We start from the raw sequence: 72089 nt of genomic DNA, 5'->3' as shown, positions 1-72089 counted from the left end.
TGTCTACTTTTAATCTGTTAGACGATGCTGAAGAAAGTATTTCATATTTATTGGGGGGTTTTACAGCTACTAATTTATAAATATTAAAACCTGTATTTTTTTTTTTTAATTTTGCATAGGGTTTCTGAATTTAATTATATTCTCATCACTGCAGTATATACGTTTAATAATGTGAGAAAAACACAATTTTTGGTTTATTCAATCAGTATTTAGTACAGCTAACTTTTTATTTAAAACAATATAATGATGTGGTTCTTTTTTAAACTCAGCATATAAAAAATTTCAGCCCATTATATCATGGAAAGGTGGTCAACCCTCTTGATACAAAAGAAAAATCAAGTTTTTAAGAAAATGGCCACTTATAAATTAAGCTTTAGTCATTTGACAAGATCAGCCAACTTTAGATGAACTCATTAACTGATAAGTGCCCTCTCTCTAAATAGATTAGTAGAGACTCATAAGTACCCTGCATGTTGATGCTGATGTTTCCAGTAAAGGGAGCTTCACAACGGTCACCACATATGTAGGAACCAATGTCCGTTTTCTCTAACCCCTTTGGCCGTCCGTCTTCTAAAGATTTAATCGGGATTAAGATCTCGGAGGACGATCCCAAACAATGTTGATATTCCCTTTGAAGAAACTTTTTTTTTCCAGTTGGAAGGCTAAACCACTACTGAAAATATGTCGGTTCACAGTTAAAACGCTGCATTTGTAGATATCAAGCAACTGTTTGATGCATCCACTCACTGCTCCATCGTTCTATTGAAGGAAAAACCTCACAGATCATGGAGGTTCTGGCTCCTCTGTGTTATGTAGAAAACATCTCCAGTGGGACCTTCATGTCTTTTAGACGGCCACCAGGATGATCTGGATAACTTGACAGAAAATAAAACTTACTTAAAGCTTTTTAACATCCTTGGTGGGGAAGAAGATGTGACCTTTGAAGGTTTCTTTGTTTTTTAAACTGGATGCCCTAATCTACATTGAGGTTGTGTCCTTTGGAATCCTCCGTCTGTGGAATCCTCAGGCCAGAAAGGTCAACAGGAGGTCAATAACAAATTAAAAGCCTGACAGAAAATTCCATAAGAGAAGGATTAATGCTCAGATTTGGACTTTTTTAGGCCTACGGTCTTGAATGTTTAACCCTATAGTCAACAACCTGTTTTAATTTCAATGTTTTGAATAATTTGCCTCCTCTGATTTCATGGTCTCTTGCTCCCGTTCCTACTTTTTGCATTTTGAAACTGTACAGGGGGAGAAAAACCCAACTGAAACACTTGTCATTTGTTCTCTGGTTCTTAGGATTTTGATCAGGAGTGTGAAAAAGGTTGTGCTGTTATGTAAAGACTGTGTGAGGCCTGCAGTGGTTTGTTAAGAAGGGTGAGAATCCATGCTGCTATTTTAGTCTCTTATTCAGAGCAGCTCGGTGGTTTGCAGAAGCATTAGTGATCACACACACGCGCACACGCCCCCATACGCACGCACACACACACACACACACACACACACCCACACACACACACACCTCCTTGTACTTCTTTGCAATGTACAGACTTCTTTTCATTTTAGTAGCTAGCATTTATGCCTAACCAGGACATTTTCCCAAGTATGCAGTATATGCAAGTACACACACATTCACACACACACAGACACATAGTATGACTTTGCATTGCCTTCCTTTATTTTTCATTTATTTCTATTAACCATAACCATAACCTAAATCACAGCTCAGTTTTAAATCTAAACCCATAACCCTATAAAAACACTTCTTTGCTTCGGGCCCCATAAGGAGCAGTGTGTCCTCACAATGTAGTTTTTGTTGGGAAATTTATTTTTCCTAAAACATGAGAAATGCTAAAACACACACGCACACGCCCACATACACAACTCTTTTGTAATTTCTGCAGATCAGCCACACTGATTTACCTGCAATTCAAACTGAACCCATAATGTTCAGGCGGATTTCCTTTTATTCCTGCCTGACGACATGCTAACTGTTGCTCTCAAACAGCAGGGACACAGAGAAAACTGACTTCTTAGCAGGAAACACACTTTTCCCATCAGAATATGTTGTCACACAGCGATCCCAGAGACAGGAACGGTCCGTCTCACTACCCTGCCTGCTCTGCTATGAAAAGCCGAGCTGTTCCTCCACAGTTCTGGCTGCAGACGGGCACAGCGCCCACTGCCAATTACCCGGCTTATCTCGGTGCCACCAGAGAGTGAACTGCTAGGAAAGGAAGTAGTTGAGGGTAATTTCATTCTCAAAGGGGCCATTTGAGCAAAATGTCAACAAGCGTTCAAAAGGCAACGCAAAACACCAAATGCTATGCAAATGTGTTTGACCACAGGAGCACACACACAAGCAGGCGTGTGTGTGTGTCTGTGTTTTTGTTGGCTTTAGCGAATGCAATACTGTCCCAAATGGGTCATAAAAACCACAACTGCCCTCAGTTGCAATTGCTTCGTTGTATTATGATGACATGCGGCTTGTTGTCGACTCGGATTCTTGCAAAGGAGGAAAATGTTTTTAGCAAATTGCATGAACTAGGATTTTGCTGACTTGGCACCTGACACTTTGCTTGTTGGAATTACGCTGAACAATTTCTCGTTGTCTAGAGCTCTGGAATGTAGAGCAAGTACACAGGTCATGTGGGAGCAAGAACAACAGGCAACATTTTATATCTTCAAGCCCAAAATAGCATCTCAATGCTAAACATGTTGCAGCAGCACAGACGTCACCAACTGCTGCTGTCAGAGTCCACTGTCCACAAAGAAGGATTTTTAACAAAGAACAGAATGAATTTAGTAACACTTTAGACCAGTCTAAAGGTTAAACAATTTAGACAAATTTAAGGATAATAAATGTCCTTATTGTTGGTTTCATATTTCGGTTTTCTCAATAATTTAACAGTAAAAATGGTTTTTGAACTGAAAACGTTCATTTTGTTGATGTACGTTTTTCGATTAAAACGTAATTAAATATTATGAATTAACTTAAACACATTTGAAACAGCAAATATATTTGTTGCTGAGCTCAGATGTCTGTTCAATAAGTTAGCAGAAAAAATAATAAATTCTAAATGTTCACTTTTAGATTCATGGTTCTCAATGTGATTTATTTCAATTGAGCAATTGCTGACCAACCAATCACTACTATATATAGATCAATATATTTATCATGTCATACATAATCTATTTATTAATTTATTATAGGGCAGGCGGCTGGTTTATGGGGGCTCTTGGGCCCTTCTGCTCACTTCTTTGAGGCGCCTTTATTTCTAACCCAAACAGGGTCAAAATTATGCAGAGTTAAATACATAGAATTTCATCACAAGGTGTTTGCATGACACTCACACACATCTCACACCTTGGCAAGATAAACATGTCATAGATGGAAACTACCCAATCAATCATGAAGATGGGCAGATTGGTGAATCACGCTAATTCGTCTCAATGCCACAGAGAGGGAAAACATATCAAGAGTGCCTTAACAGGCTGAGACTTTTCAGAAAAGACGAAAAGTCTTAAGGCTGGAAGGCGAAAGTTGTTCAAGAATAAATGAAGGAGTTGCATTTTATCTGATAGACCAACTAAAATTAGCATTCAACCATTAGTTACCCACTTCACAATTCTGGGATCTAGAGACAAAGCTGTTGCCTATGGAAAACCATTCTACATCCTGTTTGCAGTTTGCCACCAGCCGTGCAGAGGAAACGGCAAATATGTAAAGGAAGGCGTTCATGCAAAGCATAAAGTGTAGTGGAAATCAAAACCTGCATGACGTCCTGAGCACACCAAACAGGGTGGCGGTATAGCCTCATGCTGGGCACAATAAATTTGCTTGAGTCAAAGTCAAGACATAATGCCAGCTGAGGATATGTGGCAGGATTGAAAATGAACGTTTCAGTCTGAAGATGTGTGAAGGTGGTAACAGCATATTCTAAATATTTGAGGGTGGAATTGCAGCCAAAACTGGCTTTACTACGTTAAATTGCAATTACACGCACTGAAGTCTGTGGTAGTGAAATGACAAATGTGAAAACGTGAAAACTGTAGCAAAGCACTATAAGCTTAGAAGCATGGCTAAAGAGGAACGTTGTGGAATGATAATAAAATAAAGCAATAACATTTCCCAAGAGTCACTGATGAATGAAGAGGTGAGAACTGAGAGGTGAAGTATGCCGTCTGACCAATCCAAGCAGAATGCTTTCAGGACACCTCAGGGAGACGGTCAGAGCAGAAGAAGCCCCTCAGCAAACAGCAGCTGAAAACGAAGTGACAGGTCAGCAGGTCTACAATCTGAAACACAAAAACTGCTGAAGAAGTAAAAACCCAAGTTTGACTCTGCTTTGTTAGCTGATAATAGAACAGTAAACTTTAATGAACTAGACTCATCTCATCTCAGACCATGTTAAACATTCTGAATCTATAGGTTTACTTGACCTAGTTGACAGTTTCAGTTCTTGCTGATTCCTGAACCTTTACTTTGATAGCCTGGAGCCACCATGTGGGCAAAATGTAAAACTGCAGCCACAAATGGCAGCTTTCTGACCCGTTTTATATATATTGTTTATATATATAAAAACACAGGATTGTACATGGAAAACTCTTCATGAGGTCATAATGTATGCTATGTATCAATGACTATACAACATAGTCACTGCTACATCTGTGGGATCCTCAACAATGAGGTGGAGGGTTTTATCGGACAGAGTGAAAACAGGGTAACCCTGCTGGCCCTGTTTACCTTGCCTTCTGGTTTGAATATTCGTCCTGATGGCAGCATAGTAGACAGTACCTGAGAATTTCCACAAGAAGCTCTGTTTTAAGTTGAAGGTACAGCCAGAGCTTCCCTGTCCTGTTGTTCAAAAGATCCCACATTATCAGTTTATTCAGTTGTATCTAGTTCTTTAGTTTATTCTTGTTTTCAGTTCTTGGTACATTTCAATGTTGTACTCTTAGACTAGTGTTGTTATTTTCCCCCTGATTTGTTGTTTGAGTCTCCATTCAGCTGCTACGGTTAATTCATCTTCTTGGTGTTTAGTGACAGTTGTCAACCAGCGTCTACATGCATTACCACCTCCAAGTGGAATGGAGTGTGGTTTGGGACGCTAAATATATACTTGACATTAATTATTCATCGTCCGTCATTCTACCTGTTTGCTACCTACGCCTGTTAAGTTTTTGTTTTACTGCAATTGCTCCATTTTCACTAAGTTTGCTCTGTATTTGTGTCTTTAAAAATACAAATATGACAATTGTAAGGAGTCTCTAGCAGAACTGAAAGATCTGATCCTGCAGCAGTTCTAAAGGAGGATCCTTAATGAATCTCACCATCCGCTGCAGTTTTAACCAAATGCATATTAATCCAATTAAACGTGTCTTTCATACATTGAATAGGTAGAGTGTTACTACACTGAAACAGTATTTGTTAGAGGTGGCTTCATAAACAAGAAATATAGTCATCATTTTAAAAAGTGAGCTGAAATGAGGATGAAAGCTGAACCGTCCGGCTTGTTTAAGTGGATTTGTCAAAATAACAGTTACCTTCAAACGATGTCACTCACTTCTTCGTTTTGTGTGTTTCTTCATGTGTTTTATAGGCATGTTGCACATTCAGCAGTATGCTTTCTCTGTCAGAATGAAGAGCATCTCTAAACAAAGCAACATTTTGGTGGCTCATTTGATCTGCTGTGGCAGTCTTTGTCCAGAAGAGGTCACTGTACTCTTTTTTTTATTGCAGTCTGCTCAGGAGGAAACAGTAATAAAACACTGGGGCTGCAGAATTCAAAGTTTATGGAGGAAATAGATGAAAGGAAACAGAGGTTAAGGCATTATGTCCAACTTAGTCAGGTGCCAAATTTGGATTTCTACAAGATTTAGGTGTGAGTGCACCATCTGGCTTATGATGGACTTACTGTAAGACCTGTCCTAAACTTTCAAGTTCTGCATAAAACTTACGGGGTTTGAATAACAGTGTCACATCTGTATTTGGACTAAATGTAGTCACATGTAGATTGAAACTATGTCATTGCTCAATGAAATGTGCTATTTGTAGCTACACTGCTTTCTTAACTCATACATTTCATTTTTAGCTGCTGTGTATTTTTTGGGTACTTCCCTGTCATAGACCAACACTAAGAAGCAATTAACTGTGAAGTGAAGTGTGAAGTATCAGTCTTTTATTATGCAAGTGCTTTGGCTAAGGGAGTAAGACAAAGAAAATGTCTAGGCCTGGTTAAAATCTTTTGAAACTTAACTTGAATCAGAAGAGGCACGTTTCTGGCCAAAACCACTTTCACTATCACCATGTCCACCGTGAGGTATGGTGACAGCAGCATCCTGCTCTGGAATATAACAGTTGTTTTGGTCAAAACAACAATAAGATATTACAAGCCATTGGTCTGAAACTGCAGTCTTCACGGGTCTGAATCCTGTAATGTTTAGATGAGTCCCTTGTGCTACACACTGAAATTTAATGGTGAAACTGCCTCACTAGCATACAGTTCAGTCAAGCTGCTGCCTTAAAAAGTCAATAGACAGAGAACACTTAACATGCAGCCGTTCTGTTTCTGAGCCTCAAAGGTTTCAGTGCATTCACTCTAATCCTGTTTAGTCCACTTTTATTGAACTGTAGTTTATTTGTCTAGAAAGTCGGGTTTGTTTGGAGAGGTGTGAATGTGTAATTGAACCCTCATGCAGACCAAAAAAGCTAACTCTCGCCTCTCTAAAAACCATGGTGTTTGATTGAAGTGAACTTTAACTCGGTTCGAATGGATATGTGGATGCAAACGGACCGGAGACCGCTCCAAAAGCAGGAAATGGACTGTAGCGTAGAGCATTCTGGGTAAATATAGCTAAAACAAACACTTGTGTCTAGCATTAAATGGAGAAATGGCCTGTGGTCTTTTACCAAAGGCATATGAGAAATCCTGCAACTACTAAAAACTGACGCTACTCCATTTTTGTTTATGTTTTGTGAAGGAGGAAGTTGCGCTTATGTCTTCTTCTGTGATATTTGTGTCACTTCCTGTAGTACTTCTTGGTGCAGCGGCTGTCAGGATCTGGGTTTATGAAAGTGTCTCTCCCCATTGGCTTCCTGCTGGGAGTGGCCTGGAGCAGAGCTGCACACCTGCAGCTTGTTGGGATCATCAGACAGAGAGGATTAAAGAGTTGCCAGACCTCACCTCTCCGCTGGATGATGACTCCTTCATGGTAGTCTCTAGCTTGCTAGACCTTCTCCTGAGAAACTCCAGTTATTTGTGAACTTCTTGAGAACGCCTCAGCTTGTTCTCTGCTTCCCTCACTAGTTCTCTGTCTCTCATTCCCAGGTATAAGCCAGACCCCCCAAACCTGTAATCCCACCTGCAGATCCAAACCTCACCTGCCTGCTCGCTCCAGCCCACAGTTCATTCCTGCTGGAGAAACTTGCCTCGGACCTCCCAACTGGTTGCCTGGATCCAACCAGCTCCTTCTCCCTCCCCCAGTTGAGAAGCTAATTTCTCCTGCTGTCCTGTCAGACATTCTGTCCACCCCTCGCACAGTCAATGACTCTCCGCTTCCAGACGAACCCCGGATCTGACCCAAAGAATCATCTGCAAGATACCTGTGACTGTACACTTCGTATATAAATTCTTAACTTACCGTTGCTTCCCGAGTCTGATTCTGCATGTGGGTCTGAAGCCTACCCTCGAACATGACAGTGGTAGCACAGGCGTGGGGGTAAACAGGCATTTCAAAGGGTTTGGATTGTTTTACGCAGTGCAGTGTGAAAACTGAACATGTAACAAATGTTACAAACAGGACACCGGCCTTTAAGGACTGGAGTTTGAGACCACTGTTATAAGAAGTTCCAAAGCAGTTTTGAGTAAAACCTTTCTGGTTGCTGCTAGCATGCTGAAGATTAAATGCCTTATTACAGCTGTTTTATTTTGTTGAGTTATTAGAGTTGTACGTGTCACATTGTATGCAAAGGATAGTTTTAATCTTCCTTCATTTTTACACCATAAAAACGTGGCATCTTAGCAGGGATGTGTAGACTTTTGAGAGTCACTGCAGCATGTGATGGAGTACATAATTTACTGGGACTGCATAAACAAACAACTTCCCCTTCCCAAAAACACCAGTTGGACCCTGTGTGGAAGGATAATTGCTCAGAACTATCCTGAGGGTGGGAAACCTGCACCACCCACTAACTCCTAATCTGTGTCCATCCATTCATCAGTCAGTGGCTGGAACATTACAAAGAGGTTGTTAGGTTGTAATTTAGGCTTACACTGATATGGCGAACCCAGCAGAGCAGCAATCACCTCCTTGTTGATGTGGGTATAAACACATTATGCCTCTTTCAGACATCGCAGACCTCCTGGGAGGAACACTTGAGTTTGACTTTGTTCCATCAGCTGCCAAAGAAAACCTCAAAATTCCAAAACCCTGCCTTTGAGCATTATTTTTTGTCATCTGGATGAAAAGTGGGTTGCTCGAGAGGGAGCAGCGGATTGAAAACAAATCAACAGCACTCGGTTAGCACTTTTAACGAAACCTCTTTTACTCGCGTCCTGGGTGGTCGCTTTGAAGTCAGGCGAACGCTCACAAGCAGAAGGAAATGGAAACAGAATGCTTCGCACAAGAGGTTCCCCACCTGCACACACAAAAGCAGGAGGTGAATGGCAGTTTGGATATTAACAATCGTGGATTATAAATATATTGAAGCCGAAAAACATCTGCTGTGTTCCATGTTGGCCTCCTTTCTTTGGGTTTCCACAAGCTTTCCAGAGTCAATAAAAGTCTTTCCAATTAAGGTGTACTTGCTTTGGGAGTACAGGAACTCACCACCTACTGGCAGCCACCTGTCATCTCACACATCATCAATACGCTTTACAGTAAGCCGTGCACCCAAGATGGAATTACGTTTTTACAGGAAAACTCAATTGTTCTTGTAAAATCAAGAACAATGAACTGTAAACATGCCTTACAGTAAGCCATGCACCAAGGATAGAGGCGAACAATGAGGTTTTTACAAGAAAACCCGAGAGAGTCATGCAAACACAGGTACAGGCAATCAAGTCTTCTGTGGCCTCTAACAGGTTTTCTCCCAGGATTGTCCTGCATGTTGCTCCATCCATCTTCCCATCAAATTTTGCCTACCTGTTCCTCCAGAAAGCAGGCCCACTGTATAATGCTGTCAAACCTGTGTTTTATGGAAGGATTTGATGTGGTCAGTGGGACATAAAGTCTATCTTCATCTTGCCTTTGTTCCCTAAAGGCAACATCTGGTCAAGAACTCTTATCATACCAAATTTAGTCACAAAATGGCTCAATGAGAACAAGTGCATGTTTCTGGAGTGGGTATCACAAAGTCCTGATTTCAGTTCCAGTTAGTTCTTTCAGGAGCAATGTCCCAAAATACCAGTGAACTACTTTATGAAGCATATGCCTTGAAGGAATTTGACCCAAGTCATGCAGTTTTAAAAGAAACTACATCAAATAACTACCAAATACTGCAGTTGAGTCAGTCAAGTCAAGTTTATTAGTATAGCACATATAAAACTAGCCTCTTGTTCTACAGAGAGTCTGAGCTTCTGTAATCAATGCGACTATAAAAGCATGGATGAGTTTCTCTAGATCCTGTTGGAATCTTAGTCTTTTAATCCTGGAAATGTTCTTCAGGTGATAGAAGGCTGACTTTGTAACTGTCTTTATGTGTCTCTGAAGGTTCAGATCTGAGTCCATCATTACTCCCAGATTTTGGGCCTGATCTATCGTTTCTAGTTACAATAGCTGAAGCTATGTTGTGACTCTAGATTGTTCTTCTTTAGATCCAAAGATTCTAACTTCAGTTTTGTTTCTGTTCAACTGTAGAAAGTTATTGTTTTGACATTTCTTACTCCAAAGAATTTTTATTTGCAAATTCCCATTATTCTGGTTTAGAAAATAGAAATGTTTTTTTTTTTAACACTTACTGAGTTGCAATAGGCACAGCTAATTTGTTACTCTAAATCAGTGGTTCTCAAACTTTTTTCAGTGATGTACCCCCTTAAAAATATATTTTTAGTCAAGTACCCCCTGACACGGGCAAAACATTTTTGGAATAAAAAAGAGGTACAGTGCTGTAAATACCCTGTAAATACTGAATATAAATTTCAGTGCATGAACACACATTTATATTTTATTGAACTTCTTACAAAATAATTTTTCCCAAGACTTATTATGAGGAGCCTACTGATTTTTTAAAGATATTTTGAAAAGCTTCACGTACCCCCTGCAGTACCTCCACGTACCCCCAGGGGTACGCGTACCCCCATTTGAGAACCACTGCTCTAAATTATCCTTAAGCTCAATTGTGCGTGTGCCTATTGTGTCTTAGCAGATGCATTTCCATTGACCCTATAATTGTGCAGTTTGACATTTCGTAAAATAAATTTGCTAAATTGAAACATTCCAATTTAGGGAAAAAAAGTGTTTTTCAACAAAAAGTTTTGCAGCTAAGATGAGTTGATTTGTCAGTCATTTCAAATTGGTTTATTTCATAAAGTTGCCACTTTCACGCGTCTGGTGCAAAAAAGACAACAGGAAGTGGTAGGATACTATGGCATGTTTTTTGTTTTTATTATTTATTATTTTAACAAATATATTCATGTGTGATTTTCATGTCTTATTAAATGGAAACGCCACCATTGTGAAATTCTGATTTCTCAACATTAGTTTAATACTGACAAAGTTTTGAGCACACTTGTAATGGAAACGCAGCTGTTATTCTGTGACAAAGCTACAAGGACACACCAAACAAACCAGTAAAATCATCATACAGATGTTTTTTTTTTTTTTTTACAGTATTAGTAGACGAGAATGCTAGTTCTTTTCTTAATCCTTTAAAATTTAGTTTGCTATTTGTGTTCTTTTCTCTGCCTGACTTCTTTTAACAGATGTCGATTAAGCTATGAAAATAATAGACCGAGGCTGTAATAAACTGGAATTATCCTTCAGAGGGAATTACAGCATTGATTTAAATGTTTGCCAATGTGCTTGTTTGTGTCAGGGTGGGCTGCTGATAGTAAATGCTTGGATGGAAGCTCATTGGGTTTGGGTTTTTGAGCGTGTGTGTGTGTGTGTGTCAGAGAGAGAGAGAGAAAGAGAAAGAGAGTTAGACCACTGTGGAAGCTTTTGTAGCATATCTGGTTTAAGAGGCGCTCATAAAAAGGAAAACGCGTGCACAAATGCCCCGGTGACGGGAAGCACTCTCTCTCTGCCTCTCGCTCAGACTGGTGCACCCTCTTTACATCTCCACACGTGGATCCCCATTTCCCCACATAATAGGCTGTTTTAACTCCAGTTCTATAAAAGGCAACTTCACCCAGTAACTGCAGCGCGAGGCTCTGTGTGGGCCCCCGCAGCCATACCAGCCCGGCAGAGCCGACAAGCAACTCGGCGCTGCTCTGCGGCACGAGTGAGCAGCGAGGACCAAACCCCTCTCTGGCGTGGCTCATATACAGTCATGTATTTCGGGCATAGATGATTCAGCCTTAACGTTCCACTCACCATGGATTTTCCTTTCTAAATGCTGAGTCAGTGACCCACTTAATCTCAGCTCGCCCCCCCCTGCAGTTAAATCAGAGTAGCATCTTTCATCCCGTTATCTCGTCCCCCTCCCAATCAGCCCCTCCTTCGGTTTGTATCCACGCCTTTCTGCTCCACGTGCGGGGCAGATGGTGCTCTACCCTTTTATCCGCTGCTGCTATTTGGAGAAACGGCTGAGAGAGACTGTGCGCGCGCCAGGTCGCGTGCGCGCAGGTCGCGTGCCTGACTGGGGCTAATTAGCCGCCGCCTTCCCTCCCCTTACGTTTGGATACGTGACAGCAGGGCCCAAAGCGTACGGACGGCGGTTTTGGCTCAGCAGATGACTGAGCGCCTGCCTGGCAAAAAGCTGGAGGGTTTGCTCCGCTCAAACATATGGGACACTGGATGTCCGACAGTTGGTGTCTCAGATTCAGATTGAGGGATTAGTCCAATAAAGACATGGCTGCCAACAGGTGCTTGTGAATGCAAGAAGCACCTTACACAGGGGCACTCCAGTTCTCCACCGCCAGTGTTCTGTATGTTTTAGGTGCTTCTGTGCTTTGGCTAACCCGATTTCAATAAATGGGTCAGTACCTCTCACCTTCCTAGGCAGCAGGCTGAGGAATAAATCAGGAATGAATCATTATTGTAGGATCAGGAGCACAACTAAAACATGGACACCGGCCCTGAAGGACCAGACCTGACCATCTCTGACCTACCCTGGTAAAAACCAGCTCCTTGTTCTATATGTTGCCTCATACAGAGACTCTGCACTGAGCTCTCCACTATCGTCTTGCCGGAGACGTGGACTATGTTGATATTTCAAATGTTACCTAATTGCTAATGTTTGTCTGTGACATTATGTAATGTGCCATTTCCAGCCCAAACAAGATGGCCGCTAATGTTAATTCAATATTTGGAAGCGTGACCAACGGAACAACTTCCCTCATTTCCTCCGCTGTCATTGCTAAAACTGCAGGCAGACTGCAATTCTAAAAGAGCGCAGAAAATCATCATTCAAAGCTTCTTCTTCTGTTCGCTGCTTAGCCTGGGAGAAAATATACTGGAGGAAAACCAAGTCAACGGGAGAAAGCCCAGACTGTGCTGTAAGTGAGATTTGAGTCAAGCGGAATAGCGCAGGAAGGCAATAACCAGGCAGGCCACCTCTGATCTGACATGCAGGCTAAAGTCATGGGAAATTGTTAAATTATGCTGTTAAATAATGGACAGCAAACTGTTTAGTTTTTTGTTTCATAGGTTCTACACGTACCTCATGTCTGCCTTGTAGGCTAGCTTGTGTTATCTTTGCTCAATGAATTACTTAATGAGGCTAGAAACATTATCTGGAATATGCATCCATTGTCCTTGAAGGATCACAAGGGGGTGGTGCATGTCTTTGGACGAGAGGCGGGGTACACCAGTTCATCAGCATAAAGACAAATGGAGAAACAATTGGTTTCTCAAAATTAAGGGTAATTTCGAGTAACCAGTTAACTTAACACGTGTCTTTGGATGTGACTGTCTGCAGTACCTGGGGTAAACCCATGCATGCAAGGGGAGAATATGTAAACTCTATGGGGAAAGACTGAAGGGCATGGAAGACTGAAGGGCATTTCTTGAAGACATTAATGCTAGTCGTGTGCATTAACATGCCTTGAGCTAAAATTGAACCGATCTGTTATGAATTTATTATCACATAGGGACTTGATTCAAAGCAGAATACCCAATCACACGTCTCACTTCAAAAGTCACTGGACAGTCTTCCTCCTTGATCAAATTTTGTAGAAAATACTATTTCTATTGCTGTATGATTGTAGTTGAAAAGTTGGTGACAAATAGAAGGCAGAGAGAAACTCAACAGTTTGCAATTAAACCTCTCACACGTCGCAGGTTATACAATGCCAACTTAATGGCACACAGAGCCTTACCCAGTCAGCCCCAATCTGAGAACAAATCTGTTGCATGACAAGGTGAAGGGACTTCTGACACCACAAGATATCAGGTTAACAAAATGAAGCTGTCTTGTGATAGATCAAGAGACAAAAATCCTGTTATCTCTTCATATTTGTCACAGTCTAAACGACTTTGGGCTCTCAGTTCATTGAAGCAGCTCACTGCATGGGTGTTACACATAAAAATCCTATCAAAGGATAGAGATGACCTCCTTTCTACAGCAAATAGAGATTTGCAGGCTATTTGTAAACAGGAGCTTTAAAGCATGCAGTCAACAGGCCTGTTAAATTATTCATGCATGCATGGTTCTGTTAGTAAGCACTTTCTAAAATTGCTTCAGCTTTCATAATAAATTCCTAATTGATGATTTAGGGAATATTATCAGTCTGATTTAATGGAAACACAAGTCTTTCTGAATATGATCGTATGATTGATAGGACTCAGCAAAGCTTAATGACGCTGTGTGAGGAGGCAGCCTATCCACCTAACATTAGCTACAGGGGGAAGTACACACAGTTGCCTGAGTGCTTGTTGTAAAGTTAGGCTGAAGCAATTGTAAAAGCTGGATAGAAAATCAGAATCAGCTTCAGAGGAAATAGAATAAATGCTTTGATGCCACTATTTGGTTATTAGATAGTGACAGATAGTAAATGTGATAGTTGTGACCATGCAAAAATAGTTTCACTGTAAAGAAGTAGATTACTCTAGTTTTAAGGTGTTCATTGTGTTCATCAGAGAGTTAGTCTGGGGCAAGAAACTGTCTCCAACCAGTTTGACTTTTTTGGTAACTAAATATTTAGTTCCAAAATTAAAGATTTAATATACAAACAGAATATTTATGTTCCAAACTAAACATTTATTTTTTAAACTAAGTCTTTAGTTTTCAAACTAAATATTTAGCTTGAACCTAAATATTTAGCTAGCAAGGTAAATATTGCTAGTTTGCAGGCTAGCGTGATTGACATTAGCTAAGTATTTAGCATGCTAACTAAATATACTGCTCAAAAAAATAAAGGGAACACTTTAAGTGTTAAACACCTGTTTAAGTGTTCCCTTTATTTTTATTTTACATACCAGTTAGCTTACTGACAAGCAATGCGTCTCTCTTCATGACAAGTTAAATAATCTAAAAAATTATGTTATTTTTTAAAAGTGTGACCGTGTAACATTACAAATGGTACGTACTGTACATAGGCTATATCTTTTTCTTTTCAGAATTAAGGAGGGTGGATTTTGATTTATTGAAGAACAGCTTGAGCCTTGACTACCAGTGGAACAAGCCGGATGGGCCTAATGGGACTGGGAGGGGTATTTATTACAAGTTCCTGGCCTCAGACTGTCACACAGTGTCGGTCTCTCATCCCACAGTCTCCTCACACTGAGGACATGACATTACAGATCTCACCGGGGATCTTCGTCTCCTCCCTCCTCGATTCACAATTGCGGCTCGGTGCACGTGCGTGCCTCTCGCGGAGCTGCCATTGGCGAGACGACCCGCTAAGTCCCGCCCACCAGCTTTACGTCAGCGCTGCGCTTGTCTGTGGAGGTTCTGCAGCGGGCAGCGAGCCGCACTGCACACCGACTGAACCGGCAGGGGCGAGGCGGCATCCATCATCGCTATGGGAATTAAGCGCAGCGTCCTGAGTGAATCGAGCCCTCAGCCCGCTCCACCCGGAGACACAGAGTATAAAACAGAGCAGCCCAGAGCCCCGACCAGCTCCCCCTCCTCCGGTGTGCTGAGGAGGACCGTGGTGATGATGATCAGTAACATCTAGAGATGAGACGTGTTACTCAAGCAGACAACTTGGACAAGGACGTTTGCTCGACCCGCATCCGTGCTCTCTGATTCAGGATGATGTCTGTCATCCATGTGTCCGCCGTGGTGAGTGCATCACATATCCACCCAACTCTCTCCACGGACTGCTTTTCATTGTTTATTCTAAGGGGCTGCTTCGGCAGGTTCTCCATTTAAAGGGACAGCGCGTGTTTTTGTGAAAAATTTCTGAATCAACTTGAAATCAATTGACTGAAATGACTGTCAAATGGTAAAAAAAAAAATAAAAATAAAAAGAGAGAGAGAAATGGTCATAAAGATATTTTATTTTATTGTAAGTAAAAAGCATTCTTGGGTGGAAATTTAACAGTGGGTGAACAGAACAAAAGGGGAAAAAAAGTTTGCAGTTGGTGACAAAGAAAGGGCAGCCTGCAGTCTATTGTTATCCAGAATCAGTCCCGAAAAGGCTGCAAAGATATGTTTGTTGGTTTATTGTCCAGATATAGAATTTGTTGGATTCATTGTAATCATAAAAAAAGAGAAAATCATTCGAATTTTAAGTAAGTCTATAGATTGATAGATAACATCCAGTCATAATTGCAGGTTAACTCCTTGCTTTCTGAATATATTTATTATATAAAAATACATTATTTGTTTTTCTTGTTAAACAGATTTTGTTCGGTTAGTATTTGAATATACAGTAAATCATAAAACAAATGTACATCTAAGTATTGATTATGCTATTCTCAAATCTAGGTATACATGGTGATCCTTGGTATGTGTTGAATATGCATCACCGGGCATTACTGGTAAACATATGTTGATGACGCATCTGTGACAGTAATTTACAATGGATTAAATGCAAAAGATGTGCATTTGCTCTGCGGATTCACACCCATTTAGAAGTTTATTGGGATCTTATGTGATGGACCAACACAACGTAGCACATAATAGATGAAGTTGATGGAGAATTAGATGTGATTTTCAAAATTAATACTTGATCCGCCCTGATCACACTGACTCCATTGTGAAATAACCATCATGCTACAAAACAGACTACTTTAGTCTATCACATGAAATCCCAATAAATACAGACGTTTCTGGTGGCGGCATAATGAAATGAGTAGAAGTTAAGTTTTGTGTTTTGATGATTTTTTTTTTTTATTGCGGTGTTCAGAAATCCCCCCCATCCATTATTTTTAGTTGCGTTACCTTTCAGGCTAACAGTGGGGCTGGTGCCTGTCTCTGGATGGCTTCGTTCACTTCCCCCGTTGCCGTTGCCAAACTAGCCAGACTACAATTAAAAAGACAGTGCAGAAATCCAACGTCATCACTTATAACTTCTCCTTCTGTTTGCTGGTTGGCCAGAATGAAATGCATCCTGAGAAATCCAGCTCAATGGGACTAATCCCAGACAAAGAACTGAGGGGAGATGAGAATCGAATGCCTAGCATAATCAGGCTAGTTGTTAATGTCACAAAATTTGAAAAAGTCAATCAGGAAACTGTCGGTGCTAAATTCTGACTCTAAATTAGGTTTTCGGTTTGTCTATAATCTTTAGTTTTATGCTTAAAATCCCTCTTAATGCAGTGACTTTACTTCCAACATACCCACAGTGTATGAAATTGTTCAACAAAGACATCCTGGACACCCAAAGTTAACAGTTCAGACGTCATTTTTCACCCCAAAGGAAGAACACAGCTCAGCTGGCAGAGCTCCTAGCTTCCGTCATTAGCAGAGAAGTGGAAGCATCTCAACAGATAATCGTCGGCAGTTATTGTCAGTGATAAATGCAGTGTGAATGAGTCTAAACAGAACCTCTTTCTCTCAGCTGTGCTGGACGATGGCATTGGGACACACTGCAACAGGTGCCAGGCAAACGTGTATGTGTGTGTGTGTGTGTGCGTGTGTGTATTAGTGGAAGTACTTATGTGTGTACTTTTGATGTAATTTTGATTTGACTGGGTGTGTTGTGAGCCATACTTTAATTGAACAGTAATGACAACCTAGTGTCTGCCAAAGCCGTTCCACCCATGCATGCACACTTTATGTAACACACTTGTTTTAAACAGCCACTTGTAGCACTTAACATGACTCAGCATATACTGTTAATGAAGTAACAGTAACAACAGAAGTAGCAGTTTTTTGTAGGAATTTCATTCTTGAACTGTTTGCTAAAGCAGGATCATTAGCTATATTTGGAGATAAATTCTCCAAATCTTTGCGAGTTTTTCCACAGAGCATATCTAAAATATTCTACATTCTCTCGATATTAATGCAGATTAAGGAATATTTGGTGTCTGAACTATTAAAATACAAAGTTTTTAGCCTTTTACTTATTATCGTAACCCTAACCCCTGTGAATACTGGAGGTGTACTGTACTCTGGTGTGTTCCTGGTATGGATAAATGTGGGAAAATGCAATAAAGATCCATCCATCCATCCGTCCGTCCGTCCGGATGGACGGATGGATGGATGGATGGATGGACTTACGTATACTGTAAGTTACCCTGTGATTTTTTTCAGTGTCTCAAAAGGACTTGTTTGTTGAGAAATTGAGAAATCTGGGAATTTGAGTCTGTAAAAGTAAGAAACGTTACACCCAAATTTGTCATCGTGTTTTTCTTGTTTGCGAGAGCGCCATATGTCTCAAATTGTCAACAAAGCAATCCAAGAGTCAGCTTGACAGAGCAATGTGCTTCCGCTGAAGATAAACCTGACAGTTGTCTGCATAAAAAAAGAAAACAACAACAACAAAAAACGGTTATTTTTTACAGAAAATAATTGAAGAAGGTAATATGAAAAAATAGGATGACCAAGAATGGATCCTGGTGAACACCTCCGTGGGATTTCAGTGGAAGTTGGGAAACATCCATTAATGCTGACTTAAAATTCGTATCAAAGAGGTCAGAAGGCTGAAACCATATCAAACGCCTTACAGACAAACATCTTGTCAGTGGCAGGCCGGTTGTGGTGATGGGCGTCTGCAAGCGGTTTATTTTAGGACGATGTTTGGAAATGTTAAGACGCTCATATTCGCCGCTGTCTGTTCTTCATCTAATGTGTCCGCTGGTTGGATTTACTTGTCCTTAACTTCCACTGGGTTTGTGCTCCAGCCAAGAAGCTGTGGCCCCGATTCTAAACAAATGCAGGACACGATTCAGCATTTTTGACAGAGGGGACCAAACAAACATTGCGTGATGAAGTATGCGTACTGCTTTGGCAGCCCATCACATGCCGGAAATGTTCAGACTATTTTATACTGTCGGAGAAAAAAAAAAAACAGGGAAGTTGAAGCAATTGGGGTTATGTTTAAATCATGTGTTGCCCTGGCATCCGATGCTCGCACGCGATTAGATGGAGAGCTGGACATGTCGCTGGATGAATCACACTGTAACTGCTGCTGGAGGTTGAGAATTCTTGTCCTATTGACGGGCTTTGAGTGTGCCTGTGGGTGTTTTTGTTTCATGAGGAAGTCCTGACAGGAAACCTAAAGAGGCTTATGCCTCCATATGAGAGTTTGTCACTTTACACCTAAAAAACCTCAAGGCATTTTATGAGATTATGAGATAGATCAACAGAAAATACGGCGTCACTGTGAAACAATAGATTTATTCATCCCACCCCTGTTTAGTCCGCTTTATTCCAACTCCAGTCCGTTTCTCCAGAAAGTCTGGTTCATTTGTTAGGTGTGAACGTCTAATTGAACTCTGATGTGGACCAAACTCTCTCCGCTTACAAACTTATCTCTCACCATGGTGGAGGTAAAATCTGGCATGGTTTGTGTTGTATGAACGCCTACTGGATGGAAGACCGGACCAAAAGCAGGAAGTGGACTATAGGGCAGGGCATTCTGGGTAAATACGACCAAAACAAATGTGTGTATATAGAGCTAGCGGAAGAAATGGATTGTGGTCATTTGAGAAAGAAAAAAGAGAAATCCTACATTTAATTTTTGTTTGCATTTTGTGAAGAAGGATGTTCCGCTCAGTTCTTCTTCAGAAATGTTCATGTCGTTTCCTTCATTGGTTCTTGTTGCAGCGCCCCCAGAGGCTACGGGACAGTCAGGTGTGAAAACACTCTTAGGGAGCATTAGAGAACAAAGAGCAGCTGTTACTTTTATGCTGGGTTTTACCACGGGTAGTGGAAAAACTTTGCCTTTCGAGCCCATAAGAACTACTGCCACCTGCTGGTGGGAGGTAGCACTTACTGAAACACAATGTTTTCAATTTGACCATTTTTTGAGGAAGATTTTCAACAAACCTACCTACTTAACTTGTTCGCACAAACAAAATGCAGGTACTTGTTGAATTTATCTGAATTCCCACTGTTGCGGAATCACAAAAAAACTAAAGACCTCACAGAGCTCTGTTTAGTTTTAATATTCGTCAGCATTTTCTTTTGAATCTGTGACAGAAAGAGTTTGGACTTTGGACTCAGAGATACCTCATGCATGTCCATTTTGTATGCAGAGATGATGGTTGAGGTCGGGGTAAATAAAATTGCCCTGTCCCCAGGCTTAACCCACCTTGAATCATGGTCTCTGATTGGTTGGCCGTCCTGTGCCCCAGGCAGATCATGTATTTAGTGGTGCAGGCGGATTGAGGAGGAGTTGGCAGGAAAGGCCCAACCCTGGCAGCAGAAGGACTGAAATGGATTAATGTAGTGCTGATCAGCAGAGGTGGCTGCTACAGTGGCTCCAGACAATATCTCCATGCAGTGTGCGTGGATTTTTCTAAGTGTGTGTGTGTGTGTGTAGTGTGAAAATGCTGGTACTGCACTTTGTTTCCTCTTCTGCTTTGTGTCTTTGATGGCTTTGCATTTTTTTATTTTCTAAATGACAGGGCTGATTTTAGTCTAGAGGATCACAGCGGGGGTTGTTGACCACACAAGGAAGGAGACACAAATATGAACAAGCAGCCAATTAGGAGCAGGTATTTAGCTGCCATTAGCCCATCGCACTGTTCCCTTAACATGCTGAGTAGCAGCTGTCGCAGTGCTTAGCACCATATGGTTAAAGAGTGCTGAGACGTCTGGAATCTCTCTGCTTAGAAAGGCCAAAAGATGGAGCCCTGACTTGGACCAATCAGCAGCCTTTTAACCCTATAGTCTCAGTCTTAATAGAACTGCTGAGCATTTTTTCTAGAAGACAAACAAAATTCAAATTAAAGATCTAAGTTTACCTTAGATAAAGTACCATTGATGTAAAGTCAAGGGCTCAAATCTGAAAATATAGAAGATAAAAACACTCCAGGAGCCTGATTGCACAAGTCTGCACACCCTTAAGTGAATGCTTTGCTGATTTGATGGACTATAGTCAAAGTTCTGCTGTCCCTGAAGGATTGTCCTGATATCAGCTCATTTGCATTCTTTAGTAATGCCATAGTTAGTGGACAGTTTGCACTGTAGGAAGGTATCAGTCAAGAGAAGGGTACAAACAACATTTATCCCTGCTGTCTGAGACATTCGCTGTATGCTTAACAATGCTACTTTTCAAAAGAATGAAATTGCCTTATTATTGTAAATTCGCATCCTTTGGTAATTTATCAATATATCAATATCAGCATATCTTAGTACTGGAAAAAACAAATATTTTTCCAGAATTATTACCCATTGACCTTTGAATAACATTTGGGTATTTAGTACCTTTTAAAACGGTACCAACACTTATCCTTTATTTAAGGTTTTTGATCAAAACTCACACTGATTGGTAAATAAGTACACAACAATAAGGGTCAAGCTGAGGTCATTCTGAAGAGTAAACCAGCAGAGAGAGCCGGGGCAGATTGTCCATTGTTCCCCGGAAGCAGCAGAATGTTCTCATTTTCCCACGACACGCGCTCCCTGCCAGAACTTTTCACTTTGAACATGGATGTGAATGAACGCATTGATATCACTGACGCAACAGAGCTGGACGCTGAATGTTGACAGCACGCTCTGATGTTTATGGATGAGGTTCTGGGAATGAACACAATGGACTGAATGGACGTTGTGGTGATGAAAGGGCAGCGGACTGGTGGAAGAAGGGACAACCCTGTCAGCGCTGAAGGTATTGCTTGTGTTTCTGTAATTAGTATAAGGACTGATTTTTGGAAATTACTTTTGAAAAAATATTTCCAATCATACCTCAGATTTTTCCTTTCAACTTTTATGTGATCTGGGTGTAAAATCTTTCTAGTCAAGGCTTAGTGTCCAAGTAACATGGACTGGTATACAAATTATAAGGCTAAAAGGGGTTAAGGAAGGTATGCCCTGCATCAGCCCTGTATTAGATTAAAAAATGTGGGAAACAACTCTCATTGCAAAACAACTATACCCTCCAAAGACTAAATATGCACTTTACGAAATATGATTTTATTACTAAAGAAATTTTAACTATGCTGTCCAACCCGAGCCTATGTTTTTCATTTACATTTCTCAGCCGGGAAGGGGTTGAAAAGCCACTTTGAAAGCTTTGGGAATCTAGTAAACCAGAGTCAGAGACATTATCCATACATATTAAAAGCATATATGAATAATGAACGTTCCAATTATTGGACTTGTCATGAAATGCGGTGTTGAGGGGTGGTGAGGGAGACGCAGCAGACCCAGGATGCAGTGAGAAATGATGGTTTTAATAAGGAATGAAGTCAAAACAATCCAAAAACACAGGTAGCACGACTGAGCGGAAGCCAGGGCTCAACGCCGGTAGCAACTGGTTTACGAAAGGACAACACGAAGGACTGAGCGCACATTAGACAAGGACCCGACAAAGACACAGACACACAGGTGACACTAAATACACAGGAGGGTAATCAGGGAATGAGAAACACCTGGGAGTAATCAAAGGGAGGACAGGACAACATGAAGACTCAGGGACACAGAAAACTCTAAATAAATACACAGAAAAACACAGAACATGACAGGACTGGCCAATTATTGGAGTGATGGCCTATTGATTGGACAATAGAGCATCAACGATTTATCCTGGAATTCATAAAAGACAAACACCTAAAGCACTACAGGCCTCGCTTTACTCAGTTAATGTCAGTGTTCATGATTCAGCAGCAAGAATAGTATCTTGGAAGAGTTTCAAGTCTAAAATCACTAGTGACTCAAAAGAACACCCTGTCTCATTGCACATATGCTAAAAAAAACATCCGATGATCTTTGGGGACATATTCAGGGTACTGGCGAGACAAAAGTGGGATTCTTTAGAAGGTTCTGTCCTGTTGGATGGTGTAGAACTAAAACATCCGCCCATTTTCAATACCTGCTCAACAATCCAGGGTTGCAACGGGGTACACTGTGAACAGTACACCAGAACAGCCATAAACAACATGTTGGGTTAAGCATGCAGAATCCACACAAAGAAGAACCCTGGATCGTCTTTCACCAGGGGAGCAGTGCCATAAACTGCACCACCACAAAGTTCCCAAACTAAAACGATTTAGGAGAAACAGCATTATACATACAGACAAACATGGTGGCAGAACCTGGAATACCTGCAGCAAATCCTAAACCAGAATGTCCAACCCTCAGTTTACGACTATGAAGGGCACTTTGGTTAACTGACTCAGGCTATGGACATTTGTACATTACATAACACCTCTTACCAGTAGACCACTGTCTACTGGTGTAGTTCAGGTTGTATAATCCCTTTGTTTCAGAAAGTATTACACTCTTTAAACCACACAGCTTTACTGTGTGGAGCAGCTTTTACCATCTTTAGCTTTTTTGTAGTTAAAAAAACCCGACAAAACAATGGATTAAGTTTCTCTAGAATGGAAGATCTGTACCTTTTGTGTTCCAGGTAGTGTTACACAGGCATGACTCAGTCTATGTCTGTGATATTGAACCCAGAGGTGTGTCTCATTCCACCAAATCCAGCAGGGCCGTGCAGAGACCTTTGGAGGGGCAGGGTCTCAAAGTTAAAGAGGGGCACGTTGAACAAGACCTTAAAACAATTGTAAAAATTATTATGACAGTGACACTTTAACTGCAATACAGGAAAAAATTCCATCATTTTTATGTTAAATTTGTGGCAACCAGAAGGTACCACTAATTAGTTTTACCTATTTTTAAATATTTTCTTAAAACTTCTCTTTCATTCCAGATTTTGACATTTAAATTGTTTTTAATTGAACTTTTATTTCCTTTGTATCTTCATTAAAAATGTGATGGGCTTTTTGTATTACTTTTAAATTATTAGGATTTTATTATATTATGCTACTTCTGTTTCATTATTTTTGTGCACAGTTCTTTGGTCTTGGAGTTGAACTTCTCTAGAACTAAATCAGGAACAACTCCAGAGCTGCAGAGTTTAGATGCTGCATGGTCATTTCTGATGTAAAATAAAGACAAAAACTGAATAACTAAATTACTTCTAGTGTTCCTCTTCATGTGATTTAAAACTCATGTCACGTTTTTAGGCTCAGTTCAGGGAAAATATCGACTGAACAAACTGAACCATGAATGTAAAGACGATCATACAGGAAATGCTTCTTTTTCATTCATTTATTGATTCATTTTTCATTTCTGAGGCAGAGAAAGCTCCATTAGCCCTCTGATGCATGAATTATGATCCTTTGTGTCAGAATTTTTTTTCCATTTTTTAAAATTCTTTTCTTAAGGCATAAAAAAGGTAGGAAATTTTTTTTGTAAAAATAATTTTTTTTTTTTTATGTGATCAATTGTAAATTTGTCCAAATACGAAGTTGTTATTTGAAAAATACATCAGTAGTATTGTTCCTTAGGGGTTATCTGATGTCACAATATTTTTTTTACTTGCAAGAGTCGTCTACAGTAGAAGGAGGGACCGGGTCGGTTCTCATGCTTTTTTGTCTGTCGGCCATATTGTATTTAACAAAAATAATTTCTTGCATTTGCAGCTGATGGCCAGTAGTTGATGGTATATTTTATGATGCATTAGTGTCCACGTCAGTGGTCTGTGTGCATTTATAACATAAAAATCCACGGGAAGCACAAGAAAATGGCTTTTAGATAGCTGTCCACTGTAGTGACCACTATGCATGAAAGGGTTAGGGAGGTCAAGGTCAGGTGAGAAAAAACAAAACTATTCATTTATCCTAATTCTACAAACTACAGAGTGATGAAGAAACAACTATAAAATTACATCTGAGGAAATTTGATGAGAATTTTGTTTCATGATAGTTTATGTTTTATTTAAGCCCAATTGTTTGTTTTATCCAATCAATGTATTCACAAACATCTATGATTGTAGATGGTATCAGACATGCAAAGCCTGTACTACTTTCAGCAATCACACCATAAATCATCCCGTTGAACACCACTGCTGAACCAGAGTCGCCCTGTAGAAAAATGTATATCAATATATTTATTTATGTTGTACAACAGAAAGGTTCTAATCACTGCAGAGAGATATTGATGAAAAACTTACATAACATATATCCTTGGTTGGTGCTTCAGTAAGAAATACATTCCCACATTTTGGTCTAAAGTAGGTATCTTGATCAACATTCACGTTGACACACTGAAGATGTGTTGGACTAGGAGCATTGGGGTCTGTAGAGAAACAAGAGGACCATGAACATGTTCTTCACTCGACCTTCTCTGTAGCGACAGAAACAAAGATTTTATTCTCATAACTTCAATATTTCTCTCACTTCGCTCATAATTGGGGCCGGTTGTCGTTCCTCCCTCTCCTGCCAGCTGAACTGTATCGCCTCTATAACACAATAAGAATAAAATGTAAAAATACAAGATAACTGTAGAAATTGAATTGTGATGAAGAACAATGAAAGAGCAAAAAATAAATCCATGAAGGACTTCATCCTCTGACAGGAGTGTCCATGTCCAGTCCTCAGTGACGATGTCCTGCGCCCTTTACATGTGTCTCTGGTCCAACACACTTGAGCTAAATGGGTTCTGGTTCTGCTGTTGGCCTGATTACCTGACTCAGGTGTGCTGAAGCAGAGGCAGCAGGACTGGAGGAGTAGAGACAGAAAACCTGAAGTCATGTTGATCAGAGAAAGACTTACATTTTAGGACGATTCTGGCATCTTGGTAGCCGAGCAGGTGGGACATCTTTTACTGGCCTCCGAAGCTTCAGCAACATGATATCATGCTTTTAGCCCTGGTCAGTATGAATCACCGAATCGTATTGGATTACATGGATCCGCTGTTTAGCCCTCCTTGGATGAACTTTTAGCATTGCTACGTTAATCCTGCAGAAAAGGTTAGATTATAATAAACACACAGAAAACCTGATCATCTGCAGATAAAATTGTCTTAATGTTTCTTTCCTACCACCCTGCCTCTGACTCCCAGTAGTGAGCTGCAGTCAGGATCCACTTAGCGTCGATCAGAGATCCTCCACACAGGCTTGTTGTAGTATAATTGCTGCTCTCAATCCGAACATGATAAAGAAGCTCCCTGTCATCACAGTCATGGCCTCCAATGATTCTCTTCTGCAGAGAAACATTTGAGTTCACTGAAACACCTTAAGAAGAAAAAGGAGGACTTTACTTAGAAATCAGGTGCAAACATGGCCGCTGGAAGAGAAAAAGAATAAACAGTTAAAGATTAAAAAGCATCACAGTCTATATTCAAAGAAGTTTCAGTCTGAAACAGAATCAGAGGGAAGTGTCTCCAGTCTGTCCATTGTCTCCAGTTTGTCCGACTCACCCAGCCCCAGCAGCAGCAGAACCTTCAGCAGAGCCATTGCTGGTCCAGCTTCCTGTGAATGTCTGCAGTCTTGCAGCAGCTTTTAAACTCTGCTCACAACTTCCTGTAGGAAGCCACCAATCACAAGACAGACACTGATCTATCCAGTCATTTACATAAAATACAGAAGGAGGTAATCATAAGAAATAATGATATAATGAATAGGAGAGAGGAAATATGGATTAACAGGTTGATGTTTGGTCATACTAGTTTAAATAGTGGTTTAAAAAAATAGGGAAACATCCATCAGGTGATTGTTCTTATTGCAGGGAAACAGAAGTAGAACATTTATTGTAGAAAATATATAAAAGAGAGGAAAGAATTGGAAAGGGTAATGGGGAGTTCAGTAATTATGGCTAATTTATTAAGGAAGCATCAATCACATGATATAATTCAAGCACTTATTAAATATTTAAAAGATACAAAATTAGCTGAGAGGATTTAGTATGTATGTGTGTGTGAGTGTATAAGTACGTATATAATTTAGTTATTTTAAGATTTGAAGATATTTAGGATAAATTAATTTCTGAATTACATCTCCGTCCAGTTGATGGCAGTAATACACAAAGTTTGTAAACTGCCAGAAAACGCTCTAGAAGAAGAAGAAGATCTGTCCAATCATGGCACAGACACTGGTCTGCGCTGTCATCTGCACACAGACGAACTTAAACAACTCATCATTCTAAAGAAACTTGAAAAAGTCCTTGTTCCTAATAAAACAGTTCTCCCTCGTATAACTTAAATAATCAGGCAACGAAACAAGAACTTTTTCATCAATATTGACTTAAAACAAGCAGCTCCTATATTTTGCTGCAAAGTTACTTGTAGGTAAGTTTTGCCTTAACTCAAGTGAACTGAGAGGTTTCCAGTAGAAACTAGAAACACTCAGCTAGTGTTTGTGCTAGCCTCCCTGCTAATCTCTATGCTAGCCTCCTGCTAGACTCCATCCTAGCCTACTTGCTAGCCCTGATGCTAGCCTCCATACTAGCCTCAGGCTTGTTGAAGTTGGCTAAATGTAATATTTGTCTACACAGGAAAATACAAAAACTTGATCTTCAGTGAAGTCCATAGGTTTTCAAGATGTGGGAGAACTAGCCTACATGCTAGTCTATGTAATAGCTTCCATACTAGCCTCAGGTTTGTTGATGTTTGCTACATATAAAATCTGTCTACACAGGTTGTGTTAAATTGTCCTTGAAATAAAATCAGAAATGCTGTTTCCAGATTTTAAGTCTGTATGAAAATACTGCAAATGTAAACCAAACTAAAATCAGAGAATAAGAACGTTAGAAACAGAACCTATAATACAAATGACGGACTGGTGACCTTCAGTGGAGGATTCTGCACAGCGCCAACGCAACAAACTCATTTTTATTGGTCATCAGTCCTGGGGTTTTAAACGAGTGTCCTTTTTGCAGTATGTCAGGGACACAAGACAAGCCGGCGAGTAACAGTCTGTGATTTGACTAATTAGAGAGGTGATTACATATTCATCTGTTACTCAAAATACCCCATCTGTTTTATGTGGCTCAAAATTAGTTTGGTGTAAAATGGAGCTAAAGTGCTAACAAACATAAAGTTAAGGACAAGCATAAATACAAAGAAATAGAAAAAAAGCCTTGATGCTACATTGTGAAAAACAAAAAGACTAATGGAACTAAAATGTCCTTCGTAAAAAGAAACTATGAATCTTATGATTTTATAGACAAGAATTGTTACAAGAAATTCAGAAGGAACACTTTGTTATGGACAAAAGGACTCTTTGTCTTTTCGCTATCTGTTTTATCTGCTCAAACGCACACGGCTGCACGTTGACATAACCATATTTAAGACTGGTTACAGTCACACAAAAACAAAAACTGATTAAGACACTTTAGAGAGGGACCAGAATGAGGAGAAATTAAAAGCAGAACTCGTGCTACAATCTTTGCTTCACTCGCTGTCACCCCTAAGGTGAGCTGAGTGGAGTCCAGCCCTGGAGGGTGAACGTCACTCTGTATCTGTTCCATTTGTATGACCTGTAACATTTGATAATTTTCTGCATTAAACCTGTTTTATATTTAACCAAATCTCCTTATTTCTCAAGGTAACAACACTGGGGTTTTAGTCAGGTCCTGTAACTTTTTTTTGAAAAAAAGAAAACAACAAAAAAACTCAAAAAGGGCACTAGGGGCATCAAGGATAAAAAGGGCAGGGGCTCAAGCCCCCCAAACCCCACCTCTGCATGTGCCTGAAATCAAGGAAGCTGACAACTTCCAAGCAGAGGTGAGAGGGCATTCTGTGGAGGCAAAGCAACAACTACAGCTTACACTGGGAGATGAATCATCAGCTGTGACAAAAAGCCCACAAACTCTGTGCTGGTTGAGTCTCAGGATGAGTCAGTGAGTTTCATTATGATTCATTCTACGATGGCAGAGGTTTCAGGAAATAACTGTAACTTAACACCCTTCAGTTTTTACATGTGTAGCCACTTAAGACAAATCAGGACAAAAAAGTGGCGTTAGTAACTTTGGCACGAATGTCTTCAACTACCATCCGAACAGAGAAAGCAGATGTCAGAAGATCCTGCCAAAGCAAGATGGAAATAATTCATATTCTAAAGCAACTGACCTGCTGTTTCCTATTCTCCTCTCAGCTCCTGTGCATGGTGGTGGCTGACATCTCAGCCCGAGCTTTGACCACATCCACCGCAGACGACCAGCCCCTCCTCTCTCCACGCCACTATCAGCACACAGACCGGGACTCTGGCACCCAGCTGGTCTGTGACAAGTGCCCAGCAGGCACCTACGTCTCCGTCCACTGCTCTCCGACAACAGTGAGGGAGTGCAGCCCCTGCCCCAGGGGCACCTTCACACGGGGCGAGAACGGCGTCCAGCAATGCCACCGCTGTCGGGCTCCGTGTCTCGCGGGCTTCATTGAGAAGGCGCCGTGCACGGCCACCCAGGACCGAGTCTGCACCTGTCCGCCCAACACATTCCTGTCCAAGGGCGGCGGTCTGGACTGCAAGCCCCACTCCCTGTGCCCGCCGGGGTCCCGGGTGAAAAGGCGCGGCACCGAAAAGGAAGACGTTCTCTGCAAGCCGTGCACGAAGGGCACGTTTTCTCAGGTGGAGTCCAGCGCCATGAGTTGCAGAAATCACACGGACTGCAAAGCTCTGGCAAGGCTGCTGTTGACACCGGGGACAAGACAGACGGATAACGTGTGTGGACCCCCTTCTGCCACTTTGTCTTCTGTCCCCCCGACCACTCCACTGGGGCCTGTACAGGCTGTGTTTGTTCAGGAGACGATGATGTCCTCGGTCTCCCCATCGTTGAATGGACATGCACGTAAAGGTGAGGCAGCCATAATGCACTTCTCTTTTGTTGAGAAGAATTCCCATTCAGATGAACTTCCTGGTATTTATTAGTCTCAGTAAAAGCAAATCCCTAGAGGAGAAATGACATGAAACATAATTGACTGCATTTGCTAAGAAAACTTGTTAGAAGAATTAAAAGTGTGTTTTAAGATTAACTTACCACTAAGAAAATAACCCCAAACATACAGTGGAGTGTTTTAGATCAAAGCCTATTCATGTGTTAAAATGGCCCAGTCAAAGTCTAACCTAAAACTGAAAAACTGCGAGACTTGGCAATAGACACTTGCGTATTCTCTACATCAGGGGTCCCCAAGCCCAGTCCTCAAGGGCCCCCATCCTGCAACTTTTAGATGCACCTCTGTTGAAACACACCTGGATCAAATAAACGGCTCATTACCAGCCTGTTGCAGAGCTGATTGGATGCTGGTGAGGTAATTCAGACATTTTGGAGCAAAGTTGCATCTAAAAGTTGCAGGACGACAGCCCTTGAGGACTGGACTTGGGGACCCCTGCTCTACATAATCGTTGGCTGACATGAAGCTATTTTGAAAAAAAAAAGTGAACCGGTTACGACATTCCAGCAAGTGCCGACAGCTGTTGCTGGAATTAAAGCTGATTCTACAAAGTCTTGACTTGGGTAGGGCTTCATAGAAATGTATGTCACATTTATGTTATATAAAAAAAAAAGTAAAAGTATGTATGAGATAATTTGTGTTGGTTCATTACATAAAATCCCAGTAAAGCACATTGAGGCCTGTGGTTGCACATGAAGAAATGCGGAAACGTTGTGAAAACTGTTACATAGCTGCAGATTATGTATTTTTTTGAAGTGCCGCATCCTCATTGCACAAATGCCCCCCCGTCTTGTCCAGCCTAGAATTCCCATAAGTGGGATGTCTGTTGGCACGGAAACAGCAGGCTGCCTCTGTATGCCAGGAGTGATTGCATTTTCAAGGTGACTCAAGGATGTTTCTGTCCTCCTGTTTCATCTTTCTTCTTTTCTTTTTCGCCTGTTGGTAGAGAAAAAACCCTCGGTAGTTCCCCTACATTTTCCCGTTTGTTTGCCTGACTCGTCATGTCCTTACCCGTTCTTACGTCATGCTCGTCTGAGCCAGCCAAGCAGTCATTTCTCAGAATCAACCATCCATAGCTAGCATACCTCTCCTCCACTAAACCCCCCACAGCCATAATACTGTCACTGCTGTTTGTGTTGGCAGGGGATCGATGGCCTTTGAGCCAGTTAATTTGACACCGTCTGAGCTGTTAGAACCATGGTGGGGGGTGGGCGAGTGGTTGGGGCTGTTAGCTTACACCTGCTATTTACCAATGATAGAGGAGGTGGTGGTCACCCCCATTCTGAAAGGAGAGGAAGATTAGATTGAGTTAAGTTTTTGTAGAGGAAGTCAGTTTGTGTTCCTTTTTTTTTCGATAACTCAGATAATTGGAGGTTACATCACACATCTCCTAGCAACCAGAAATGTTCATCAGAGATGTTGCATTGATTGTTATATCCACCTTACACAGTGTGGGCTATAGGCTTTTCCAGGCCCTTCAGGTTTTATTTAAGCTAGTGCCGAGACTTTAACGTGGTGATTTCAGTTCATTAAATACATGGACTCTAGCACAGGAAATTCTTTAAATACAATTTGCTCGTTTACGTACAAAAGCCCAGAGGAGGAACCTTTGTACTGTGTTTCTGGTACGCCTGTAAATCTGACGCACAAGCAACATTTGCAAACAACAACGATGGACGACAAAGCCGCTTCTCTTGGCCCTCTGGGGGTTGACCCTATTTTCAAAAAACAATCTGATTGGACTCTGGAAATGTTGTGCTAAAAACAATTAGCCTGTCAGTGAATCTTTTGTACCTTAAAATAGCGTCTCAGAATTAAACATGTAGCAGCAGCACAGACAACCCAAACACTAATGTCAGCGTCTACTGTCCACATTTCTAAAGAAAGATTATTTTAATTTTTAAAGAAGTTCCATGAATGATCAGCGGTTCCTGAAACATCGGAAAACTGAATAGCAATTTCCACCAATCTGATGGCTTAATAATATAAATAACAAATTAAGAACAATAAATATCCATACGTCTATTCATTCACTAAGCTAGCAGCATTTTGTTTAATTGAAAATGTTGCTTTTGCCAATATGGTTTTTGATTTAAAACGCAAACAATTGCATTTAATTAATTACAGACCCATCAGTTAAGCTCCACCACTAATTTAAACATACACTCTTAACATAAATAAGCATTTTGACATATTTCACTAGCTTAAGAAAACATATACATTCTGCTCTTTGACTAGTTTTCATGAAACACAATAAACAATCAAATGTGGTAATATAGTACCTATCTAAATACTGTAGGCCAAGAATTCTTGTACAAAATTCTCTAATAAATGTAAAAATGTATTTTATTGAACTGTGTCTAACTAAAGTTTTCCACATTAAGCAGACCTCTACCACTTGAGAACAACACCAGTCTCAGCAGTTTCGGCAAACTCTACTCTGTAAACATTTAACATCACATTAAATGTTATTAAATTAAATTAAATCACGTCATCACATTGTCATTGGTTTGTTATTCACACTGATGGAAATGATGTAAGAGGCAACACGTCACCAATGATCTTCCTGTGTGAAACGAGCGCAGAACAAGTAAAAGTCGAAACATGGGTGTTTCGACGTCCTTTTTGTGTAAATAATCAGCTCCGGTAAAATTAAAAACCAGTCTGTGCATGATGACTGCTTAAAGTTTAATCCTGGAAAATCAACTGTAATTTTCACAATGGCAGATTACAGAAAAGTAAGGAAAAAAAAGATATGCGCTTTGGCCGCTCCAAACTAAATTGGTGGTGAGATTTGTTTGTTCAACTCTTTATGGATGAGTTTATTAGATTGATTCACTGCTTAAATATATATCCAAAACAGATATTTTTACAATATAGAATAATTAAGCAACTAACTTCCATATTTTTTTTTTAAAACTTGCATTAGATGCACTTTTTAAATGAATTTTCTCTAGTCCACCTGGAGTCAAAATGTTATATACACAACACTTAGTCACATTTAGACACATTTAGACATATGTAGATGCTCAGCATGTACGCTTCTGCCTGTGAACTATAAATGCCCGCAGCATAACAAATAACTCATGATAATAATAATAGCAATACAGTAATACCAAGCCAAAGGTATTTTTTATAGACATATTTATATGGTTAGCCCTGAATACTACTAGGATTAGTGTCAGTAGACTCAATTTGAACTAAAAGCTCTTAGCTTTGTCCTTTGAGACCCATATATCTGGAGCCAAGCAGTTGTCCAATACATAGAAATAACTTAGTTTTATACTGCTGGCAGAATTAATGCAAACTTCTCCATTATGAGACATCTGCCACACTGGTTTTCACTTCAACAACTTCTTTTGATTGAGTTGATATCCACTCAATCAAAAGTTTTTCTTTCTTACAGTTTTTGTTTAGGAAGATAATCAAGCCACATAACCTGTCATCCATTTGACAACTACATATATTCAGAAGTGTGTCTGTATAAAGCCAAAGACACTGAAATGCCCCAACACCTTCTGTGTCCCTGTGTTTGTCATTGGGCAGTTTCTCTCCCCTGCTTTAGAGTTCTTGTCAAAATGTCACTTTTAATTTCTGGATTAGAGTCGCACCTGGGCAATGTTCTGCTGATGAGAGGATAAATGGGATTATTATACATCTGAATGACTATTTAGGGATTATGGAACTCAGACCCCATCATCATTAGGCTTGCTGAAGCACAGAATGCAAGCTGGAGATTGCATCGATAATCAATGACAGGAAGTGACGCACTGACATTGACAAACCACACTTTTTCTTTTCCATGCCTGGAGAACACTAACTGCAGCTGTTGTTAGTGGTGAGTGCAACACACCACCCTAACTGCCCCCCATCCAACTGATGCATCCAGCACTGACTGTGAAGTGTCGGCCAGGACAACTTTTCAAACTGTTCCTTCGGCTGAGTCGAATCCTGATTAGGTTTCCCCTGGCTTCAATTTAATCAACAAGCAGACTGTGGTGTGAGCAATTTTGGACTGCATCTGCTGTGTGATTACCAGCCAGGACTGGAGCAAAGCAGGGGGAGCAGACAGAGATTAAGGGTCCTTACAGTCCAGGGAACTCAGCCACAGCTTGATGGTTCACAATTTGTGTGACACGTGTGTTTTGTCGCCTCCAAATTTAGCTTCTGGGGATAAGTTCATTGGCATTACAATTATCTTTTTTTCACTCTGCAGTGATGGTACCAATTTGAAATAATTCTCTAGCAAAGCCTGAAATGTACACTTGCTAGCCACTTAACAGGGAATCGGCCTGCCACACTGAAGGAACTCAATGCATGAGCAAAACTGTTTCATCTCCGAAAATACAATATGTAGACCTTTGAAGCAAGTTATAACTTGTACTGGCTAATTTTAGGAGCCTGGGGCTAAAAAATGACTCAGCCTCAACAAAACTGGACAATTGGAGATTGGGAAAAGGTCTTCTTTCTCAATTGTTGCTAAGGGTTGCTTTATACCAATCAAATGTCATTTAAGCACAACACTCTACCTGAGTATTTTTGCTGACCATGTCTATCCCTTTATGACCGCAGTGTACCAACCAGCTGATGGCTTCCAAATATGACAATGTGCTCCTTTGGGGTGTGGTTGGACAGAAGTGCACGGTGCCATCACATCATTATGGACCAACCTTTCTAAACAGAGTTTTTGATGCTGTTTTGAATTATTTCACCAGAGGTTAAAGCTATTCTAAGGCCAATGGAAGACTAGCAGACCTATGGCTTATGACAGGGGTGGGCAACTCCAGGCCTCGAGGGCCGGTCTCCTGCAACTTTTAGATGCATCTCTACTTCAACACACCTGAGTCAAATAATGAGGTCACTAGCAGGACTCCGGAGAACTTGACTGCACTTAGGAGGTGATTCAGCTATTGGATTCAAGTGTGCTGGACCAAGGAGACATCTAAGAGTTGCAGGACACTGGCCCTTGAGGACCAGGATTGCCCACCCCTGGCTTATGAGGTTGCAAGTGAGGGTCCTCATAAGACTCCACACTTAAAACATTTGGAGCTATACCTGGAACTAAAATATAAGGGGAAGACTCTTTAAAAATGCTAATTGAAGGTCATGCTGGCTTTTGCCCTCAATTATTAATCTGTAGAGTGACACCTTTTCCTGATTGAAATATAAAATATTTCTCCATAGCAGTGGTCTCAAACTCCAGCCCTCAAGGGCCGGTGTCCTGAAACCTCTACATGTGTCTATTCTTCTTTTGAGTTTTATTTGTGGTTGGCAAAGCTATTTAAGGTGCATTTACTGCCACCTACTGTACAGGAGTGAAGATGTCCTACACACTGGAATTAAATGGCTGAACTGTGTCACTACGGTAGTATGGAGCCAAGCTCTACAGAGCGCTTCTAATTAGGTAATATTGGTATCAGGTGTGCTGAAAAGTTGCAAGACACAAGAACTGGAGTTTGAGACCACTGCTCTACAGTCATGTCAGCTAACTGATATCCTCAAACTTCTCTCGCTTACTTGCAGAGAATTAGACAATTGCTGAGGTACTAAACTTAATATCATGTGGCATGATCGAAGAGTGTCACTCCATTTTTGCCAATTTCCAGTATCATTTATTGTAACCGGTAGAAAATCTAATTAAATTCACTCAACTGCACATATGATTAACCTAAACTATTAAAACATAAGATATCACGATGGAATCCTGATCCATGTGAGCAATCAATAATAACCAAGAGTAAGTGCTATCCAGCACCGGCATTCTTCCCCTATTGATCGTATCAGTCTTTTGGTTAGTTTTTATAAAATATAGTGCTAACCATCTCAAAACCTCAAAAGTACTACAGTAGACTCTTCCTAAGTAAATGCCACACACAAATAACGGAGAAAAGACGCTATCACTGGTTACAATGCTAGTGTCCCAGATTGTTTGCATGGATGAGGATTTTCTCCTGTAATACCTTCTGTTTTCCTCATCAGGGTGAGCATATCTCAAATTGAGTGAATTTAATTCCCTATGTCTGTGTCTCTCTTGCTTCTTATCTCTTGTATACCATCTCCATGTTCCTTTTCCTCATCTTATTACCATATCTTTGTCTCCATCAAATCCATTGTCAAACATCACAGATCCCTTGAGCCAGTCAGCAGCCATTCAACTGAGGAAAGCTGTAGGCGGGGAAGACGGAGGAGTGGAGTTAATGCTTACCCATTCTGGCGTCCCCACCCCACCAAATCAGGAAGCGTCATGGACTCCCTTGTCGGTGGCTCAAAAGCAAGCCAAGGACCTCAAGAAAGATTTGGGCGAGTCTGATGCTGATCCTGAGCCTGGGGCAAATAAACCAAGAATGGAGGGTGCAGTAGGCCCAGAAGTAGTTAGGGTTGGAACAGGCATCAGTAATGTGGTTAACTTGGGGAATGCGGGTGAAGCCTCCAATTACTACAGACCGAATCGCAGGGGGTCAACAAGGCCGACCATGCACGATCATTTTGACATCAACGAGCACCTGCCGTGGATGATAGTTCTGCTGCTCCTGCTGGTGCTGGTCGTGATCGTGGTGTGTAGCGTCAAGAGGAGCTCTCGGGTGCTGAAGAAGGGCCCAATGCAGGACCCAAGCAGCATCATGGAGAAGGCAATTCACAAGAAGACATCTGGGACTCCAACACAGGCCAGAGAGAAGTGGATCTACTACTACTCCAATGGCCAGGGTAAGCTTGTGACTTCTTCTTTGAGTTTTAGCATTTAGCCTACTGCTTTAACTCTGATGGGTTACTTTTTAGCCATGTATAAATATCTATAGTATGTATGTTGTGTGCCAAACACAGAATAGGTACAATAGCTCTCTTTCAAATAATTGGTGTTGATGAAGGGTAGGAACATCTCTAACAGGTATCAACCATTCCACAGTTGGGACGTTCTCGGAATCTCACCAGTGATGCCTTAATCTGCTTAACAGTTTTAGCTTTCATGAATAAATATTGAATTCTTGTTGCACACTCGCGGTTCCACTCGAGTGTCACGACATGTGTCTGCTGATGTGGAACCATGTGTTGATGTGTTTGAACTGCTGTTAGTTTCTAATCCAATCAATTGTACCTCTGAGCACATGTTGTACAGGGCAGCAGTTACACAAATGAGGACATGACCCTGTTGTACCACCCTTCTGTTACTGTCCTCTCTCAACGTCTACACTCAGGTTCACTTCCAGATCTCAGTTCTCAAATTTCACCTCAGCATGAACTTTCTTTTCTGCTTCCGTCACCTTCATATCGGTCCTCTTAGTCTTTTCTTTTGTAAAGTCTTCCCAATTCTACAGATTCTCATTTCCTTTTCGGTCTCCTACTTATAGCCTCCCATTTTCTGTTGCCATTGCTCTATTTGTGTCTGGTTTTTCTGTTGCATACAATTCTTTCCTCAATTCCTTGTCCAGTTACACTCACTGTTTCTGTTCTAAAATGTAATTACATCTGTTACATTCTATCAGGAGGTGGGGAACATGCTTTCTCCACCTCCGAGGTCTCAGTTTCTCTCTTAGACAAAGACAGGGGACGCAAAACTAAGGGGACACCTCTCGGTTAATACACTCAGGTTTCCCCGTTGAAGTTGGCGTGTGTGTGTATGTGTTATTGAGATGAAGCTGAGCCACCCGCCTCTCTCACACTGTGCTCCCTCAGTGACAGCCCACAGAGAACTGGAATAATCTGGTTTCAGCTGAACCAGGGTTGTTGTTTGGTTGGCAAGGCACATTATTGGGTCAATCGGGTCTCTTACGGGACAACAAAGAGATATATGGAGATAAAGCAATGAGGAGAGTATATCAAACAGTACAGTGGTGTGTGTCAGTGCGAGTGTTGTTAATGTATGTCAATGATCATATGTTTCCTTGCAAGTTTGTAAAAAAAACAAAAAAACAACCAAACAGAGTGACAAGAGAACTTCAGTTGCTGGTCTTGTGTCTGCTGTGGTGATTGTGTTTGATGGGTTAGAGTTGCTTCTACAGTTCATTGCTAAAATATGTGCACAAACCACAAATTTTACTGTCTTCACTTTTTATGTGATGGACAAAATAGTGCATATCTTCAAAGCAGAAGGAAAGTCACATACTCTTTAAAATTTGTTCAAATGAATTCAAAAACTCCCCATAATATGAACTCCAAGGTCTGTAAGGCATGTACCATTTTACACAGGAACTGCTGCTCCTCCAGAGTTACCATTGTTGCCTTGGTTGCTTCTCTGATTAATGCTTTCCTTTCCTGCTTCCCTGAGCTTGCTAGTCCAGCCCAGAGCAGCAATATACTTTTATTTTCTCTTGGATCTTTCTGTGCTGTGTTCCTTGGTCTTCATTATGCTGACGGTTCATTAGCTTTCTTCTCACACTGAGATTAAAGTCTACACATGCCGACTCTACTTCCTAACTAGGTAGTAGAATATTGGCTGCACTGACTTTATTTAGTTATCATGGCTTGTACACACTTAGCCAGGTCTTTATGAAAATGAATATCTCTGTGACATTGTTTAAAGAAATAACATCATCCACATGGGACCAGAAAAGTTTTCAGTTGCACAAATCCGCCCCTGAGCATTGTTTTATACATGCCAAACCCATAGGGGGCAGCGTAGCGCAAAGCTAAAACCTACACCAGCCAATTGGAGCGCTTCAAAACAACCACTACTTCCTGTTGGGAATTAAATATGGCGCCAGGAGGCTCATTTGTGTCGACAGATAGGTTTAACTACTTTTAAATAGCATTGTAGATGGTAAAGTTATTAAAACACATGAATTGGGAATCGTGTCAAAGCAAGAAAGTGAATAAATACAGAATTTTCTCAAATGTAGATGTGGCTGGGTGTGGACACGGCAATAGAATAAGAAGAGGTTGAATAATGTCTGAAACACTTTTGAGATTTTTATTTTAAAAAGCTATTTAAACTAATACTTGTTTTCCCTTTCACTTCTCAATCAAGCAACAATCTATGATGGTCTACCTCTTCCAATAACGATAAAATATGCTGTGTAAAGTGGGGGGAAAAATCAGCAAAAATATCAAAAAAATCCTAAAACCCTTGCATAGAATCAATCAGTAATCTTGAAATTGTGACCCTATGAAATGTGTTTGTGTCACAATGAAAGCTGAGCATTAGCAATGCTTTGAAGGAATTGTTTTCCACTTCAACCTTTCTCTTTATTGCGCTCATGTGTGTTTTCCCGATGTGTGTTCTCTCCTGATGAGTAATGCCGTGCCCATATGCATGCACTTATGTGGAGCTATATGTATTCACATGCAACTCAAGCAGCTAGTTTACGCTGCTATTTACTCTCTGGAACATAAAACGAAACTGCTTCTTAATCCTTCCAAGGTGCGTGGCTGGCTCCCCTTGAAGGTTGTAATCCACCTTTACTAGAGCAGTTAAAGCAGTCGGGCTATAAAGGCAAAAAGAAGGGGAAATGTTCAGGCATGGATCACACACATGCACCGCTTGGCATTCGCTCAGAGCCAGCCAGGAAATGGTGAAAAATGCTACTCCTCCACAGTAAGGCCAGGCAGGGCTTTCCGGGACCCCGGGCCGGGTTTGTGTTGTTGTGGTGAGGGTGGAGCCGTCACACAAAAGGAATCACAAAAATGCCTCATAAAGGTTACATTCAAGACGTTTACAAGCCCTGAAACTTTTGAACATTTTCCCTCAACTAAACTGTACTATAATATGTTAATTTCCTCTGTAAACCTTCCCTATTGTAGCTGTATAGTAATAAAAAAGAACATTATTGTTGTCATTTGATTCTCCTCAGGCTCCAGAGGAGCTAGACGAGTGTAGCCATCTAATGCAGAATCTGTTTGGTTGATTGTTGATTAAAAGTTTGTCGCATGAAGTTAGATTTTGAAATTATGTTCCAAGTCACTTTTATAAACGTTTTTGCTTGATTATCTCGTTATGTGCTTTACTGAAGAGATGGTGCTTACGGGTTTTTGATATGAACAAAAATAAACTTTTGCAACAATTTGATTATATTTGACACTTTATTTTGACCCCAAATCACAACTATCCTTGATCTCCAAACTTTTTTAGACATTGTGATGGACACTGAATAAATTATCTTCGGCAAATTTGATAAGCTACTGAGCTTGTAACAGCCCTGGCTATCTTGCTAACATGAATGAAAAAAAGTGATAAAAATAACAATTTGGGTGTGCTTATGGTTAAGCGGAAATTCTCAAAATGCAAAGCCAAATAAAGGCTGGTTTAAGTGGCCAATGGCAATTGCAGTGTAACTACAGATACTGATGATCATATACGTAGTGTATGCAGTTGTTGATCCAAAGTGCATTGACATTTGTGCCGCTCTATGTTGTCACGGGAACCATGTAGTAACCACGATGTCTGCACATCATTCAGGCGTAGTACAACAGCCTCACCTGAGTGTTTTTCTGGAAAGTAGGATGTGTTCAACTGGTCTGTGCTGGTATAGCATTTTATCAAGTTCAGAGGACTCCAAAGCTCATTGACCCATTCATACACATTCCCACACCGATGGTGGTAAGCTACTATGTAGCCACAGCTGCCCTTAGACAGTCTGACAGAAGGGGGGTTCCCATACAATCAGCATCACTGGAAGTGAAGTGTCTTTCACCTGTTATTCCTTCTGATGCCAATTATAGTTTTGCCAGGACCCCAGAGTGTGTAAACATTGGTCCCAAAGGAACTATTCCTTCTGGGTCATTGCTAGAGAACGTATTTCACATTGTCACGACTTTATTGAAAACACCAGTGGTGTTCAAGGTAGCAGATTAATCCTGAAAGCAAAACTCAGCACAAAGGTACCGTCATACCCTTACAATAAGATCAGGTGGGTGTGGTCTTGAGCTATGTTATTTACGGCAAACAGTTCCAAAGAAAGATACGGGGGAAAACGTGAAGAAAAACAACATTGTACCTGCCCACCATCCTTCCTCGTTAAACATCCACACCTTTAATAATGCCAAGTTCCACATCCAAAGCCAGCGGGGAGCCATGTGTTTGACTACGCGGCTGTGTGCAGTATCAGGGTGGGCCGGGGTAGCCTGGGACTGATTGCGAAGAGCAGAATTTGAGGGGGTTGTTGCCTGGTTGGAGTTTCGCAGCGCCTGCTGTGCTGCCACACAGCTGCACACACATTTCATCAATTTAGTTTTGTGTGTTCCTGAATTAACGGGAGAGGACTATGTCGTGAATAATTCAACTGAATGGCGTTTGTTAAGATGCTGACACACACACTGCCCTTCTTCAAGTCCTGCTACAGACTAGTACTGGGTACGGAGCTGAGGCATCGTTTTGGGTCTGTTTATGTCAATGTGGTGGTTGAAAAGTTAAAACATGTTTAAAAAAAGACATCATTTCTGGGGAGAGGGTTTGTTAAACAAAAACAAACTGTTAATTTACGGGGCCACTCTCACTCTGAAAGAGCCACATAAATGTGACCTTGTTAATAAATCTCACCAAACTCACAACACTGGGGATGGAACTTGAGAGCAAAACCTTGTATTAAACAGTTCTAATTGGAACTGATTTGAGGTAATAAGGTCAAAGTACAGTTACTGCTGCTGTACATCTTGAGAATTGGGTGTTAACTACTGTGAGAGACAACAAAATGTCCATTTTTGTTTCAACTAATCAAACAGTTATTTGCTCAAAACTATGTGGAAATAGTGATAGAAGTAATTACTAAATATATAGATTGGTACATTAGCGATTTAGCTTGGCATGGTTAGCATGAAGACTTTGACTGGGCGTGTGAATTTTAGCATGCCCAATCAAAGTCTCTACCTCATGCCAAGCTAAATTGCTAATGTTGTTGTTAAAATTTTGCAAACCAAAATAAAACAAACAAAAAAACTTGCCATGTTTCCACCTACTGGTTTAGACCAAATGTCATGCTACGCAAAGCGTAATTTTGTCAGATGTTAATATTATCTGTGGCTTTTGTAAACAGGAAGGAGGCTAGCAAGGACTTAGCCTGGTCAGCACCTTCCATACGCAATTCTGCTCGATTTTAATTTTACTTTACATCTGGTGGAATTCCAACCGGGCCGATCAACGAACAGAAGGAGTTGTGAACGATGACTTTGCTTTTCAGCGCTGTTGTAAAATTGTAGTCTGCCTGTAGTTTAAGCAATGCCAGTGGAGTAAGTGAACGGCCACGATTCCTAATTTTGAATTCGTTCAGGTCGACTCTTCTCTCTTTGCGGTGGAGGACTGTTGTTTACAGCGTAGGCAATTTCCAGAAAGCTTCTTATTGTCAAACTGATGCACTACATACACCACGAGCAAACGTTAGCGAGTGGCTAAAATAAAACCAGGCTAGCATGGAATGTGTTGCTATCAGGCAAGTTGTACCTGTTCTTTCATGTGAATTAGTATTGGTGATGTTACTTGCTGTTTGGAGATGTAGAAAAAGACATTTTAATTTTCTCCAACAGCAGAAACAGCTGGTAGGTCATGTGAGGTAAATGTTGCTACATCAGAATGTATTTTCTCTTTCGGAAAAGCCAAAAGCCAACACATGCCAGCGTAAAAAGACTTTGTTGCAAAACTGAGAAAGTTTTTTCGAATTCTGTTGTTTCCATCAAGCTTTCCTAATGCGATACTTCAAAATGCTTCTAAAAAACATTGATAGAAACACAGCTAGTGAATCTTTCTCACACTGACGATTTTGCTGTCGCTGTTAGGCTTCTGTGTCCACTTCGCCCTCGACGACCTGTTCTTCTTCCAGACCTCCGAGTCCCATTAGATTTGATCTATCTTCTTCTATCACAATAATCTGAAACATCTTATCTGCTTATTCCACTGTGAAAGAAAACAATGAATGCTACTACCACAAGCCAAAAAATGTGTACCGCCAAGTAGGATGAATAACATTTTTGCACATTTATGAGTCAAGCGTCGGTCTTGAGACTTATGTGTTATTCAGTGCAACAAATATGACGCGATCTGTCTCATTAAGCGCTTCTCATGCGAAAATCACATTTGCTTCGTCGATGCACTATTGGATCACTCAGGTTGTCCCATTTAGGCACCCATATGTCATTTTAAACGGCAGACTCTCCATACAGCAAACACACAAACACGTTATCCAGCATAAGCCTCAATTAAACTCAGTTTTTCCACTTTCCAGACTAACACATCTGCACTCTGACACACTGAATCTTCACGTGACTTATATAGGTCATTTAAATGAGTCCAGCTTGCTGTAGCTAGTGAAGTATGCGGAGCAGGGAGGCATTTCTTTTTTGCCGCAGTGTGTCGAGGCCAGCGAGGCAGATATGACTTGACAGGCTCTCTGCCCAAAAGGCCGGCACGCGAGCTCCTCTGACCCGATGAAATATCAGCAGTATCATCTGGAGCAGAAGTAGTGGAGTGTGTGTTGCTGTGTGTGCTTCAGCTTGAAGCCATCTGGGACAGAGATACACTGCTTATTGAGGTCAAATAAAACAGATATGAATAATGTTGTTCAATTCTTGTAAATCATTAGTTATACCCATTTTTTTTCTTCCTTGGAACGGCTCAAGAATATAGTTTAGACAGTTTGGGTGCAGTGTGAAAGCGAATCGCAGCAGCCGAAATCAGTTCAGTTCTGAAGCGAGTCCAACGAATATCAGGTGTAAAAACACCCAGGAACAAATCACCTCTTGTCACCCACGGCCTTTTCTTGGAATATTTTTGTTTTGCCACATAAAAGACCATGACAGCTTAAACCTGGGTTAAATCTTGATGCTAAGGTTAGATTTGAGCTGAAGAAAAACAGTCTTGGATGTATTTTTTGGTTGCCTCTCTAAACGTGCAGACCTCACATGTACATAAAGACTTCCCTCTTGACTTTTGCGTTCATTCATTTCTCTGTTCGTACAGTTAGGACGTACATGTGATTCCTCATATATGTGTCACGCCCTGAGTCACTACTATGAGCTTACAGCAGTCTAATCTCTCCTCTCCAGTCTGAGCGCCTCATCCTGGATTTATGCACTTAGCATGTTTCCTGCCGCAGACGGTAATCAGGGATCAACTTGACGCTCATCAAAACTGGAGGAACGCTGTGCCGTGTTGAGCCTTTCTGGATGAAATGTGTTTTCACTGAATACACAGCATTTCTTCTTCCTCGTAGGCGAGCAGCCACATCCGAATGCCGCACCAGGAAGCACGCCGCTCCGTGGAGACGGGCTGCCTGGCAAGCCACTGGCCAGCTCTGGGTTTGGTGGTTGCCAGAAACACAGTGTTTGTTTTCAGGGTGTGCAAGTACGTGGGGTGTGTGTGTGTGTGTGTGGCTGCGTTTTTTCCAGCAGCATATCAATTTCAGTTCAGACAATTTCATTCTCCGGACAGATATTATCCTGCAGCTATAAACGTATTTTCTTAACCTGAAAATATGACTTTGTTTAATAAGGTTAACAGAATCAATGTAAACTTGACTAATAACAAACCACCCAGATATCAAAGTTAAATAAAACAAAGGGAGCTTCAGATAAGCCAGAATTTGTGTTTCCAGCACCTGGATGACAGTTTTTGAGGTAGTTCCAACCAGAGGAGGTTTTCTGTCAGGATGGGTTTAGGAGTTTTGGACTCGGTCGGCTTTTATCTGACAGTTTCTAGATAGCAAAGTGGAAGAAGGAGACAAGGAGGACACACAGCTAATGGACTTTGCTGGGAGCTGAACCTTAGATATCGCCGCAGTGGAATGATAACCTCTGCGAACGGTGGGAAAATGCTTGTACGTGTCTAGTTTCTGCCACTTTCTGCATTTCTAGTTGGTTGAATAACAACAACGGAGCAAATATAACGCTGTCCTTTCTGTCAAAATCACGCATTTCAAAACGAGACATTCCTTACATTAGATAAAGACAATCGCTTGCTTGCTGCTCTACAAACTCATAAATCACACGTAGCACCCGAACGGTTTGTTTTCGTCCATCCACAAACGACCTTTGACCTAATGTGCTCGCTGTAGACGAAGCACAGTGAGCTCACGTTTCTGCCGTCGACGGGTCTCGGTTCCCGTAACGCCACGTGTTGAGATCTCAAGGAAGAAAGAACACAGTCTTTTGAAAAGTGCATCGAATTGATAAACCTTGACTTGGTTCTGAGAATGCCAGACTTTCATCCCGGTAACTATGTCTCAAAATGTTAAGAAGTCCAGCTGAACAGTTTTCTCAGTCTTTCTCTTCGTGACTGAAACAACAGTGTATCAAAATATTGATCCTCTTTTTTTTTCTTGTGAAAGCAAGAAAAAGTGGTTTGACAGCTTTCTGTTGAAGCCGCGTCTTCTGCGGTGCAAAATGTAGCATTTTGCATTGGAGTGTGGACGACCTGTAGAAGAAACATCTCAGTTTTACCAACAATCTACTAGGATACCCTTGTCCTTGTTGCAATTGAAAATAAATAGCTGATGCGTGAAAACAAAAAGCTGAGTTAGAGTTGGCGATAAATGAGTTACTCAAAATGTCAAAGTGAATTGAATCTTTGTTGAGTCAGCGTTTCAAACTTGCAGATTGTGAGATTTATTGGAACTAAAGTGCCAAGACAAGTTTATTTGTATAACACGTTTCAGCAACCAGGCAATTCAAAGTGTTCTTCACATGATAGCATGGTAGAGGCATAATAAAGAAAAGTAATGAAAAGTTGGAATACAGACTAAAATTAATGATGTCTGAGTTATTACTAATCAAAGGCAACGCTTGATTTAAAGGAACTCTGTGTTTTCAGCATTTATGTCGTTTTCTGGAAGTTTGCTCCAGATTAGAGGAGCATAAAAGCTTAAATGGTTGTTCTCCATGTTTAGTTCGGATTCTGATTCGATGATTTATGTACCCGCAGAAGTATTTTATAGTCTATTCTCTGAGCTCCAGGGAGCCGGTGGAAGGATTTTAGAACTGCGGAGATGTGCTGTTTTCCTAGTTTTAGTGAGAACACAAGCAGCAGCGTTCTTAACTTAATTTGTAGTTTACCTTTTTTATGCAGATCTGTGAAGACAATGCTGCACTGCAATGTGACTAAAGATGAACACTTTGGTGAATCTCTTTAGCTCTTGATGAGACATTAGTCCTTTAATTGTACAAAATGTTCTTCAGGTGACAGAAGGCCGACTTTGTGACTGTCTTTATGTGAGTCTGGAGGTTGAGGTCCGAGTTCATCACTATGCCCAGATTTCATTCTGATCACTAGTTTCCAGCTGTAATAACTGAAGTTGTGCATTGACTTTTGATTGCTCCCTTTTGCTCCAAAGACAGTAACTTCAGTTTTGTTTCTATTTAACTGAAGAAAGTTATGGCACATCCACACATTTATTTGTTCTAAGCATCTGTTCAGTGCTTCAAAGGGTTAATCGTCACCTGGTGACATTGAGATGCATAGCTGTGTATAATCTGCATGGATATGATAACCTATATTATGATATGCTATAATCTGAGTTAGAGTGAACTTGTATATATCAAATAAAAGGGACCCCAGGATGGTACCTTGCGGTACTCCGTATGTGATTTTTATCACATTTTATGAAAAGTTGTCAGACCCACCTTCAGATAACGTATAAGTCTGACTTGCATGGAGTTACATAACTCACTTTGACCCCGGCGTGGTTATTGTAAACTTGTCTAAACTTGTGAATTGTCTCCCAGCCCAAGGTGAGATTGAGTGATGTCACTTGGTTGGTTGTTCCAGGTTCCACAAAGCGGCCTCCGTCTCATTGAAGACATTACACAATTCTGTACCAGTTCACTTTCCTCCAAAATGGTAGAGTGCCAGTTTAGATGTTTTCAATGGGCTGCTGGTTCTGAAACTCCTGTCACAAATCCACTTTTTGTCCTGTTCTATCTTTGTAGGTCATTTACAGAAAGCAGCTATGTATTTCTTGCACATTTAAGATCCAGTAAATTGTCATTGTAGGAACTTTTACATCCATTAATGGGTCATTCTTTCAACACGTGTCTATCTGTATGTGTTTCTGCACAGGGGTGGACATCCTGAAGCTGGTGGCGGCCCAGGTGGGCAACCAGTGGGTGGACATCTATCAGTCCCTGGCCAATGCCACCGAACGTGAGGTGGCCGCCTTCTCAAACGGCTACTCCTCTGATCACGAGAGAGCGTACGCCGCGCTGCAGCACTGGACCATCCGAGACAGCGGGGCCAACCTGGCCAAGCTGATCAACGCCCTGCACCGGCTGCGCCGCATCGACGTGGTGGAGAAGATCCGCTGCGTCATGGAGGACAACCCGCAGGTACGTTTCTGTCCACGTTCCACCCAGCTCAAAACGCTCCAAACCAGTTTGTTCTGGATGTCAGAAGAAAAAACCCCAAAACAAACCAATATGTGTGACCTTTGCTCGCATCAGGTTTTTTCCATTAAGGGCTCTATCAACATCAGGCGCACATGTTCTGGTACACACTGTTCTCTGCATGTCTGTTTTACTGAAATCTAATCTGGGAGGCAAGATTTCTCCGATTTTTCCCTCTGAAGCTGGTCCCGGAGGCTCAGCTGCATTCCCCACATTAAAGTACCACTTCACTTTCAGAAGATGATTTGATGTTTCAGCGCTAATTGCAGCCTGTGTTGCAGCGTTCTCCAAAGTTTAGGGGGGAAAAAAAGAGAGATAATACGAATTTGGTTCAGGATTCTGTGTGCACATGTGCCGGTAGGTCGCGACTTGTTGCATGCATGCTTTAGTAAAACTCGAGGAGTTTTGACCTTGCACTGCAATCCCTTATGGACCTTTTGGATCATTCATCACCATTTACTTAGCGTCTCTCCTTTCCTTTCCTGTCCTTCTGCTCTTGTTTCAACAGTTTTTATTGAATCAGTGCTCTTGACCACACTCTCCAAGGTCAGGGCTGCACATTAAGCACACCAGCCAAATTCATGTGTTTTTTCATCTCTGCTTTATTATTATCAGATCACCTCAAGATAAAGAGTGATGCTGCAGAAGGTGCAGGTTATTAAAACTGCGTAGAACGGAACTGCCTGGCAAAATGGCGGTGAGGTTGTATGGTCTTCAACCAACATTGGGAAACTGTCAGTTTTACTTTTCTCACTATGAACTTAACCAAGCCTGGCTATAAGTAGAGAAGATCTAAACAAACTTCTCTACTTTGTTCACCATCAGATTTCACATCAAGCAGGAAGATAATAAGTTCCTATATATATATATATTCATGACCAAGATGGCTGTTATGGCTGGTAACCGATATTTACTGATATTGTATATTTTACATGCATTTCACCATGCTTTCGACACTCAGAAAAAACAGCAACCCTACTAACTGATTCAGTTAAACTTCCCACAATTCTTTGCTTCATCACTATCATTCTCACACGGACCCAAACAGACAACACATGACCAACCTCATCCACTCCCCGTCCAGAAACAAACAGTAACAAGATAGAAATAAATAGTTTTATTCATCAGACCGACAGCCATATGTTAAAAAAAAGACTAATATCAATTGATACCGATGTTATTGCCAATATATCAATCATCCCTATTGAAAACCTTTAGCTAACGTTTTTCAATGCACATGGATCTCTGTAGATGCTCTAAGCCTTAGAAGTATGGCCATTTATCGTACCGTTTATCATTTATTGTGATAAATTTCTTATCATGATTTGATTTTGATTTATTGTTGACATAATACATTGCAACTGATGTTAAAGGACCAGTAAAACTGGCCGTATTTTCTCCGCTGTTTTGTCAATAAAGACATATGAATGAATAGCAATAAATCTGAAAATATGATTAAATGCAATTATTGTAAGCATTTAAGTGACAAAAATCACAATTTGGATAATTAATGGTTCTTATCGTCACTTTAAGTTCATATCGCCCATACCTAGTACTAGCTCATTTCGGTGACCTTTTTCTTGACTTCCTGCTCTTGATCATCTAACACAATCTTACCGAGTTATCACCCAAGTAGGTGATTAATGATTCCATATTTTCTATGAAGTGAATCTGTACAACAGAACCAAGCAGACTTCTGGAGAAGGACAGTTTTACCTCTAAGGTTCTTTGGTCAACTCTGGCCCTTCATCTCGACCCTTACAAAAGAAATGAATAATGTTTGTGTTCCTTTAAAGGAAATGACGGTAGCACAAGCCAAGCAGGATCATAGAATATAAATAATTCAACAAATCAGATTCCATCTATATTGAAGTCTTAGTACGTTTTGCACCTGTGAGGATCAGACGATTTTGTTTAGCTGACCGTAACTGTGGCATACCAGTCCATGACGGATGCTAAAGTCATTTAGATTTGTTTCTTTGGCCTTTTCTCATTGTAACTTTTTAATAAAAAATGTTTCTCCTGCTTATGCTATTCCTAGAAAAATGAAACAGTCATAATTTATGGGCTGTTCCTGAGGTCATGACCGTTTGATGAACTGCACGTTAGTCCTTAATTCCCAATGAATCAGTTGTGCTGCATTTTTGGGAAGCCTGTCAATGCGTCTTCTTACACGATGGAGATATCTGAGGCCAGGTTTTGCTTTGTCATAGTGTCAGTGGTTTTTCCTGCTGCAGAAAAAAAAAGAAGAATGGAGTGTCAGCCTCCTGTTTTTGTCCCCGCTTCACCGTGAGAGCTGAAGCCAGACAGAAGACGAATGTAATCGCCTCTCTTCCCTCATTTCTGTTTCTGCTCACAGAAAGCCTAGAGGCACTCTGAGAGAGCGGAGCAGCACTTCAACAGAACGTCCAGGCTGTGTGTTTGCAGCACTGCAGTGATGCTAAAATAGTTATGCGCAAGAATCTATGCTTTGATGGAAAGCCTAAAGGCTTCTTCTCTTTTTTTTAAACCTCATCCATCAATAGAAACATTGATGGACTGATGTCACAAAAATAGTTACACAGTTAGATGAAATGTTATCTTGAGGTTACACTTTGGTGTTTTAACCTGTAGTATGTTTGTGGTTAGCATTCATTAGTTAGCATACAGTCCATTATTATGCTACATCACCAACAAAATATCCCAGTCATGGGTTTAAATGCTCGTCTCCTTGTAAGGAAGCATTTGTTTTTTGTGGCTCTTGCACATAGTTTAAGTGATGAAAGAAAAAATGGGTTTTCACATACAAGTCCCCCATTTTATGAGATCAAGAGTTTACTAGTAAAGTGAGGCAAAGCCTTTGTGGATTATGTGTCTGAAAGAGATTCCGTTGCGCCTTTCGACTTCTACAGTGAATGACTGATTAAAGAAAAGCTCCTGTGAGAGTGCAGTGAATTAAAGCATCATGTTGAAGACCACAGCAAAGTTCACACAGAGCTGCAAAACAGAATGGAACGACCTCTTCTTTCATCACGGTCTCCTTTATACAGGAGCTCGATTTAAAATTTGCCCTGATACTCAAAATCAGAAAGAAAATAAAAATTTTTGCTGGAGTTCGTAGGTTAGATTATTGGGTCCAATTCAATATATTACGCAAGTTACTGTCATTCTACAAATGGGATGTGGTGGAACATCGAGTCCTGGCATGCGTTAGAAGTATGCGAAGTTGACGTAGTCCTGTGTAGTGTTTGTGTATTCTGGCAATCAGCGTGAGATTGACAGTGTTCTGCTGCATCATGACCAGGTGCCTTACCTTTCTGCGATTTTTACAATCTGACACGATGAAGGATCGACGGACCATCTGGGATTAAAATGTCAGAGTGTAATGAGTTACCTCAAGAGGTTGATTTGCAGTTTCATTGTCTCTGAGCCATGGTTCTGCAATCAGACACTTACAAAACCATGGCACCATCTTCAATAGGGTTAAAAGAAAAATCACGTGTGTTCAGTACCATGTGGAAACTCTAAAATACCTCCCATTGCTCCTTTGAGCAATCTTTCACAGTCCACCACTAATGAGCAAAAACACTACAATCCTATTTTGCCTTTTAACTATGAAAAGACACAATCAAGGGCAATTTGTGACATTGCTTGTGGCTTAGTGTTTATGGGTTAGTTCCCATTATCAGCCTTTCAGTCCTTTCTCCAACAAGCCCCAGATCAAAAGAGCACATGCTTTTTTTTTTCTGAAGAAAAAGACAACAATTTCGAAGAAGTCCCTCTTCAGCCTTTTTAAATGTAATTGGGGGGCCGTCGCCATCACATGTCTGTGACTGTGTTTGTCCCGCTGGGGTGTGTAAGTGAGCATCCAAACCCAAACTGAAGGGGGAAATTCTTCATGAAATCACAGTTAAAACTTCAGATTAAAGATCGTTAAACCAACTCTACAGGAAAAATGTTGAAGAGGGCAATCTGTCAAAGAACAAGATCAACAGTACAGCAAATATGCAAAGGTTGGAATGAGTACATGAGACATGAGATGTGGTCTGCTATTAAAGAGCAAGCGAAACAAACCCACCAAAACCTTCAAACACAGATCAGGTTTCTGTTCCAAACCAACTAAACCAAGACTAGCTTAAGACTCACTGAGATCTTATAGAAATATTTTTAAAATGTGTGGATTTTAACAGATCATTGATGCACTGATTAGGAATAATTAGGACTAATGTCTTAGTCCGAATATTGTAGATTAGTAGTGTTTTCACATTACCATAGTCTGGTAGACATGGTTCCATTGGGGACCAAAATGTCAACATTTGTCCCATTTTCAGCTGTTGTAGTTCACATTCAGCCTGCACTGTGTGACATGACCCAAACCCTTTGAAAAACCTGTTCACCTCCTCACCTGTGGTGGCGCTGCATCAAGAACCACTGAAAGAAACCGGACTAAAACCTCTAAAGAAGAACATACTGAGAGCCACTTTCTTCTTCCCAAAATGCAAACATAAATGGAGTGTCATCAGATTTTAGCAGTTGATTTCTCTCTTGTCTAGAAGACAAAAGACCACTAGTCATTTCTCCCACTGATGCTAGACACACGGGGTTGTTTTACCCAGAATGCCCTGCAATGCAGTCTGCTTTGGGGAGGTCTCTAGTCCGCTTGGTGTTCACATATGGCCGTCAACCAAACCAAGACCGAGGCTTGTAGGTGGACCAGGGTTTTGTTTTTGGTCTGCGTCAGAGTTCAATTACGCATTCACACCTCCCCAAATGAACCGAACCTTCTAAGGAAACAAACTAGAGTTTGATTAAAATGGACTAAAGAAGGCTGTAGTGAATTCAAACTAAAAGTTGAGAAGCTGAACATACAGAGGGAAGAACACAGAGGGAGCCCAGTTCCACTTGAGTCTGCATCTTGGCAAGCAAAATATTTTTTTGGAGTGACAAGTTAATCTTTTGATCTGATAAAGTGAATCTCTCCCCGCTACTTCATTCTGCTGCAGTCTGCCACTTCTGCCAAGTGAGCCTGGCTGGCACAGTCCCTCAGAGTGTGTATGTCTAAACAAGCTGTGTGCTGGGGAGTTGTGTGTGTCTTGTCCCCAGCAGGCCCTCGCGTTGCGCTGAAAGCAACGGTCAGCAGCCCAGTCTGGTGGTTTTCTCGCCCACACGCACAGGAAGACACAGACCTCAGAGCTTTCTGGAGCCGCCGTTCCTTTGTCCCTCTCCGTGACCCCTTCTCTGCTTCGTCGTCCTCTGCAGTTCAATATGTACTACATGTGAATTGAAAGGAAGCAGGACTCCCATTGGCTTACAAGAGGCTCTCAGATGGAATACATAGATATTTGCGAAAGACTCTGCCTGGGTGGCCCGTCATGCTTCACTGGGGACAAAGCTTCTGTTGTTTGGCACTGTGGTCTGACGTTATGCGTAAACTGCAATCTGCTACTTCGTCTAGCCGATTAAAGCAGATTAACTCAGTCATGAAAAGCATTTTGTTGGAAAATGAAGCACCAAAATGCATACTGAGAGCAAAATGTGGTTAAACACCAAAGTATGATTTATATGTTCCAACCTTCAAAGTAAGCCCTTTCTTCTTTGATAACAGCTCTGCACAAAGTCATCAGTGCTTGAAGCAGCTTTATGACTTCGTCAGCTCGAGAACTTGTGGGTTCCTTTGTGGGAACGCCATGTACTCTGACTGGTTTTCCTTTAGTGGTTGAACTCATCTTTTCTATGGTTAGACCAGATAATTGCAGCGGTGGGCAGATCTAATGCAGTCCGTTTTTCCTCTTCCTTCTGGCTCAACAACCTCCTTCGACCTATATGTGAATTCTGGCTCTTCAATTATTTCAAAAACACTGAATTGTGTTTCTGGAAATAGGTAGTTTTGTCTATTTAGTTGGTTCTGTTAAGTTTGTACGTTGTCTCCATCCAGTTGCAATGCAAATTTTAAGCGAAGCAGGCATATTTCCATCTATTAGTTTTGAGTGAATCATCCAGGCATGATTTTGTCAGATGTTGACACATGGTTGTAACGAAGAAGATGTAGAGATTGCAATACAACATGGACCAATAATTTTTGTAAAAATGGTGAGTTTCTTGGATTCTTGGACTCAGGAACTGTCCACGTCTTCCGTCCCTGCCACCTGAAAATTGAGCTGTTAGCATGTGGCCGTCGTACAGCAACAGTCTTCAGTCAGAGGCCTCTTCGGGTTAGGAGCAAGAGTTCCTGGCCAAAGCATCAACATCTATAACGATGATGATTGAAGATACTTGGTACGAGTTACGACAACACTTGCATTTTCTTCATGATAAATATAGTGTCTTTGAATTGAATTGAATCGAAATATCAAAGAACTTTGGAATTCACTGATTTTTAGATGTTTTTTCTGATGCGTGCTTCATTTTAGAGCCAATATGTCCTTTTTAACCCTTAAAAACGTGCTTGTGGCTAAAAGGCAAGAGGTGGGGTAAACCCTGGACAGGCTGTCAGCTCATCACAGGACAACACAGGATCACACATTACAAACCACTATGGATGCTCACTAGCACATGAGGATCATACAGAATGATTAGTTAAAGAAACATGGTGCTTTTGGTCTGTGGGCAGAAGTTGGAGTACCCTGAGAAATCTATAACACACATTTCTTCACATGAACATGACACCGTTTTGGGTTTTTTAATACACTTGTTTGTAAACCTTATTCCTCACCAGAGCCAGTTAGTCTATAACATGTGAATCAGTTGGACTGACCTACTTCACTCAAAACAACCATGGTGTCATTCAGCACAACTTAAACAAATAAGCAGTAGACCAAACTGTGAAACAGAAACCAAAAATATTTGCTAAGCAGCAGCTACAAGAGAGACAGATCTGTGTCACAGAGGTATTAGCTTAGCAAATGCTAGCATGATTTCCTGTCCCCTGGAGATGCTGTTTATAGTTCCCTGTGGGTCCCTTTGTTTTCCTACAGCTGCTGTCAGAAAAACATTACTTCCAGTTGTATTCATTCAGGGTATCGCTGTCCGGACTCTGCACATAGATGTAAATATGCCTTAGCTAGCTAAACAAAGCATGTGTGTTCTGTCAGAATACAGCAAACCAGATGTTAGGGAACAAAGGAGGAAAGCTGCTATTATTTTTCTGTTTCATGTTGTGAGCAAACATTTCTAACAGATTGGATTCAACAACTGAAAAAAAAAAACCCGAGTTTTGTCCTGGGTCCTATCCATTATCTTGGGGATGAAATGACCTCTGCTGGTATATCCTTTCAGCCCAAGTGGGGCTTCGCAGTGAAAAACAAGAAGCTCTGTCATGAGCTCATCCCCAAACCAGTCGCTACTGGTTCAAACCACAGGTTCATTACCACACCAAAGACGGAGACACGAGGGAGCAAGGGAAGTGGGGGGGAGAGAGATAGGGGAAAGAGAGGGAGAACAGGGAGGATGGGAAGACAGGAAAAACCAAACAAAGAGACAAAAGCGCGAGAGTAGGAAGAATAGAAGAACAAGGAGGAATTACAGATAAAGAACTATGTAGCATAAAGAACGATAAAATTGCTCAAATTTAGTTGGGGGGGATATTAATGTTGTTACATATTTAACATGTGGTTTCTTAGGCAATCTCAAAACACAAACCTTTATTACCTGACTGATAACATCTGCCAGCAGGAAGTTGTTTTAAGTGGTCTTCTTTTAATCCGAAGTCATATCTCCATCATCAACTGTCTCAAGCAAGAATCAGAACCTAAACACATGGAAATAGGAAGTGTGCAAAAGTACCTTAAATTGAATCATGTGAAGATTTTACCATATTAAAAAAAAGAAAAGTTATGTTTATTCACAGAAATACACACGCAAAACTGCTATACATCCCATTTTAAACTACTATCCCTAAGCATCTCACAGCTTCAAGTATCTATACCACTAACGCCTGTTGCTTCATATTGTACACAGCCATCTACTGCCACCTGGTGGTCAGAGTTTGGGCTAGTTTTGGATCATGCTAGCTACCTAAAACGTGTATACTGAAATGAATAAATTAACTTAATTTATAATCTACTTGGTAGCAAAACATAAGATATCTGTTACTGTTTATAAATGAAGAGATGGGGTATATTAGGAATGAACTAGATAGAACATAAGAATGAGAAGGGGGTTTAAATCTGTGCAAAAAAAGACTCCCTGCCTCCTAATGGCTGATGGAGTTTACTCCAACTCTCTTCACCTCGAAATTGTAGGTAGAATAAAAAAGGAGAGAAAAAAGGGGTACGGTAGATTGATGATGCAAAGTTACAAGGAGCCAAAGGCTCTTTGGAATCATTTCTTTACATTTGAAATGGATGGTTTCAACCCTATTTAAAACATGACCTGAAATTAATGTCTCTTTATATTATCATTAGTACTATTATTTAAACCCATTGAGGTTTGGTTGGTAGTTAAAATTCTCCTGTCGCCCCTCTCCATGCAGTTGGACATCAACCAGGTGACGACCACAGTGAATGTAAGCCAAAGTCTCAGCCCCATCCACAAGCTGCTGGAGTCACCCAGCAGCAGCAGCAGCAGCAGCAGCAGCATGTACCGAGCCGGCGGCGTCGGGCCCATCCAGTCGCCCATGGACCGAACCAAAGGTTTCTTCGCCGACGAGTCAGAACCGCTCCTTCGCTGCGACTCCACGTCCAGCAAAGACTCCGCCCTCAGCAGGAACGGCTCCTTCATTACCAAAGGTGAGAGGTGAAGTTCGGCCAGAACACGGTGAACTTTGAACCGTTTCTCCACTTGTTGTGTGTGTCGCGTATGCCTCCAACCAAAGGCGGAGATCCCAACAAGACGAAGTGTTTGCTTACTCTACTTGTTCAAATAGTTTGAAAATGTCTGCACGAACTTTCTTATTGACATAATAATTGGTATTCATTTGAAAACGATTAAAATTTTTTTTTTTTAGATCTCAGCTCTGTAAATAAGTAAAAATCTGTCGATGTTCAAAGACTCCTTAACATCTCCAGCAGGATCTGTAACTCTTATGTAATCAATGGAAGTAGACGAAGAATAACGAGGAAGAAAGTGTCACTCTATGAGTCTGAATGTGACTCATGTGTTTTAGTCGTTACCTACTGCTTGTATCCAGATAGTAGAACAGATCTTCTGTGTTCTCTGTGGAGTCACTCCTGTGAGTCAGTCTGACACAGAAACTGTGTCACCGGGTAACTTTGTTGTAAATGCCGCAAGCATCGGTGAGTAGGTTACGCACTGCTCTGAACATGTGTGTCACCTACTCAGGTAATGTAATACACTGTACAATTCAAATTTTAGACACAATGTAAAGTTACAGAGGTGGACTGGTGTCATGGTAGGCAGCACAGATTCTTCATTACAGTGGAGCCTTTGGGGTTCAGCTGTTTCAGATTCTTTAAGTCCTTAACAAATGATTCAGACGCTCATTCATGTTGGCTCATTGTTATTGTAATGTTATGGCTGTTAAAGGAAATGTGGGAAAACATGACTCCCAGTTATAAGTAGATGTTTGAGTGCCCCCATGTGGTCTGTTCTTGCTATTGCAATCTGTATATTCATGAGGAACCTAATCGGATTGTGAATGTTGTCAGCACTATTTTAAATTTGTTTCCACAATCGATGAGAAAATGTGGAAGTTTTTTATTAGAATAAATAATACCAATTATTATGAGAGCTAAAGTACAAGAACAGAAAGTTGCTTTACTGACACTGGTGTGAAAGATAATTACATCGATGTTGTCCAAAATTACACTTCTACTTTTAAGCGAAACTGAACAAAACCATCTCAACATTTTGATTAAAGTTCATATTGAACCGGTTGTTGTTTATTTATGACATTTGATTTCTATGTCTTTCTGCTTGAAGGAATTGGTCAAAATTGGGAGAACCCAAAATGTTTCCTCACAGTTACAGTTTGCAGTGTGTAAGTTTCATTGAAAACAAAAAAGAAGAAAGAAAATTTTTGTTTTTTACACATTTGTTAAAACTGTCACAGTATCTCAACAATATAACATGAGACAAATAACCTGCGAAAATCATTGAAGTGCTCTGTCTGGCACAGACCAGGGATGGAAAAAAATCTATTTTTTCCATCGATATTTACGAAAGTTACATACTGCAACTGTAGCTCTATAGAAAATGGAGAGCAAGAGAATGACAACGAATAGTGTGCAGCTGCCTTGCTTTATTTAGTTGCACATTTATAGCCATGATTACATGATTAATTTTGTAATTGTTGTCAGTCCACATCAATGAAGAATTTTAAGTACAAAAACAAAACAAAACAAAAAAAAAAACATACACGGTCTCTCCACTGGAGGGCAGCAAAACCTAAGTTTAAACCTTGGGGACGGTTCATCTTAATTTGCTAACAAAAAACACACACAAAGTTTTAACAGGATTTTTGTAAGATTCAACAACTCAGCTTTATTTCTTATAAAGAACATTATGAATGTAATGTAAGACTTATACCTCTAAAGAAAGGTACTTCAACTTCGTCCAGCCAACTGGCGATAAATTAGCACTCAGCTTGTTAGCTAGCAAGACAATGTTAGCAGTGACTCACATAAAGCAATGAAGATTTAAGACTTTTTAAGGTTGTCCTTAATGTTATTCCAGCTAATAGTCATTATTGAATGAACATGCTGCTGGAAATAGAAATGTTTCAGTACCTAATACAGAAAAAAAGGTTTGGGTGGTTCTCAGGTGAAGTATAAATGCAAAAACTGCAGCATTTAATGCAAGAGTAATCTCATCTTTTTCTCGTGTCCCTCTGCAGAGAAGAAAGACACGGTTCTCCGGCAGGTTCGCCTGGACCCGTGCGACCTTCAGCCCGTCTTCGACGACATGCTGCACATCCTGAACCCCGAGGAGCTGCACGTCCTCGAGGAGATCCCCACCGCCGAGGACAAGCTGGACCGGCTGTTTGAGATTGCCGGAGTGAAGAGCCAGGAGGCCAGCCAGACGCTGCTGGACTCCGTTTACAGCCACCTGCCTGACCTGTTATAGTGGCCGGGTGGAGGAAGAGGGAATAACTAATAAAAATAAAAAATAAAAAAAGCACACAGATGTTCAAAGGCAAAGGGATGGGGTGTAGTTGAGATTTAGCTCGAGTTGATTTTTTCAAACCGGTGGAGTTGGACTCATGAGGCCACTAGTGTAAAACGGCTCCAGCAGGTTATTTACCTTTGGTCTGCTCCTTCTGATGAGTCTGGTCAATCCTGACCACTCCTTCATTCCTTCTGTATAAAACCCCCCCTCTGCTGTGTCACATGACCACCGGTGAAGCTAACCGTGAGGCTCAAAGGCCTTCTGGGTTTTAAAGAGTTGAGTCCAAACGGTGTGAATTATGTACAGACTCCACTCAACTAGCACTTTATTTATCTGAAACGGCCAACGCCTTCTTGTTTAAAGGACAATACCGGTGTTTTTTCTTGTTTGTGCCAATCATTTAGGCTCTTCTTGCCTTTACTAATATTTCAGTGTAAAAGTCATATTTATTATTAACACAACAGGCAATGGTACATAAGCTATAACTCTAAACAACACTGGTATTATTCTTTGATTTAAGGTTCTTGTGGATCAAACGGATTGGGCTGATTTCTGAGTCATGTGCCTAAACGTGTTCCCTTCCACAGCCCCTGGTTTTATTTCCCTCATGCTGCCTGATCCTGAGGGTGGGGGATGGGTGTTTTTTGGTAGCTTGTGACCACCAGCAGGCAGTAGCATCATTTCAACAGTCTGACACCAAATTCATCAATTAAAATGAGTGAAGACTGAAGGAATGCAGTGCCTCATACAGCACCTCGAGCTTTTCTGCATTCGGTCATGTTACAACCACAAACCCTATGTTCTTTCTATGGGACTTTATATTAAAGGCCAAACTCAAAGTAGGGTATTGCTGTGAGGTGAATGGAAAAGATACAAATCAAAAATTGAAAAGCGTGGTGTGCTGTTCTGTTGAATTTTCTGACCCAGCCATGTGTGGGCATCTCTTAAGATCCCGTCTTAAGAGATGGGATCATTTGGACCAAACGTGTGCTTTACGAGGTTTTCTTTGTGTGGTTTCTGGAATTGACGGTCTGACGGCACAACACCCCACCTCCCTACGCTGCTGTCTGACCGTCGTATTTGCTACGTTCCTCCTCGGCGTCACACTAAGACCGCCAGAGGTTTACAGCTAGTCAGTTGCTTAAAGTTGCTTCAAGAGTGTCTTCACACTTGCATCCAAAACGCTGTGACCCTGTAAATCTGAGGTCTTCATCAGAAATACCCGTAATACCAAAACTAATGATGAGAAAAGATACACTGTACTCTAGTTCAGTTGTCTAGAAAGTCCGGTTCATTTGGGGAGGTGTGAATGTGTAGGCAAAGTGATGAGGACCAAAAAATAAACTCTGGTCCACATAAAATCTTGGGCCTGTGTTCGGTTAAAGTAAACTCTGGTGTGGTTTGAATGCACATGTGAACACCAAGCGGACCAGAGGTCGCTCCAAAAGCAGGAACTTTGGTTCCCAATCAAACTCGGTCTACTGGACTATCAGGTGTGAAAATACCGTTAAAAAGCTGTTGCACACTGCCCCTCCCCCCAAGGACTAATGTTTGAGGATGTTGAAAGACATGAATAGCCTAGTCAAAGTCCAGACCTTCGTAAAGTTGAACATCTCTAGCGCCACTTCAAATTAGATTTTTAGACACACTCTCCTTCCAACAGGCAGAACCTTTTCGGTTTTTAGATGTGAAACATAAAGTAACCCCAAAAGCAATGAAAGGCCATAAAGTCCCAGTAAAATGCATCGCAGGTTCTGGTTGTAAGGCGACAAAACGCTAAAAAGCTCAGAGGATATCAATACTTAGACATTATTTTAGTTCACCTGCCAGTGGGAGAAATGCCTTTGTTTCCCCCCGTTTTGTTTTAAACTACACTGGGAGAGAAAATTTCTTAACTGCCCGTTTGGTGAACCCTGACCCCACATGTGAGCCCAGTGTAGCGCTGAGAAAGCATTCCTGATACATTTCACAGCTTCCTGGCGCCATCAAGGGAAATAACTCAGTCCAATTTTCTAGATGTTTTATGTTCTTGATATTCAAATGTAATACTCATGCACTAATGGTAATTTCTGTACGTGCTTTTTTTTGTTTTGTTTTGTTTTCCATACACACTTTGATTTACTATTATTAGTTATTGTAGCATGTGGGTTTCTCTGTCCTGGGCATTCGTATGTTTTTGAACCCTTCCTTCCCTGGCTGGGTTGTAACACATGCATACTCTGCACTTAACTTGAAGTCTGTTACTTGAGCTCACCAATGAACATAGTGCAGTCTACCGATTTCTTTCACCTTAAACAGTTTGCAAAAGCATCTTGTACCTCATAAACCCCTCTGTCTTCAACGCATCACGGAACCAGAGCATCCGGGTTCTGCCCGAACCTCTGTGGTGTGGACTCTCTCGCCTCTTGGACTGGCAGTAGAGAACTCGGACATAATGGAAGGAGAACAGCTGCTTCAGGTGCTGCAGCTCGGATGGATGTGACTGACGGCGCCGCTGCTGCGGACTGCAGACTGGATGACGGCGGTGAGGAAGTGTGAAGTGGCTCTCCGCTGCGCTGTGGGGGCCACAGCGGTGGGACGGACTTTTGGAGGGTTTTTTGAAACAATGACGGGTAGAAGCGGAGTGGACACGTCTGAGGAGATGATTTCATCAAATTCACAACTCAAATGTAACCAGTATGTTTACTCTTCAGATTAACTAAATAAAGCAGTTTTTGGGTTTTTTTTCAGATTCTTGTGCAGAGTTTTGTTATTTTGTCATTTAGGTTCTTGGGAGTGTGGTATATTTCTATTTGTCTTTTAACGTGTGTTGGGGGTTATTTAAACTAACTCATCTGAACGGAATTTAACACAAATATGAACAATAGTACAGAATAACCGACCTCAATCATTGCAGCATTCGGTCGGCTACTATGTGAGAATTTCATTCTGCCAACTGGGAGTCTGACTGCAGGTGCGGCGGCTCAGAACCAAGTTACAGAAAAGAGAAACGGTTTAAAACATCTGAGCCTTTTAGATTTTAAATGAGAGTTGGAAGGACGGAGCAAAGTTTGTGAAAATTAAAAGGAATCAAAATATATCAGCAGGACTGAATTTAATCAATCAAAGCCAATAAATTATGTTCCATTATAGTTTTTTTTTTTAAAGTTCAGGTAGATTTTCCTATCGTGCATATGTGCCAAGATATTGAGAACTTTTTACTTGTTGGCTATTATTTACAGACATGCAATTATGTATACAAGCCTACGGTTATTAAAGAGGCATCATTGTGCTGTATTACAGCACAATCAAGTAGCTGTTACCTTCAGTTATAAAAATGCAACATTAAATCAAGTATGACTTAAAAAAATGTTGACTTTGTCATTTAGTGCATTGAAATTGGGCCTCTATCTCTTTAAGAAACTCTTGCTCTTCCTGAAACTTCAGGAAATCATCACATCACTTTCTTAAACCTTTAACAATGTTTTTATCAGCGTTTCACTGAGACGTTGCTCATATGATGAGCTCAGCAAATGGACAGTGTTTGCTAATTGCTGCTGACTAGTCTGAAGGAGCTGAGTGAGGGGGATTTTTTGGGGGAAGGGTTTCTGTGAGGTGAAAGCTTGGAAACTGCAGCTCCAAGGAGGCGACGCTCAGTCCACCTGGGTGTTTTTGCACAACTGAAGGGTTACCATGGAGATGAAAAGATTTCTCAAACCAGCATGAAAGAATTAAAGCAACACCAGGTATGTTTTTGGTGAAAGAATAACATTATGACATGATGTAATGGTTAAAAAGAGTTGATTATACATAACACTGCCCCTTTAATGCCGCCCTCCTACCTCACACCTGTAACCTGTTACATGATCAGTCCCAGTCCATCGTTGCTCCAGCATTCAACCTCCCAGCCGCCTCTTTATCATCACTGCTTCCCTCCCCTCCTCTCTCCTTCTGCACTCGCTCTGCGTTTGTTCATGACATTTCATGTAAGTTGGTACTTTGGACTATAATTAAATAATATTTTAACATGTCTGTCCACACTCTGGCTTGCACTTTGATGCACCAAAGATGTCTGTAATTGGAAATATGGTTATGGTTAGATTAAAAAGCAAGATATCCCAAATATACTTTATGACTAATTATAATTTGTTTATCTGAAATATATTCACATTTACCACAAGTCATTAGTAAATCTGATATCATTTATACTTGTTAAAATGTAAGTGGAAATATCCCAAACAGATTTGGGATATCTTTTGTTTTGACAGCAAAGTGCTAAACCCCTCCTCCTAGCTCTGATTGGTTGTTTGTGACCTTTAATTGGACTTAACCTGAGTCAAAAGAAAGATTCAAAACAACCAGCAGATGGCAGCATTTCAACAGCCAGCTGGTTGTTCTGCAATCAAATGTCTAGTGAAAGAGCATATATCATTTTACAATTATGAGCTAGCTTGTATAATAATAAAATACATCAAAAATTTGTAGAAGCAATTTTAATAAATAAAAGTTCTGATATATATATATATATATATATATATATATATATATATAGTACAGACCAAAAGTTTGGACACACCTTTTAATTCAATGAGTTTCCTTTATCTTCATGACTATTGACATTGTAGATTCACACTGAAGGCATCAAAACTATGAATAACACATGTGGAAATATGCACTAAACAAAAAAGTGTAAAACAACTGAAAATACCCCTTATATTCTAGTTTCTTCAAAGTAGCAACCTTTTGCTGTGATTACTGCTTTGCACACACTCTGCATTTTCTGGATGAGCTTCAAGAGGTCGTCACCTGAAATGGTTTTCACTTCATAGTTGCCCTGTCAGATTAATAAGTGGGATTTCTTGCCTTATAAATAGTCATGAAAATAAAGAAAACCCATTGAATTAGAAGGTGTGTCCAAACTTTTGGTCTGTACTATATATATATATATATATATATATATATATATATATATATATATATATATAATATCATTTTATTGCAAAAAAATCACTTTTGGTAAAAAAGAAAATACATAGTCCATTATGTAGAGTATGATGATATATCAAATCAGAATAAACCAGCTTGAGACAACTGTACAAAACTAAACTTATTGGTAAATATATTGTGTATGATGGGCGTCTCAAAGGCCAAAAATGCTATTGTTGACATATGTGTAAATAATTGTACAGTCAATGACAATAATGTGATGTTTAAGCATTATTTCATGTGGGAAAACCTGAAGGGTTGAACTGATGTGGGGAGATTTAAATGATTGTATGTTGATCGGTGTGAGAGCTGCAGGTAGTCAGAAGATATTACATCTTCTACCTGCTCGTTTTTGAACAAATTGTGTAAAATTGCATGCCAGTCGGCATGACTGTTTGTCTTATTGTTTTTCTGCTGTTATTTTTATTGTGAGTTCAAAATAAATAAATGAAAATAACGTGACGTGGTCGATGTTTGTCAGTAAAGTCCGGTAAGCTGTAGTCAGACTGCAGTAAATGCCACATCCTCATGTTTCACACATGCGGGGGGCAGCATTCCTGACAGGAAGTCATGCATTAGCAAAAGATAGCTAAAGCTAAAGCTGCTGTTCCACTCAGCTCTTATGTAAACTGATTTTGACCTCATATTGTCTTTAGTACTGGTTCACTTCTCCTAATCTGAATGTCAGATGAGAACACAACTTTTCCACTACAGTCAGGTTGTGCTTAGAATTCAAAGGTGACGGCCAACCAAGAGCAGAACAATCTTCCAATTAAAACCTGGTTTTATTAGAGAACAGAATGCAAAAATCCACTTGGGACACTATTCAAACATGAAACAATGTATTGTTGACGGATGAAACCAAGCTAACCATCGTTAGCATGTTCTCCACACATGAAGCCACAAATAAACTCCATATGCACCATAGTTATGCAAGTTTGAGTTTTGAGGGTTAATTTTATTGTTGTACAACTACAGCGCTCTCTGTCAATTCAAAATGGCCGAATAGTTCAGAAAGTAATAGTGAAATTTTAACTTTCTTAGGACAATATCAATGTGTGTACGATAATTGGGCAACTTCAGTGTGCAGAATTATTATGCAACTGAATTCAAACTGAACATTTTTCCCATCTCACTTGTTTATTGTCATCTTTTATAGTGAGAGTAATAAACATACAACTCAAAATGGACAAATAAACATTTCTGACATTGAAAACATAAATCGGTGACCAGTATCGTCACCCTTCTTTTCAATAACAGTTACACGCCCTCCATTCATGGAGTCTGTCAGTTTCTTGATTTGTTTGACGATCAACGTTTTGTGCAGCAGCAGCCACAGCCTCCCAGACTCTGTTCAGAGATGAGAACTGATTCCCTTCACTGTAAATCTCCGCTTTATGAAGGGCCCGCAGGGCTTTATGAAGGGCCCGCAGGTTCTCAATGGGGTTAAGGTCTGGTGAGGAAGGGGGCCACTTTATTGATTCATGCGATGGAGCCTTGTCCTGCATAAAAATCATGGTCTTCTTGATAGATGCAGACTTTTTCCTGAACCACTGCTTGAAGAAAGAGTCTTCTAAAAACTGGCCGTTGGTTTGGGAATTGATTTTGAGTCAATCTTCAACCCGATAAGGTCCAATTAGCTCATCTTTAATAATACCAGCCCGTGCCAGTATCATGCCTCCACCTTGCTGCTATCTGAAGTGGAGCTCTGTGCCCATCCATGATCAATAACATCTGGTCCGTCAAGAGTCACTCTCATCCCAGCAGTCCATAAAACCTTTGAAAAATCTGTCTTCAGATATATCTTGGTCCAGTCTTGATGTTTCAGCTTATGTTTCTTGTTCAGTGGTGGTTTTGATTCAGCCTTCCATGCCTTGGCCAGGTCTCTGAGCTCTGAACATTTCATACTTCTGGAACTCCGGGTGGGTCGCAGTTCTGGAATACAACAGCACCAGGAGATGACGGGTCCCTGGTAGCTTCACATTTGATTCTTCTCAAATCTTTGACTGTTAATTTAAGACAAGAAAGAATCCTTACTTTTTATTTAAACTGGAGGATGGTGTCCAAGTTGCATAAAAGCCTCAACCTCCCTCTGCCTCTACCATAGAAAAAGAACAAAAAGGTTACATGTCCTAATCACACAGATTCCAGGGTTAGGAATCTTTCTGATGAGATTTATCTTACCGAAAAAACAACAAACTTAAAAACTGATTAAATCTTTAACTGGAGATGATTTCCAGTAAAGTCAAACAGGATTGTTTTCTTTTTCTCTTCCTCATTTGTTGGTATATCAGACACTGTGACAGACAGAAATATGCTGCTTTGTGTGCTGCATAACGAGAGCTGTTTGCATATGTGGACATTTGGACTTTTTTCACAACCCTGAACCTGGAGCTCAATCAGCAACAGGAATAAGAGACCAGGCAGCAGAAAGGAAATGATGATCAGTGAAGTTTTAAACTTAGAACCAAATAAATGACCTTTCAGTGTCGTGCTGATGCTCTATGGATTTCTGTTGACGCAGACATGATTGTAAAGAAGTTTATTTTTTTGCAATAAAATGCAGTCAATACGTGACCTAATGTTTTGAGTGTCATTGGTAAACTTAAAAAACGTAAACGGTGGTTGGGAACTAATAGTTCACAGTGTAACAGAAAGATGAAGCACACAAACAAAATGGAATTAATGAAACACATTTCTATTTATTCTGGTGAACACGGAGCTTTATATAAGTCAGAGCTGTGAAATATGTTAATTTTTTAAAATTGTTTTTGAAGCTACAGGTTTTATATTTTTCCTATTTATTTGACATAACATGCAACATGAGGTAATTCGTAAAAACACTGAGCTCCTCCACCTCCTCCCATTGGCTCTGCTGCCATCTGGAGAAACACAACGCTCCCAGTCAGAAACAACCAATCAGAACCAGGAGGAGGGTCTTAGTGCTGCCAATCACATTTGTGTATACACAGCTGCTGCTCAATGTGCTGATGGCGGAGTCACAATGTACTGTTACAGGAAAATCAGTGGCTATGCTAACTAGCCTTAGCATTCATGTGGGGAACTAGCTGTAGCCAAGCAGAGAGCAAGGCGCAGGTTGTGAGATTGGCTCTGCTCTGATTGGTTGTTTCTGACAGCTGTGTGTATTTCTGCAGATGGCAGTAGAACCACAGGGGGTCAGATTACCTGCCCCATCTTATACTTTCTGAACTTAGTGACAGTTTTAACAACGTTGTAAACATGTTGTTTGTAGAAGCTGCAGCTTTGAGGAATAAGTGAGAATATTTTGATGTAGACCGATCCATCAGGGTCACTTTTTTCCCCCGAGAATCACGTTTTCCACTCATATATGCTGTGACATCACAGTTGTTCATGTCCTCCAACTGTTTCAAGTTCAAGTTACCAAATGAGGTTGTTTTTTTTCTTCGTAAATGTCAGGCCACAGAACAAAAGACAGTATAGGAATTGTTCCCACACTGACAGAGTGTCTGTATTCACAACTGTTAGTTATTTTTAAGCAACTTGAGTTTTTAGTTTCCAAATGACTAAAGAGAGGTTCCCTGCTTCCTACTCTTGTTATTCTGATCACAGTCTCAGCTTTGAGGGAGTATACATGTTGTGTTACAAGTTATTTTGTTTTGAGTGTGAAAAACATGATGCAAGACAAAACAGCTGGACGGACAATAGAATTTGTTCTCTGTCGTAACTAGCAGCAATTATTAAGTTGTATAGTCCAATTGCTCTGTTGCTTAATGTATGTGATGTCAATAAAAAATGTTCCACAGGATATAAACCTGCTGGTACCATTCTACAACAAGTGAGTGGAGACTGGAGTTTGTCTGCATAATTTTTTGGCCATCTGTCATATTGGATTTAGCAAATAATTTCTTGCACTTGCAGTGGATGATCAGAAGTTGATAGTGCATTCTAGGACGCACTAGTGTCCACTTCAGAGGTCTGTGTGCATTTATAACAGAAAAATCCACAGGACACACAAGAAAATGGTTTTGATATCTTTGACCGCTGCTAATGCGAGTAATTTTACTAAATGAAGAAATAAACTGAAAATGCATGAGATTCAGACACACCTACAGATCAGGTTGAAGTGAGACTTTTTGTTTCTGCACAAGCTTTGTTATTCTAATGTTATATTTTACCTGCTGAGCCTGACGTGGCATTAGAAATGTTCACCGGGTGATGAAAGGCCGATTTTGTAACCGTCTTTATGTGTCTCTGAGGGTTCAGGCCAGAGTTCATCACTACACAAAGATTTCAACCTGATCTCTGATTGCTATCTCACACTTCATAGTAACTGTAATAACTGAGAGTGTGTGCTGACTCTAGATCGTTTCTCTTCACTCCCAAGGATCATAACTTCGGTTTTGCTGAAAGTTACGACACACTGAGCATAAATATGGATCCACACTGATCTGATCTGGTGTGTGATTAGATGTAGCAAGTCTAGCTCAGGTTCAGTGACTGTTGCTGGATTTTTTCCCACACAGCGTCTGCCCCTTGATAGACTTTATTTAACCCACATTAGCATCATTTGGGTGATGCTAATGTTTTCCTCACTAGAAGCGGTTTTCACACCGTGGCGACTGGAACTCATGTTACCTCTAATCGCTCCCACCCTGTTCTATTAATATAGATATATAAAATGTGGTAATATAATAAATCCATTATGCTATAGCTGACCTTGCAGATTTTAAGACTTGTGTTACATCTACCCACAGTGTTGCACAAAAGAACCTTCCCTGATAAAAATCAGACTATGAGACTGAGTGAAATGATTAAACCTGTTGAGTCAGTACCTGTACCGTTTGTGGCTAATAGTTGTTGAGGAAACTTTTTTTTCTCCTTGTGGTTGTTGGATTTTAATGCTTTGACATTCTTCCGCCAGCATTCAGCATGTTGCTGTAACACTGACGGCAGGAGAATTGTGGTAAGACGGCCGATTATTTTCTGCTCCAGGCGACGTTTTCGTTCTTTGTGGAACTGCTTTTCTTCACTCTGTCTGACCTATTTTCTTTTTTTTTCTTTTTGTATTGCGAGGATGGTGTACTTCTCAGAAAAGAGAATCTTTATCTTTTCTCTATCACTCGTTTGTCATGTTTCCAAATGTATTCTGTGAACTTTTCTTAGATCATAAGTGCACAGATCGCTTTGAAATCGGATTAATTTACCTTTAGCTGTTATGCCCCTGCAAACCGAGCCAATCCATGCAGCAGGATGGGAATGACTTGAGAATTTAAACCTTTTTAAGATTCAAAAGTGCAACCATATGACATTGATATCTTCACTGACAGTATCAGGGGGATAGCTAAGATAATCTGTGAAAGTTTGGGTGACAAAAGCGAATAAGCTTGTTGTTGAGCCTGTTACAAATAAAACTGTAAACTAGGATGAGATCTCATGAAGTGAAGTAAGATTAAATATTGTTGGGAAATGGTTCATGATAGATACTTGTCGTTTCAGTTGACCTTATTTGAAGGAGAAGTGTGTGTTCTGTGGATCTTTGTTTATTTTTGTTGCTGCACATTTAAGAAAATGTGAGTTGAAAACATCCAAAAAGAAAAAGTTATAACTATGAATCTAATTCAATAAAAAAAGAGAAAAATATTGGGATTACCACTCCCCAGTGTCCTGATGTTGAACAACATGTTATGGCATGGATGACATAAGCAGGCATTTTTGTGTGCCTGTTTAAAATTTGAATAATGGAAGGACTATGTAGTTGATTAACGGGAAACTAATGAAAACTCTTTCAGAAGTGCTTTGGGACTTGTTTCTGTATTTATATGGCTTTTGGTAGAAAGCTAGAAAAACTTTTAGATCTTTTTGTTTGTTGTTGTCAAGGTACTCTTAACCCAAATAGACTTTTCTAGAAAACTGGATGGAAACCCATTGACTTAAACCGTTCTAGTTTCCACATGATGGCGAAACTAAGCAGGTTTAGTTGCGTCAACTTAGAATCTCAATACTGGTTCTTCTTTTCTTGGAGCTTTTTAAGTGGCTCAGATATGACTTGATGTTCGCATTTTGTCAAACATCAAGTCCCGTCACTTACATAACAATCTTACAATGAGAATTTTCTGATGACACAAAGCAGTTTACCTCAATCCACAAAATGTCCCAAAGTCCATCCGCTTACATTGATGAAATGAAGAACTTTGTCTAGTTGTTTGTTAATAACTTGATTTTAAATGTCTGTGCTCACGTCTGCAACAGAGATTTTACAGTTTAAGCAGATTTACCGTCTTAGGTGTGGATCAGAGGATAATATTTTAATTCTGCCAGGCTGCACTCCGGAGTTAGTTTTGTTCTTGCAACAGCAGCTTCACAATTACAGAGAGATTTAAACTGGCTCTCCTGGTGCAGACAGACGTTGCAGACAGAACGCGCAACACTTCCAGGGTTTTTAAGTGTAGTGTATGTGCAGTGAATGTTAGACAGATGCTCTTTTTGAAGAAACCCTAAATCTAAACCTTAATTCACATGCTAAATATGTCTATTTTATAGCACCCAAAATAAACATTTCGCTAGTTAATTACTTAGTTTGCAAACTAAATATTTAGATCCAAACTGAATATTTTCCAAATAAAATATTTTTCAAGCTAAATATTTACCTGAGACTTTATTTAGCTTACTAAATAAATACTTAGTTGGCAGGATATCATGCTAACTAAATATTTAGGTCCAATATTATTATCATTAATTAGCAAATTAGCTAATATGCAAAACTCTGAAATCTATAAATGTGTGAATAACATGGTGAAAATATGACTTAAAAAGGAACACTCATATTTTTATGACAGGATAAATATACTAAAACTTTGCTCTTAATTGTTTACTGTGCAACTTTACAAATGGAGCCCCGCAGCAGGAGGGACTGGTGCGCTTCATGAAAATATGGAAGAAAATATGTGGCAATACTGAAGTGACCTTTGGCCCAAATGGGTCTTTTAAACACAGAGTGACTCTATGCACATTCCCAAACTAGTGACGTGTTCAGAAGTGGTCATCACAAATATCTGATCTCAGTCCCACAGGAAATATGTGAGCAGAGCAAATAAGGTGTGTGAGCCAGGTGACCTAGAAACCCCACTGGGTTACAGGAGTTCCCTCTGGAGGAATTGGCCAAAATTACAGCAAGCTGTTTGAAGACGATTGTGGAAGGTAAGCTGAAATGTTTGATCCAATTCATACAGCTCAAAGAGCTTTTCTCCCAAATGCTAAAGGAAACATATAGTAGGTGGCTTTTGATATGCACCATATTTGTTTTTCTTTCTTCTTATTCTTAGCCAAATACCATAATTCCGGTTTATCCAAATGACCTAAACCAAGAAATGTTTAACATATTTTAATGTCAGTCAGTCAATCTTTTTTTTCCTCTTCACTCCATGTGATGCAAATGAGGAGCAGATAGGATAAAAATCAAGCCGTTGTGTCAGAGCACACGTAAGTTGGAATGTGGTACATATTTGATAAACCCAATCAGCAATCTGTTTCCTCCTGAAACCTGTTTTTATGTCCAGCAACTGAGATCAGAAAGATAAAACAAATGAAATGCTTCTTTCTCATGAGAATTCTTAAGTTTTGCTTTCTTTTTTCTGTTCTTTCAGCTCAGCATTATTACACTGTCGGATATTTGATTCTTATTAATAGTCTGTATACTCTTTTTTTTATATATATATATAAATTGTTCTGAGTTGTATATCTCCTTGTCCAGAGATATAAATGCACATTAGAAAACTTTCACCTGCCGTTATGCATCTTTATTTGATATAGTTCAGGGATCCCCGGACATTTTCGCACCATGGCTCCCAAACCTCGTTATTTTCTAGCTAGAGACAACTTTTACAATCCCACAGGCAATGCTACAAAATATGTCAACAAAAATAAAAAGACTTTGAGGGTTTTTTTTCTTGCACTTTTATTCACTATTCAGTAATTATTATATTTGTTTAGTTCCGTCACACATTTTGGTTTTAGTTGGCCAGGGGGTCTTACTGTTTCCTCCATTTTTGTTGACAGAAACTTCTCCATTTCAAGCTAGCTTAAGGAGCAAAACAGCTAACGGTGCTCATCAGAAAAATGGGCTTTAAAAATAAACGTTTAAAAAGTTGTTCTAATTTACATGTTATGATAATGAATGAAAAACAGAAAAAATTTATAGCAAAAAAAATGTATGAGTAAAAAAAATATTAGATTCGGTTTTTTCTGATCTTTCCTCCTACTTTGAGGCCACTCTGACGCCCCCTGGTGGCCACCCCTTTGAAAAAACACGGGCTTCGTTAAATACGGCCAGCACCAAAACATCCTGAGGGATTAAATTTAAATAACCTGTTACACATGCAAAAAAAAAAATCACATAGCAACATCATTGAAATCAGTTGTTGAAAAATGTGTAATATCGTTTTTTATAAACCAAAATATTTGACAGACTCAATTATGTTTTGAACTACGGACTCTTACAGAGTGTGTTTTGTGTTCCTGGCTTTTTATGATTCTGTTTGTCCTCTAAAGTTCTCTAACAATTTCTAATTATTCTAATTTGGTGACTCAAAGTCCAGTGGTGATCAGAGTAAATTACACACTTTGTAGATTTCAATTAAAAAAAACAACATTTAAAACCAACCAATACTCCATGAGAAGATAACATGACTTCATAATGAAATTTGTTTCCAAATAGGGAAAATTTAAGATCCTGGGCCTTTTTCTGGAAGGTTTCTTTATGAGATATCTTGAAGGAAGCACATTGAGATATTTCTGTTCAGGTTGGAAAAAGGTTGCTGCTTAACTTGTTGGATTTATGCAACCATCTCAAAGCAGGGCACATTTTTACAGTGAATCCTCTAAGTGTAACATAAAACCAATATTTCTACTATTTACCTAGCAGAGGGAACGGAACAGATGTGTTGCAGACAGGTGAAAAGGCAGATTTACATGCACTTGTCCACCTGAGCCTTGTCAGATGTTGCCTGAGCCATGGAAGGTTTAGGCCTGATCTGTCAGGTGGAACACTGGAACCGGTTTGGTGGGGATTCCTCGCAGACTCTCGGGGACTTAGAGTTACCACCGACTCTTGACATGCGAGTGTGTGTAGACGGTGAGAGGAAAGCTGAGAACGCGTGGGTTTTCCCACGACGCCGGTGCGTAAACTCCACCCTGGAAGGTCTCACTTTCAAGCTAAACACTCTCAAAACTGTTATGTTTCATTTCATATGTTAGAAATGATGCAACCCATTTCAACAGAGGCCAAGTTATACAATAAATAACCACAATAATATCACATCTAAAGTCGAATCCGTCTGAATCACAGGCGTACTAGACCTCACAATAAAAAGTGTCAGGTCATCTCTGTGTCAAATTTAACACTTTT

The 72089-nt window shown here is 40.4% G+C and overlaps 1 protein-coding gene across 1 annotated transcript; it reads left to right on the top strand.

Moving 5' to 3' along the window:
* The first annotated feature begins 15035 nt into the window (after positions 1-15035).
* Positions 15036-59329, top strand: tnfrsf21 (TNF receptor superfamily member 21). Its single transcript, XM_005809787.2, has 6 exons — positions 15036-15394; positions 28608-29304; positions 35528-36106; positions 46374-46639; positions 55146-55401; positions 57468-59329. Exons 1-6 carry the CDS (start codon positions 15365-15367, stop codon positions 57695-57697), a joined length of 2058 nt encoding a protein of 685 aa, XP_005809844.1. The 5' UTR covers positions 15036-15364; the 3' UTR covers positions 57698-59329.
* Positions 59330-72089: the final 12760 nt, after the last annotated feature.

This window comes from Xiphophorus maculatus, chromosome 15 (genome assembly GCF_002775205.1).
Source record: "Xiphophorus maculatus strain JP 163 A chromosome 15, X_maculatus-5.0-male, whole genome shotgun sequence".
NCBI classification, from domain to species: Eukaryota; Metazoa; Chordata; class Actinopteri; order Cyprinodontiformes; family Poeciliidae; genus Xiphophorus; species Xiphophorus maculatus.
This window is presented reverse-complemented; position numbering and strand designations above follow the sequence as displayed.

What these genes read in the sequence shown, in the direction of transcription:
- tnfrsf21 (XM_005809787.2), top strand. Translation starts at nt 15,365, where the DNA reads ATGATGTCTGTCATCCATGTGTCCGCCGTG. An exon ending in GAATGGACATGCACGTAAAG is followed by an intron (nt 29,305 to 35,527) that starts GTGAGGCAGCCA and finishes CAAACATCACAG; the next exon opens with ATCCCTTGAGCCAGTCAGCA. An exon ending in TCATGGAGGACAACCCGCAG is followed by an intron (nt 46,640 to 55,145) that starts GTACGTTTCTGT and finishes CTCTCCATGCAG; the next exon opens with TTGGACATCAACCAGGTGAC.